The sequence below is a fragment of the Strongylocentrotus purpuratus genome, unplaced genomic scaffold (genome assembly GCF_000002235.5).
Source record: "Strongylocentrotus purpuratus isolate Spur 01 unplaced genomic scaffold, Spur_5.0 spur5_scaffold_20, whole genome shotgun sequence".
In the NCBI taxonomy this organism is placed as follows: domain Eukaryota; kingdom Metazoa; phylum Echinodermata; class Echinoidea; order Camarodonta; family Strongylocentrotidae; genus Strongylocentrotus; species Strongylocentrotus purpuratus.
The window spans coordinates 46,739,759-46,800,706 of record NW_022145606.1 but is presented as its reverse complement, the minus strand read 5'-3'; the positions used below and the strand labels follow the sequence as shown (position 1 = coordinate 46,800,706).

Here is a 60,948-nt window from a genome sequence, read left to right as displayed (position 1 = left end):
TGATGGTGGATACGTCATACGCGACACTCATAACAGAATTTCCTTGTACACAGAGCTTTGTGAAAAGCTTGATGTAACGTTTGAAACAAAGGATGTTACGAAAGGTGTATGTGGTGGTCTTACTGTAGGCAAGGATGGGCTAATCTTCATAGGTTACGATGAATGTACGAAAATACAGGTATTTAAGCTAGAAGGGGGGAAGGCAATTAGAGAGATAACGTGTAACGGATTTGTACCAAACGAGATGTTTGCGCTGACATCCAATCAAACGATTGTCGTTAGTACGAGTACATCTAATTTCCACTTTCCGTCTCAGGTAGAAGTGATCAACGATGTGTCTGGTGCTATCATTCATAGCATTCGCAAAGATGGTGATTACTCTTACCCTGTTGTGTGTCAGGATGATTCAGTTATCATTGCATGGGTTAAGCGTGATCGGCGTCTAGTGAGCATTGTTCAGTACACAAAAGAGCTCAAATACATCAAAAACATTATCACTAATTTTAAGATAACGAAATCGTATTACGGCTTTTTGCAAGCATTGAATACGGGAGAGATTGCTTTCTGCACTCGTGATATGTTATATATCTTCCATGAGACATCCTGTGCAGAATTGTGATTTAAATCGAATAGTCGGTCTAGACTCTGCTCTATTATAATGCTATCATTATGTTGACCAATTTTATTATGCCGTCTACTGTGGACTATGTAACGTTTAAGCTTATTTAGTATAAAGTTGTTGCGCTCATTATTGCAAATGGCGGTTATTTTATAGACAGATGAAGGTAGATAATCAAAATCAAAGACGAGGGGAGTAGGTAGCACACCTTCTAATCGACTGAAAGCATACATTGCAAATATAATACACAGCCAGCAGGGGCGTACGCAGGATTTTTCCAAGGGGGGGGGGGGGTTTAAATATTTTGCTCCCGAAAATTTGAAAATTGCGCCGGCCGAAAAGTCGCTCAGTGGGGGGGGGGGGGGGGGGGGGGGGGGGGGGGGGGGGGGGGGGGGGGGGGGGGGGGGGGGGGGGGGGGGGGGGGTAAGCGGACCCTTTTTTTTTTTTTTTTGAGGTCAAAAAAAATCGCAACGACTCAGCCAGCCGAAAAGTCGCTCAGTGGGGGGTGTAAGCGGACCCATTTTTTTTTTTTTTTGGTCTCGAAATTTCAAAATTTGACATTTTTTGTCGTTGGGGGGGGGGGAGGTAAGGTCACCTTATTTAGGTTAGCCGTCGGTATAATTTTATTTTTTATTTTTTTTTTTTTTTTTAATAATAAAAAAAAAAAAAAAAAAAAAGGGGGGGGGGGGGGGGGTTAGGTATTTTTTAGGGGGGTTTACATACATAAAAATACCAAAGGGGGGGGGGGGGGGGGGGGTTTGAACACCCCCAACCCCCCCCCCCCTGCGTACGCCCCTGACAGCCAGGCATATTCCTGCTATTACGGGGGATGCGCAGCTGCCTCCTTTAATGATATGTGTAATACTGGAAAGATTATCTGAGTGTTCATGGTAGCGGCAACGTATTGTTTTCAAAATATTACAATGTATCTGAAAACGTTTGTTTTCAAATATGCAAAGAGAATTATAGATATGCAATTTGTCCAAGGTCTTTTAATTATTTCTTTCTCGTCTCTCTTCTCGCCTCTTCTATCCGACATAATTTTTTTCTTCAACTGTACAGTGTATCTACCATCTATATGTACATGTACTAACATACAGTTGTATTTGTATTTCTTGGCATGCATAGCAGTGTTTCATATATGTAACAGTACTAAGCACAGGTGCAATAAAAATGATGTCTATTTAAAGCAATGTTTTCAATGAAATTGTATATGTATCATCTCCCACTGAACTGTTCCTCTCTTCCTCTCTCTCTCTCTCTCTCTCTCTCTCTTCCCCTTTCCCTTTCTCTCTTTCTCTCATTCGTTCTCTCTCTTGTCTCTCCTCTTTGCCATCCAGTATGATGTACGTTTAGTTTATGTCTGCTACCAAAAATAGACATTTGTATCTGAAATTCTTAACAATTGATGAATAATTGATTTTAGATCTTGGCTGTGACTTTTAAGTCATTTATTTAAGTTAGTATTGTCTGTTGGGAGTCAGGGGATGTACAAATAGTCAAATAATTCCCCTGGCTCACAACAGAGAGGGTAAATTATATTGCATTATTATGTTATCTATGTTATTTTGTAGTTTTTCGTCTATGATATGTTAATGTATTGTTAAATTTTATACAAATGTGAGCCATAAGACGATTTTTATACCTTCATTTTATTTGTGTATGATAATAAATTAATTCAATTCAATTCAATTATTTCATGTATTGGTTAAGATGGTATTTGTATTTCTTTGTTTGTTTTGTTCCAAGGATACATTTATTTTAGGACCTCATTTATTTGTATATACCCATAGTTGTTTACTGGATCTGTGCGTATAATATTTCTTACTTTTAAGGGGTTTTACGCTGTACAATCCCTAATTCCCGCAACTCTTTCTATCTATCTTTGCTTATTAAGAATTTATATTTCACTTATTCATTCGGCTAGGTGTATTACTATTTCCTTTGACTCAGTCCAAAGACTGATACTTTTAAGATTTACATATTTGCATTTTTCAAAATTATATTTAAAAAATCAAATACGTTCACAAAAATGGACAAGGAACAAAACAAAGATTAGAAATTAAAAAGAATTGTTTCACCTATGAACGCACCTCAAATCTATAATAAATTTAAACAAATATTTCCAATTATAAAGACAGAAAATGAGAAATTCAAAGGAACAAGCTGGGGAACTCGATAGAGTGAAGGAGAAAAAAAGATGAGGGATCTTTTGAGAAAAGGTAAAAGATTCAAGAGTGCAATTTTATTTGTTCTTGGTTTACATTCGAATCCTAATACACGCAGCTTAATGATTAGCTTTATTTTTATTGGGCATATATATTTTATATATTTATATCGTTACAAAAATATTTAGAAATGCCTGTACTATGTGCGTTGCAAGGTAAACAGAGTAAATATGACAGTGAAATAGATACCGATGATTTAGTTTGAAACTATAGATCATATTTTAGATCGTTACACTATACCGGTAGCAAGGAACCCCCGATGTATAAAGGGGAGGGGGGGGAAGAATGTTATGTTAGTCTATAGCCCAACGTTGTGAATTTAATGTTCTATTTTAATTTATTTTACTAATTTAAAGATTAATTATTTCATGTCATATTGATTTACTCTATGTACGCTTATATTGTTAGACTTGTAATGTTGGTGTATATAAATAAACAATTTCTGCTTTTATTTGTCGCATGCGCATAACATGTATGTACGAGATCCTTTAAAGTTTTTAAGAATTCCCAGTTATATTTTGAATTGGAAAGGAAATCAGTGTTTTATATACCTTAATTTATATATTTTTTTTTTTCTATCTAGGTATTCTAATATGCATTAAAGTTAAAATTCCCCTTCCTTACTAGGTCTATGATTCTTTCATTGTAGATTAATTAACCTACTTTATGCATAGAGACATCCCTGCATTATTGCGCTAAAAAAGCATAATTATTATTATGATGAAATTATGCCAGTTATCATGTTCCATACAAATTATGTTACATATTTCGTAATTATTTCAATAATGTTTTCTCAAAGATAATTGAAGGAATAAACTTGAAGTATGAATTTGATCACTGATATTTCCAGAAAAAAGTTCTTTGTTCACTGACATTTGTGTAAAGAAAAACAATCCCAAAGAAGTGAAAGACCGAGTCATCAAAAGTATTGATTTAAATAATACGTGCAGGAGGTATGTGAAAGCTTCTGGAGATGATATTCGTATAATTATGTCAGCGGTTAAAATGGTAGGCGTAAAGGTCAGCAATCAAGAAGAAATCGAAAAACCAGAAGACGACTTTTGCCATGATAATGATGTTCCATCGACATTAGTATGAGTAAAGACTTTCCGTACTACATCGAATGATGTCATACTGTCTTCAACATTCTTTGCATAAAACGACAGACTCGTTTTCGAGTTTTCATCAAAATCTGAGGGCCTTTAAGTTCAATTTGCTTGCTTTCTTCGTCGTCGACGAAGGAATATTAACTTTTCAAGCCAACATTTCACAGGGACTCGGTTATTTCCCCTTTACTAGTATATTTATCATGTTTAATAGTTTAATTGGAAGTTGAGTGTGATTTGAAGGCATCGTCCAAATTAAAAGTCATCCTTATCTGTCGCCCTCTTTGGCAATATGCCACGGACTTTGAATTGATTCAAGACTTTTCTCACCTACAAAGCTCTCTGAGCCATGCAGAACCTTGATGGTTGCATATGATAGGACGTACACAATAATAATACTATTATCTAGAAATAACGATGATGATCATCATGCATGATAAATATAATGACAATAATGATACTAATAACAATAATAATAATAATAGTAATAATGCTTTGATTAGTTATGACGATAATGCTGATGATAAGGATTATATTAACAATAATAATATTTTGAGTTGTGCCACAAGAGAGAAGAGACTCTCAAGTTTGGAGAAAAAAAAACCCAGAAATCAATGATTTTGTGTCCACGACAAACGGAAGAGTTTTTCATGAATACGTCACAATCCACTGACCAAATAGCCAACTTGAGATTCGAATAGTTTTAGTGATCTCATATGTCAAACATTAACAACTGTCAAACATTAGTCCGTTTTATTTCGAACTTTCACCAATCTGATTCTGACCTTATTATATATATACGAAGATTGGATTGCCCTTTGATGCCATGTTTCTAAGCGCATGGTACTGTATGGATCCTAACAAAGAGATACCAGAGACAGGAGAGATGAAGATGAAATGTAGAGAAAGAGGATCTTGATGCTCAGCACCATCTGTGTTAAGATGAAGAGAATTTTATCACCCGACATTTGACGATTCTACAAGTAACCTTGCTCTAAATTAAACACATTGTGTTATGGAACTGATGTTTCGTGTTTTTTTCTTCTTCTTAGTGTGTATCATGTAAACGACATGGGTTTTCTCATGGACCCTGGATTATTTAGGACAAAGAGAGAGAGAAAGAGAGAGAGAGAGAGAGAGAGAGAGAGAGAAAAAGGTGACTTTGCCTGTAAACCACAAAAACCTATTTACGATTCCTATTAGTCATACCATGCTGTACGGACTGGTACACTCTTTATATCATGTCACAGTATCGTAGGTGAATAATATATTGCATACGCCTGGGCTTCTAACAAGGGTAACAGAAGAAAGAAAAACACATTTGAAAGGAACACTCTGAAAGGAAACGTACCTCGATTGAAATCAGTTGTTATAATGCTCACGCTGGTAGGTTTTACACTAACAAATATTTTGTATCATCACTGATTGTTACCTGAGGAGCGTGGGTGCTTAGAAGCTCAAAAACATGTTTATCGAATAGACTCTTTAGAGTAAAATTACAATAAAAAACTATTTGAAGTCATGTCCAAATATGGGTAGTAATTCGTTCCGCTTTGAAACAAATTCCTAGCTAATATAATATACGAGAAAAACTCAAACAGACATATATCTGAGAAATTTAACACTATTTTGGCTTCTGTTTATGACACTTTACCCGATATTCAGGTCCACCATTCACCCTCATCCACACAATACAACTACCTCCCCCCCCCCCACTATGCGACACACGAGACACACACAGACGACACACACAAGCACCACCCGACCACAGCTCCACACATATACCACACACTGTTCCTAGCCTCCTCATAATACCCAAAATTGGAGCGACAGAATAATAGAAATAATCTATTAAAACAAATATTTAAAACGAGACTTCAATAAGCCAGTGTTAAAAGTTCATTAAAGATTCCACTTGTTCCCACTTCTGTAAATGTAAGGCTAATTTCCCTGCCCTCCCTGCAGTATTCTTTTCTTCTTCCCTAAATTCCAAAAGTCTTTTTTGTTGAAAATCACCCAGAGACAATATTACGGACTTTCCCCTGGATCTATATATACAATATTTCATTGCAAAAATAATTGTATTACATAACTTTATTCGTGGGAAATTACCAGACAACCCTAAGTGAATATCTGTCCAGTCGACAGACCCTAATTCCCTTAGCTCAAACTTAGCTATTACATTCTGACATAACCTTTGAACATGTACACGCTCCCAGAACAAGTGTAAATATGTTTCAATCTTTTGCTTACAAAATGAGCACAAGTTATCTTCAACAAAGTCGAATCTCAATAAGTGTTCTCTAATATATATTGCTCCATGAAGCAGTTTATATTGAATTTCTCTTAGTCTGTTAATAACAAGAGTAACTTTCCTAGGCCTACTAAATATTTCCTTATATACCTCATTTGAATAATCTGAAAATTCCCGTCCATCGTAAATCTTCAAAACAAATACATTTTTAACTTTTCTATAAAATATTCAGAAACCTTCCTCGAAAAGAACTCTCTGAGGAGCTTCACAGTACTGTTAAACTGCATTAAAATATCATACTCTGTTACATCCAATAAATACACTTTTTACTTTTTACATAAACACACCACATCAATACGTTCCCCTTCACCCGCACTCACAACTACCAGGGTTGGGAATAAAAATGACAAAGCTGAGACAAAGTAAGGCTAATCCTACATTGTTCTTCGATATATTTCTCTGCTTCATACGAATTTCATGAATGTTTTCTCAAAGGTTATGGGCCACTTATTGTTCAGATTAAGTTTCTTTTTTTTTAGTATAAATTTTCTTAGATTAACGTTTTAATAAATAAGCACATTATAAAACAAACTCGAGTGTTAAAAAACAAAACATAATCAAACAACGGCTAGAAATAAACCAAAGCCTGGCATTCTCTTACCCCACTCCCCTTATAACATGTTTCCATTTACAAAAGAAGATTTGGAATCGTCGAGATTTGTTAAAGTGTAGTTGATTTAAATAATTGAAAGGTGAGAAAAGTACTCAGATGCAATGACAGTTGATATATATTGAAGTCCCCCCCCCCCCCATCGTCATTTAAAATAAAAAAAAATTCTGTCTAGGAACAGACTAAGGTTTCCACTTGTTGAACAGAATGCCCAGGCCACCTTATCACGTGGTATTATTTCCGTCATATGCCTATTAGGACCGACTCACTGAGCTAGAGATATGTATTCTTTTGTTTGGTTGGTTAGCTGTAGTAATATGCATATCCACTGCTTTCGTTTAAGGATCCCATGATCCAACTGTCTTGCATCAGGGACCTGCTTATATTGTCACGTCACCAGACGGTGAAATACAGCCCCACGTACGCAGCTAATGTCTTTCATTTCATGTAGGTTATCTTTCACTTCATGAACATCTGATGGAACAAAGAACATTTGTGCAAAGGGAATCTGCATTAGATTGAATTCTAGAGCATTTTCTTCGACACACTGCATGTCTTGGCATCTGTCAAACCGGATTCATATTAAACCAAGAGACAAGCTCTCTTCTTATCTTGTGAAAGAGACGTTGTAAACGCCTTTATAACACGTTCTAGAATAGACCTATCATGTCACTTGTTACCAATTGGATTGGTTATATTTTTCTGAGTAGTGGACTCGACGCCTCATTCCACGATTCATTTCGCATTTAGCAGGATCTAGGCAAACAGTGAGTATAATATACAATTGTTGACTCGTTACATCTAAGTTTGTTGATCCAAGCGATAGCCACTTTACATGTATATGCGCATCGGAATAGAGTTACATACATTTCATGTAAAAATTGCAGAAACCATTAGCCTTAGTAAATATCGTAAACAATTAGATTAAATGCTATAAGTATTGCATTGTGAGTATGGTGAGAAGGTCGACTATACCCACGTTAATATGTTTTAAGTTTCGTAAGTCTATACTTGGCCAAGGATAAGGCTTTTTGGCTCTGGTAACGTATGCAACATCATTTTGTTCGACTCGGTTCCCCAAATACCGGGTAGGATAGGGGACTGTGCATGTAATGAACCTATATAAATAAAGGTCTTTCCATTGAAGTTTTTGTGTTGTTGTTGTTGATGATAATGGTGATTATTCGTGATCTCATGTCATTGGAGAACAATTAAACATTCGGGCAATGATCGGCAACTTGCCTAAACGTTTGAGCCCAATGTTCCATGATGGCGGATGATAGGCGTATACCCAGCTTCTGAAGGGAGAAGGATTCACGTCTGATGTTTATTTTGTAATGTAATGTTATATATGTGTACTAAAGTTCAAGTGAGGATCGGAATAGTTGTCACTGAATATTGACAATTTTCACATTACGTGATTATTGCATGGTGATCTTAGGTTAGTCACATGCAAAGTATCATAATATACATGATATATCGAGCATGTATTGTATTTGTCTCTTTTCCTCTCTTTTAGACCTCTATATATTGCTTTTAGTTTGTACAGTATCTGAAACAGAAATGTCTATTCTTCTGCAACGAACTATCATTGAAATAATTAATAATCTCTTACGTCTTAATTTCTTAGTCATAATTGACACTAGGCCTTAGTATACAACATGTTAAAGAGGACGAAAGTCTGAAATTCTTTGGCAGGTGCCCCTGTGCCCCCCCCCCCCCAACCCGGACCCGCCACTGTTGCAGTATGTTTATATTCGGAGTAGGATGTGATGAAGCCTTGTGGTATACTACAATACAAAAGAAAGCTTTAAAACGGCTTGTAAACTAAAAGTTAGAGCATTTTTGGTCCACGAATTGTATTTTTCCATTATACATTTCCAATACTTACAACATTGCTTGTCTAACTTATCGTGACCGACCTCAAATGGCTCAGATTACATTGCAATCAAACTTGAAATGTTTCGATTTAGATGCTTTCTTTTGTCTTTATGTTGTTTAATTAAAAATATGTGGTACATGTATTGATGACAATATATTTATTACATACCGGTATTTTGTTTAAAGAACTATCGCTTTTGTCACACAGCGAAAGCAATTTTTAACATGACTGACACATGTAACGCCTTCCAGGTTAAAACAAGTGAGAAGCTTTAACTACAAACACTGACATGTTTTCAATGAGTTTTTAACTTTTTACATTACAAATATCTGACTTTTTTAATTGTCTAATGTTCTTGATCCGTTACCATGACAAAGTTGGTAATGAGGAAGTTCTTAGACGAGCTGGAGTACAGACGAACACGATACGTGAGATGTTGATTAGGCATTTGAAGTTCATGGGTCACATTACACGTAAAGAAGGCCTAGATAATCTTGCTTTGACAAGGAAAATTGTGGGAAGGAGGAGTAGGGGAAGAAGGAGGATACTGTGGATGGACAGTCTGCAGAAATTGTTGGAAGAGAGAGAGAAGTGAAAGAACTGAGAGTGGTGCTAATAAAGAAGGCTAGGAACTGAGGGTTGTGGAACAGCAGAATCGCCAAAGTCAATCGATATGGCACTCAGAGAGAGAGAGAGAGAGAGAGAGGGCCATGGTAATTGCCCTAGTTGTCACACTCACCGCCAACTTTAGGGCAACAAGCACATTCTGATACTTACAGCTCCAAACAGAAATACTAAATTTGAGATTGTGTCTGAGGGGGTGGGGTCTTTTCAATTCTTGACCCCTTGACTAATATTAGTAATACATGTGATATATGCCTAAATATGGCCCATGTACAGTGTAGATTTACATGACTTGTACCCAGTGTTTTCCACTCAAAATCAATTCATTCGGGTTAGCATGAAATGACTTATCAAGCACAGTATCTGATCATTTCTTTTCTGTGTGTGGCATATCTTATGTTAAATGAAGAACAAGTGATTCAAAGGACAGCGTTATGGTGCTTTAAAAACTTAGAAATATGATTAGTTTGAATAACCCAATATTCTGAGTTAATCACACTTCTACTTTTCATTGCGGCATACACTCGTGTGTTATATCCAACTTTAAAATGTATATCAAACAGTTTTGTAACTTCAAACTCGTTATGAAAATAATATTAATTGAAAGGTCTGACATTTTTACCTGGCACCCTAATCTAATCCAATCTGATCCAGGTATTTATAAAGCGCCAATATCTAGTTTCCTAATCAGAGGCGCTGAAGAGACTGAAAAACTACCAAAAATGTCTGTTCATGATTCACCCAAATCTATTTGTAATACAAAAGCAATATCTAGTTATTTAACTAAAATGTGATGTTTTAAGACAAGCAAATTTTCTAGTTTTCTACATCAACATACCAAATACGTAACGTCACCGTCTAAAGTCTAAACAGTACAACATCGGCCCATACTTTAGGGTATAATATGTTACATAGCTTTAATGTCGTACCTATCTTATTAGAGAGAAATGTTTGTATCAAAACGGAACGCAGTAGTTCCTAAATTTGTATAAATAGTTTTCCATTGTAATTTTACTCGAAAGAATCTATTCTACAAACATGTTTTTGAGCTTCTAGGCACCCCACGCTCCACATGTTTAATACAATCAGTGATCATAACAATAATTCTTTAGTGTAATACCTACCAGCGTGAACATCATTACAAATGATTTCAATCAAGGTACGTTTCCTTTCAGAGTGTTCCTTTCAAATTTGTTTTTCATTATTTCTGTTACCCTGGTAAGAAGCCCAGGCGTATGCAATATATTATTCACCTACGATACTGTGACGTGATATAAAGAGTGTGCCAGTCCGCATATCATGGTATGACTAATGGGGATTGGACATAGAATTGTGTGGTTTTCAGACAAAGTCACAGTTTTCTTAATCTCTCTCTCTCTCTCTCTCTCTCTCTTTGTCTTAAATCATCCTTTAAAATATAATTCTTTTTCATCATGATAACATAATAATTCGATTCACTTTATACATGTACAATTCTCAAATTAATAGTTATAATATGAAGCAAACTATAACCCTTTCTCTTACTACCGAAGCCCAAACAAAACACCATCACATACAAAGGTCTTGCAAATGAACACACACACGCACCACAACAACGCGTTCCCATTTACCCACACTCACAACCAACATGGCTGGGGACAAAAATTACAAAGCTGAGACAAAGTAAGGCTAAAGGCCTACATTATGCATCGATATTTTTTTCTGCATCGTTCGAATTTCGTGAACGACGCTTTTCTCAAACATTGTAGGGCAATTATCGTTGAGTTTAAGTTCTTAATCTTTAAATAGTATACATTTCCTTAGATTTAGATATAATAAATTAAGCTATTATGTAAATACTAAACTCAAATATAAAATTTAAACATAATAAAATAGTGAGTAGAAATCCAGAGCCTGTTTTTATACTCTTACCCCCCCCCCCTCATCTAATGACATGTTTTGAATTGTCTAGATTCGCTATAGTACTCAGATGAATGGCAGTTGATATATATTGAAATTCTCTCCCCCTCCCCATCGTCATTTCAAACAATTTATTTCTGTCTAGGAACAGACTAAGTTCTCCACCTGTTGAGTGGAATGCCCAGGCCACGTTATCACGTGATATTATTTGCGTCATAATGCCCATCAGGACCAACTGAGCGATAGATATATATTCTTTTGTTTGGTGGGTTAGTTATGTGTATTTTCCACTGGTTTCTTTTTTGGATCACATGATCCAACTGACTGGCATTAGGTACCTGCTAAATTTTACGTTACGTGACGGTGACATGCAGACCCACGTACGCAGCTTATGTCTTTCATTGCCAGGTGAAAAGGTCAGAGGTAAAAATGACAGTGGTAAAAATGTCAGAGGTAAAATGTCAGAGGTAACAATGTCGGAGGTAAAAATGTCAGAGGTAATAATGTCGAGGGTATAAGTCATAGGTAAAAATGTCAGAGGAAAAAATGTCAGAGGTAAAAATGTCAGAGGTAAAAATATCAAAACTCTTTTTTAGTTGCCCCTCGATGAGTTGTATTTGTTGTGAGAGATCAAACTCTGAAATTGACAAATTTATGATCAACAAATAAGAAACATAGTTTTACTGTATACATTTATAGCATCATGAGACTGCTTGAATACATGAAAATATTGTTTGCAGGATATTTGATGCAGGATTTATAAAAGGTGCGCTGGCTCATCATGTAGAGCAGGTACATATTCGTACAAGTCTATACGTTTAACAAAATGCATCGTGAATTTGGAAAGAAAAAAAACAAGTTGAATATGAGGGTCGATTGAAACTATATTTCTCTCACGTCTCTTAATCACAAACATGATGTTATTATATAAAGTAACACTGCGTTATGTTAAACCCAACAAATACAATAATTTCTGCCTTTCGAAACGTACTGCATAAAAGTCGAAAGCACATTAAAAAAATACCTGGCTAGATATGTCTCAACGTTTACTACATGTGGGCCTACTATCTGACATTCCCACTCGATAAACAAAAATACTCATGCAACTGCATTGCTGAATAAAACACTACCATACGCCTCTTACTGAAAGCATATTAAAATGGTCGCCTTTAGAGCTACTTCGTAACGTAAGTGCTAAAGAAGAAGTAATTTCATTATGGTGTACCGGGTAGGCCCTATTAATCATGGAATGCATTATGTTTAACATTTTTCAGTGCAATGATAGCCAGCTAAGTATTTACAAAATATTTCACACTTTTGATTGAGTTGGCCAATTAATGCACATTTTTATTTATTTCTCAGGTCGTGTGCTTGAGTTGTCAATGATGGCTACTTCCTTGAAACAAGCTGTCCAAAACTTGCATAAGAACCTCGAGTGTCCTGTCTGCCTGAGCTTATTCAAGGAACCCAAGAACCTGACCTGCTCCCATACCTTCTGCAAGGGCTGTCTTGAGACTCTCCTAGAGTCTCGTGGAAAGCTGTTGTGTCCTACGTGCAGGGAGGAGACTTTGGTTCATGGTGGAGACGTGGGTAGACTGCCATCAAACATAACAGTCAGATCACTTGTTGAAGATGTGGAGACCCAGGGCCAGGTCTGTACCAACAGTAATCAAGAAAACGCATCATTGCAAAGAAAATGGAACAAATGTCGAAAACATCCGAACTACGATGAAGAATGTTTTTGTCTCAACTGTAACAAGTATGTCTGCAGCATGTGTGGTATATCAGATCATGTAAAGAATGCTCACACTATCCTGGAAGCAGGCGCCCATGAAACTGAGCAAAAGAAACAAGTCGATAAACTTGCATCTAAAGCAGATGCAAAGATACGCAACGTTGACAAGTATTTTACTTTCGTTGAAGACCAGCGTAAAAGGGTGCATAACATACAGGAACAACTCAATAATGAAATAGATGCGACTTTTGAGGAATTAGTTGAGAAATTGAAGAAAAGAAAGAGAGTGTTGAAAAGTGAAGTTGGGCACAAGCTAGGGAAACTTAAGACTTCATTGGAAGACGAAGAGAAGCCGATTCGTAAGCAGATAGACGAGATTAAGAAGGTTCTGGATTTGGTTAAGAATGGTCTTAATTTTCCTCTCCAGACAGAGGCACTGACCGCACATAAAGCGATGTGTCAACAGCTGAAAGAGCTTCTAAACCAGATTGGGCCAGATGAGGAGCTGCCAAGAAGAACTGCTGATGAAGGTGAAAGAATTGGTTTCAGGAGTCAGGGATCGGATGAACTTCAGTTGGGCCAGCTAACACATACCATGGAAGTCCCTGCACATACACAGTCCAAATGGGTTCTGCGCACGGAAGTTCCACTGCCTGCTGGAAAAACCATGAGCGGGATGGTAATATCACCAAACAATGAGATGGCTGTTGGATGTTACGATGGAGGAATATTCGTTTATTCTTCAGAGGGCATCATACAAGATACCGTTCTGAAATTTGTTAAAGTTACAGCCTTACACATTATGCCTGATGGTGGATATGTCATACGCGACACTAATAACAGAATTTCCTTGTACACAAAGCTTTGTGAAAAGCTTGATGTAAAGTTTGAGACAATGGGTGTTGCGAAAGGTACACGTGGCGGTCTCACTGTAGGCAAGGATGGGCTGATCTTCATAGGTTACAGTGAATGCCAGAAAATACAGGTATTTAAGCCAGAAGGGGGGAAGGCAATTAGAGAGATAACGTGTAAGGGATATGTACCATGTCAGATGTTTGCGATGACATCCAGTCAAGCGATTGTCGTTAAGAGTTGTTATACTACCAGCTTTCGGAATGAGGTACAAGTGATCGACGATGTGTCTGGTGCTATCATTCATGGCATCAGCACAGATGGTGAACCTCACCTTGCTGTGTTTCAGGATGATTCAGTTATCATTGCATGGGTTAAGCACGGCCAGAGTCTGCTGAGCATCGACCAGTACACAAAAGAGCTCAAATACATCAAAAACATTCTCACTGATTTCAAGATAACGGAATTATGTTTTAATAGCTGTTTGCAAGCATTCAAGACGGGGGAGATTACGTTATGCACTGGTATTAGTCTTTACCTCTTCCATGAGACATGGGAATAAATTACAATTTTGCAAATGAAACGTAGAGTTCAACAAACTTGTATTTTTTTCTCATAAATGTCCACAAACATTGTTGAAAACTGTTAATGAAGAGTTTCGAAAAGTAATGAAGTTGATTAATGCTAATAAGTTATCCTTGAATCTTCAGAAAACTAATCATATGCTGTTCAGTAATTCAGTTAATATTTTGCCAGGCGAAGTGGCATTCAATAATAACTCAATGGAGAGAGTAACTTCAACAAAATTTCTTGGAATATACATAGACGAGAAACTGAATTGGAAAACTCATGTGGACAAATTAAGTAAAGTGGTGTCAAAAAATACTGGTGTTATTTATAAGTTGAGATCATGTATACCTCAAGAGGTATTGTTCATTTTGTACTCTACTCTTATTTTATCCTATATTAATTATGGTATGTTGGCATGGGACAAATCCTCCAAAAATCAAATCCACAGGCTTTTTGTTGTGCAGAAGCGGGTGATTAGAATAATTTGTAAAGCGAATTATCGTGCACATACAAATCTACTTTATTATGAAAACAGTATTCTAAAACTAGAAGATCTCTATTCAATGCAACTTGGAATGCTCATGTTTAGCATTCACTCTGGAGACCTCCCTCCTGCCCTTGCTCAAATCTTTAGAAGAAATAACCAAATTCACACCTATAATACTAGACAGGCTTCTGCTCTCCATTTACCGTATGCAAGGACAACCTTCACTTTGAATACACTAATGTCCACTGGCCCCAGGTTCTGGAATTCACTTGATACTACCATAACAAATGCTTCAAGTATCTCAGTTTTTAAACGTAGACTTAAGTCATATTTTCTACACAAGTATGTCGATGACACATACATGTGTTATCAAGCTTTATTGTTTGTGTACTGTAGCATATTTAACTCTACTCTTGATCTTTTTTTCGTTAATTCTTGACTTTGACATATAACCCCCGTTACATACTGCATATACCATATATTCCTACTTGACCTCTGCACTCAGAGAGCAATAACTCATTGATGTCTCGACTTGGTGTCAGCTTGGGTTTGTCCATAATATTAGATCGCCCACCAATGGGTGGGATGGTTTTTTGCACATAATTTATGATACATATTTTCACACACACGGTGAGCCTGTTAGCTCACCCGGTGTGATGGGGATGTGTGCATCTTCGGGTATACTTGTTGAAGCCATCCATGCTGTGGTCGATGCATCGTTGGGTAGTTGTTCTCTGAGAGTATTTTGTAAATAGTTTATATATTCCATATTTGTTGTTGTATTCATGAATAAGTTATCTTTGTCACATCATATGAGGGGGCCTTAACTTTAAATATGTTGAGAACAATAATTTGCTGACGTTGCCACTACCATGAACACTTAGAGAATCTTTTCAGTATTACAAATAGCATTGGAAGGAGGCAGCTGCTCAAAGATCATCCCCCGTAATAGCGGGAATGCATGACTGTGTATTATATTTGCAATGTATGCTTTCAGTCGATTAGAAGGTGTGCTTCCGGCCTTCCCCCTTCCCTCGTCTTTGCTTTTGATTATCTACCTACACCTACATCTGTCTATCACATGAACGCCATTTGCAATAATGAACGCAACGCCTTCATACTTCATAAACGCAAACGTTACATAGTCTACTGCCGACGGCATAATGAAATCAGATTATGAGAGCATTATAATAGAGCGGAGTCTAGACCGACTATTTGATTTAAATCACATTTCGGCACAGGCTTGGAAGACAGGAGCACTGAAAGGACTGCATCCGGGAGTTTTGAAGTTCCGACATTCGATGAAACATCGTCTTATAATTATTCGGTCAAAGAGGTGCCCCACATATCCTAATTATTGGGCAGCGAGGAACGTACCCAAATATCCTCCTATTCAGACAACGAGGTGCCTAAATATATATTTGTATCTGGTGTATGTTGGTGGCTATTTTGAGGTGTGGCCGTGTGACAGTGCATTGAGATCAGGCAAGCGTGCATTTATTTAATTTGGCCGAATAACAATCTAAAATGGTTGGGTTTTGTAAGTTTGTTAAACTCCACGTCTCATCTGCAAACCTAAAATTTACTCCCATGTCTCATAGAAGATGTAAAGCCTATCAATAAATCATGACTGCACGCAGCGGGTGCTAGGGTACGTCGACGCCCCTACACAAACCAAAAAACAAAGAAAATGCAATCAATTTTCAATAATTCATTGCATTTTGCCCCGACCCCCGGCATAAAAATTGTTTCTATGTGGGCATGCCTTGAACCATAATGCGTGGCGATACAGAGGATTTTTTTCCTGTTGGGGACTGGGGGAAAATGCAATGAATTATTGAAAATTTAGTGCATTTTCTTTTTTTTTTCTTTTTTTGTGGGGGCGTCGACGTACCCTAGCGCCCGCTGCGTACAGTCATGATTTATTGGCTAAGCAATGGCCTCGTTACTGTGAGCCCCCAGGATCAAAACCGTGTCGATGTGCTATATTAGTGCCCTTTTTAGAGGCATTAATCCCCATTACTGTCAGTTATGACTTAAGGACGTAGGTCCCCTAGTTGATTAGCATAGTAGCACACACATGCTTTAGCAGTCACGCAAAACAAACACTCCCCAATTGTCATTCAATAAAATCTGAGAATGTATACTATTATCTAGATCTATTAGGAATAAATCATTGTCAAAATCATTCAATAAATTGGGGTAAAAATAATTATTCCACCATCATGACCAACAGTGTACAAATAAATGATATCCTATATCATAAGTGTCCTTGGAACAAAAAACAAACAAGAAACAAAAATTGAATTATATGCCTTCACCATGATAATCTATAAAAGAATTACTTAAAGAGAAGGGTGAGTTCTGGGAAGAGGTGAAAAATATTTTGTGAGCGTTATCATTCTTATTATGCAAGTGTGGACGAACATCAGATAGCACATGTTCCCTGAAAAGCATGGCTCTTCAAATGCCTTCATATTCTAAATATGCCATGTAGCATCGTAAAACTCCGGGGTAGGATACAGTGTTTGTAACTTTACCAAGACAATCGCATGACCAGAACTCAACTTCATCTTTAAACAAATTTTTGTCAAATTGCATATCTATAATATCTTGTATACTTTAAAAAAAAGTTTTCGGATACTTTGTAATAAGTTGAGAACAATAAATTGCTTACGTTGCCACTACTATGAACACTTAGAGAATCTTTTCAGTATTACAAATAACATTGGAAGGAGGCGCTGCTCACCCCCCCCCCCCCATTAGAATGGGAATGCATGGCTGTGTATTATATTTACAATGTATGCTTTCAGTCGATTAGAAGGTGTGCTACCTCCTACCCTCGTCTTTGATTTTGATTATCTACCTATATCTGTCTATAAAATAACCGCCATTTGCAATAATGAGCGCAACGCCTTGATACTTCATAAGCGTAAACGTTACATAGTCTACTATCGTCATTGAAATCGGTCAGCATTATAATAGAGCGGAGTCTATACCGACCATTTGATATAAATTACATTTCGGCATAGGCTTGCAAGGCAGGGGCACTGAAAGGACTGCATCCGGGAGTTTTAAACTTCCGACATTCGATGAACAGGTTCCCCATATATCCAATCGTTGGGCAACGAGGTACCCAAATATCCTCCTATTCAGACATGCAACGAGGTGCCTGCATACATATTTTTATCTGGTGTATGTTGGTGACGATCATGAGCTGTGACAACGGAGACCAGGCAAGTGTAGATGATATTTATATGGTGCATTTATTCCACTTAACCGAATAACAATCTAAAGTTGTTTGTGTTTTGTAAATTTTTTGAACTCCACGTTTCATCTGCAGAACTGAAATTTACTCCCATGTCTCATGGAAGATGTAAAGCCTATCACCTGCGCAGAAAGCAATCTCTCCCGTCTTGAATGCTTGCAAAAAGCCACAATATGATTTCGATATCTTGAAATCAGTGAGAATGTTTTGTATGTATTTGAGCTCCTTTGTGTACTGGTCGATGCTCATCAGACCCTGATCGTGCTTCACCCATGCAATGATAACTGAATCATCCTGACACACAGCAGGGTAAGGGATGTAACTATCTTTGCTGATGCTATGAATGACAGCACCAGACACATCGTTGATTACGTGTACCCGGGACGGATAGTTGAACATAGATGGACTCATATTAACGACAATCTCTTGACTGGATGTCATCGCAAACATCTGGCATGGTCCAAATAAGCTACACGTTATCTCTCGTATTGCCTTCCCCCCTTCTGGCTTAAATACTTGTATTTTCTGGCATTCCCTGTCACCTATGAAGATCAGCCCATCATTGCCTACAGTGAGACCACCATAGTAGCCTTTCACAGCACCCAATGTCTCAAACGTGACATCAAGCATTTCACAAAGTTCTGTGTACAAGGAAATTCTGTTATAAGCGTCGCGTATGACGAATCCACCAACAGGCATGAAGTGTAAAGCTCTTACTTTAACATATTTCAGAACGGTATCTTGTATAATGCCCTCGGGAGAATATACGACTATTCCTCCCTCGTCACTACCAACAGCCATCTCATTGTCTGGTGATATTGCCATCCCGCTCATTTTTTTTCCAGCAGGCATTGGAGCTTCCGTGCGCAGAACCTATTTAGACTTCTTATTTGTTAGTTGACCCAACCGGAGTCCAACCAAACCGTGACTCCTGAAGCCAATTCTTTCACCTTCCTCAGCAGTTCTTCTGGGCAGCTCCTCATCTGGCCCAACCTGGTTTAGGAGCTCTTCCAGCTGTTGACACATCGCTTTATGTGAGGTCAGAGCCTCTTTCTGGAGAGGAAAATTAAGACCATTCTTAACCAAGTCCCTAACCATTTTAATTTGGTCTGTCTGCTTACGAACCGACTTCTCCACGTATCCCAATGAAGTCTTAAGTTTCCCTAGCTTGTGCCCAACTTCATGTTTCAATACCGTCTTTCTTTCCTTCAATTTCTCAACTGATTCCTCAAAAGACGCATCTATTTCATCATTGAGCCGTTCCTGTACGTTATGCACCCTTTTACGCTGGTCTTCAACGAAAGTATAATGCTTTTCAACGTTGCGTATCTTTGCATCGGCTTTAGATGCAAGTTTCTCGACGTGATTCTTTTGCTCCGTTTCATGTTCGCCTGCTTCCAGGATAGTGTGAGCATTATTTGCATGCTCTAATAAGCCACACTTGCAGCAGACATACGTGTTACAGTTGAGACAAAAGCATTCTTCATCGTAGTAAGGATGTTTTCGACATTTGTTCCATTTTATTTGCAACGATGCGTTTTCTTGATTACTGTTGGTACAGACCTGGCCCTGGGTCTCCACATCTTCAACAAGTGATCTGACTGTTATGTTTGAATGCAGTCTACTCAAGTCTCCACCAGGAACCGAAGTCTCCTCCCTGCACGTAGGACACAACAGCTTTCGATGAGACTCCAGGAGCTTCTCAAGACAACCCTTGCAGAAGGTATGGGAGCAGGTCAGGATCTTGGGTTCCTTGAATAAGCTCAGGCAGACAGGACACTCGAGGTTTTTATGCAAGTTATGGACAGCCTGTTTTAAGGAAGTAGCCATCATTGACAACTCAAGCACATGACCTGAGAAAGAAAACAAATCGGTGAATTAATTGGCCAACTAAATCAAAAGTGTGAAATATTTTGTAAATACTTAGCTGGCTATTACTGCACTGAAAAATGTTAAACATAATGTGTTCCATGATTAATAGGGCCTACCTGGTACAGTATTATTATGAATTTACTTTACGCTTCTTCTTTAGGGTTCTAGGACAATTACCCCTTGGGCAATCACCCCCCCCCCTTGAAAATTACCCCCGGAAAACTACCCCAAGGACAATTACCCCCCGGGAAATAACCCCCGGACAATTACCCCCCATGGACAACTACCCCTCGAGGACATTTACCCCCGGAGAATTACCCTTAAAAATCGTGATTACTCGTTGTTAGATCGATACAAGTCGTACACAAGTCATCGCAACTCATACTGAGCTCGCGTGACTCGTAATGCGCTCAGTGAAACTCGATAATGCGTCGTGAAATCATTCATGCAAATACCATACGAATTAGTAAATTTCAAGCGAGTTTACGCGAGTTTACGCGAGTTCGAGCTCGCGCCAGCTCGCCACAACTCGAGGCTCTTATTCGGCTGAATGGGAGCCCTGCTTTAGTAGCGAAAAAAAATCGCCGGCCGACCCACATTATACATCTCACCAAGTTCAAACTTTTGCATTGATATACATTTGTTGTAGTACACGAGGATCGACCAAGAATACCGACACAGCTGCCCCGACACAGCAACACATCTAGGCCTAAAATAAAAACTTGTTGTATTGCCCTTTGGGTGCCAAACATGGGTCGGTCGGTGGAAAAAGTTTGGTTTTTGTTAACCTTTTTTTTTCTCGCCCTCTTTGGGACGATATTTTCAGATTTGAATGTTTGTTTTTCTTTTCCCACCTTCTTTTAGCTGATATTTCTCAGTTTTTAATGCTTTAATATTTTGTGCTTCAGCGTCATCATTCCATTGATACCTTTTTCACCTCTTAATTATCCATGGTTTGCACGAGTGAGGATTGTGAAATAATTTGATTTCATGCATTTATATCCCATTTAAACAAACAAAATACATATATTTGTAGTCATTAATTTAAAAAAAAATCTAAAAAACAGTTTTTAAAAAAAGTAAACAAATAAAATGCAGACCGTAGATTTTTTAGATTTTGTGGTCGGTCGCAAAGGGCAATACAACAAGTTTCTATTTTAGGCCCTATGTGTATCTTTCTTGCTTCCTAGACGAGACGACTCCACCAAACGACCCCTCTCTCTCTTACTCCCACCCTCCTCTCTCATGCTCTTATACCCCCCCCCCCCTTCTCTCTCCTCTCTTTCACCCCCCATGTCCTACTTAATGTCTCACTTTTTACTCCAAATTTCCGTCTAATGACGCTTGTAGTAAAATATACTACAGCAGGCTGGGTTGGAAGATTTTACTGTGCGTTTTGTACACACTACCACGCAATGAAGGATGAGGTCAATATATTTACTGTACGTCATTCGCTACTTTCCGAGTATTTGGCTGTAATCGGTTTTTCCTTGGTCGGATTGGCCTTTTAATCATTTTCATCTCAATACAGAAAACAGATTATTTGTACATATACATACCTTCGTCTAGGTAACATACAGCCTTGCATTCATCTGTTGGCTTAACGTCCTATGAAATAATCCAAATTTGATTCTTGTCCCGTGACTAACAGGGCAAGTGATTTGTTCGTACTCCTTGTCGTAAGATAATATCGGAAAATAACAGAACGTTTTAGATAGTGCGTGACGGCCTACGTGCATGACGTGTCTGGGTACGATAATAAACACCAAAGGGGGTGTCAGTGCCACTATTTACATATTTAATTTCATGACCCTTGCCCAACCAATCAACGTACGATGCAGTTGTTTGCAAAGTAGGGCCAAAGTTTCGTTTTTATGATTAAATATTGATATTGACAACGGCACATGATATATTTTATATCTTGATGGTGTTAGCGTTGTATTGACGATAACATGTCTCCATTATAAAGCGGAAGAAAGATCACGTAAAGCAGCAGACGACGTTTATTTTTTGGAATGCGTTATTGACCTATTCCAATCATTAAGCTTATAAAGGCAAACTTAGCCCACACGCGAGCAATGATGTCGTAAAATTCCATAGCTAGTAGGATAATGCTATGGTCAAATTATCCAAAAGTAGCTTGCTCGGCGGCCGAGCGGCGGGTTTTTAACCAATTTTGCCCGGCCACCGAGCGGGGACCGCCCAGGCACCGCTCGTTTTTTAGGCATCGCTCGGTCGCTGCTGAAGTTTTGGTGCGGAGTTAAAATTCGGGCAGCGCCTGCCTACTTTCACTCGCCGCCCAGACCACACTCGGTGACCGGGCGGTCGCCGCCCGGGCGCTGACCAAATCGAGCGTTCAACGTTGAGCGATTAAGGTCAAAAATCGAAGCCGCTAGGTCAAAGGCTGTCGAACAGTCATCGCCTGGTCGCCGCCCGGTCGACGCTGGGAGATCAGTCGGTCACTGGGCGGCAAGTCCAAAATCGGTCGGCAGCCTTTGACCTAGCGGCTTCGATATTTGACCTAAATCGCTCGGCGGCGAACGCTCGGTTAGTTCGATGGCCAAGCGGCGAACGGCCGAGCACTGAGCGTATTTTGGAGCCCCGCCGATCACTTGCAATATCTTTAAAATCAGCCAGCGGCCGATGGGAGACTGCTTGAGAATCGGTGGGTCACCGGTCGGTCACTGCCGGGACACCTCGCGGAAAAGCTCCACGATTTCGCCCAGTTTTGACCTAGAATCGACCGGCGACCGACGGGTAATCGACAGGGGACCGCCCAGGCATCACTGGGGCTCTACAGCCTGCTCGACTTCTCCAAACATCGCTGGGCGATGCCTAAATTCCGACGGCGACCGAGCAGGCTACTAATCGGTCGGTCGCCGCTCTGATGTGTGACCATAGCTTTATAAATTGCTTGTGACAAGCTTGTGCCGCAACTTTCTCTATCCTACTAGGTATGTAAAAATCGAGCAAGTGCCATCATTATTTTAGGTATACAAACAACGAGTCCTTAAATATACTATGACTGTCCCTTTCGCAGCCAACATCGAATTTTGTAGAACTTTGCAGGAATTGTAAATATGTCATATATGTCTGTGAAATGTAAATATTAGCAGTGTCCTAGTATTCAAATTATGCAAGGAAACCCGTTTACCTTCTAGATTTCACTATCATAAACTATTGGGTGGCGACTACCTTCTTTTTTTATTTGGTAATAACATACATGAAATGAGCTGTAAAGGGTACATGAGCATTTGTCTACATCAATGGGTGCGTTTAAGCTCAATTTTGAAGGCAGAATGAGCGATTTGAAACGCTCATCGTAATCGCAGTTTCACGGTGTACTGTTTATGCTCACTTCTCTGGCTCCTCCGGGCATGATTCTGGCTCAGAGCCAGAATCATGCCTCGAGGAGCCAGAGAAGTGCAGTGCAGAGTCTGCAGTAGAGGTCCGTGTGATGACCCCATTTAAGCGCGTTTACAAATGTGTGTGCGTTTATGCTTCCCCAGAATCGCTGATTTTGCAGAATCGCCGATCGTAAACGCACCTTTTTGTGAGTTTACGATCGGCGATTACGATCGCCGTTTTTCGGTGATTCTACAAAAATGAGAAAGGACGCAACCGTGTTTTGAATTAAACGCATAACAGATGCCTCATTCTGGCCAGAAAAAGTTGAGCATAAACGTACCCAATGACCCACTTTTGTAATGGCCAAAAGTAAACTGATTGAATCTTTGCGCAGCATAAAACGTACGACCGTTCGTTACAATGGTCTCAAAATAAGACTATTACTTACTGGCTCTAAAGCTCTAATGTCGATTCGACAACTGATATTTGATATTTTCCCACTTAAACTCATTTTCAAGCCCCCCCCCCTTTTTTTTAGGGAAGTTCTAAATTAGTATTATCTTTCAAATGCCATTGAAATTTAACCTTTTCATTTTTTTTCATTTTTGGGCTGCAAATGAGACATAGTACCTTTTATACATGCATAACAACAACAGAGCAAAATGAATTTAAGTAAAATCGGATAACTAATAGGGAAGTTATGAATTTTTGAAAAAGTGTGAAAAACTATGGAACAAGTATATACCAATGTCTAAAATTTGAGATTTCTCTTTGAGATTTCCCTGTGTAGGCGCTAATTCACACTCATACACAGTGTGAAACACATTGTGAAAACGTAGCTCACACTGTGAACACAGTGTGAACACACAGTTCACACTGTGAACGGAGTGTTTTCACAGTGTGGACACTGTCACAATGTGGTAAACCACACAGTATTCGCATTGTGAAATTCGATTTCACAGTGTGAATGTACCCGATCAAAGTGTGAAAATGATTTCACAGTGTGACCAAACTGTGAACAATATTTCACACTATGATAAATAGATTTTCACAGTGTGAATACCTTACGACATACATTTCACAGTGTGAACAGTAAATTTCACAGTGTGGCCACTCTGTAAACAATACTTCACATTGTGAAAAATAGAATTCAGACCGCCCTTTGGAAAATATTTCACAGTGTGAAAAGTAAAATTCACAGTGTGGCCGCCCTGTACAAATTTCACAGTATGGCCACTCTAGCTGTGACAAATATTTCACAGTGTGAGCGGTATCATTCATAATGTGGCCGCTCTTTGAAAAATATTTCACAATGTGAAACAGTAGATTTACATAGTGTGGTCAGTGTTATAAATACAGTACACATAATGAATTCCTCATTCACATTGTGAATCCTGATCATTAACAGTTTTGTTTTGCACACATAAAGATGGAAAAACCATGCAACATTATTATACTGCGCTAGCAACTCTAGCATTTGTTTTAATTGAAGGACTTTTCCTGTTTTAATTGACGTACCCGTACACGAGCTCTCAAGCATCGGCTATAAAGCTCCCTGCTTGAGCCCCGCTGCTGCCCGTCTGCTGGGCAGAGGGTACGCAGGGTATAGCTACCGATCATATCATTTTCAGCGCGCGAAGCGCTACAAGTTCCAAGGGGTACGACCCCTATACGGGCGGATAACATGCCTAGCGCGCATTATGCTATATGAGTACCCGGTATAGGGCCCATGGGGTCCTGATATATGTGGTACCCCGGGGTCTAGTTGAGTTTACGAGCTACGTACACCTTGTACACTGGAAATGCAATCACCGAGGGATTCCCCGGCATTGTTTAGACCCCGGATTTATTTAGAGATGGGAGAGATTTAGGCATTTACAATGTAGGCTCGAGTATTTAGGAGCAAATCCAAAAATCCCGGAGAAAAGAGGGAAAAGGAATAAATGAAAAATGGGACCCATGTCTAAGGATCTTTCCTGAAAAAAACACCCTTCCGAACGGTATATCCCCGTATACCCAATATACGTGAGAACCCCCACCCACCCCCCCCCCCCGGATTTTAGGCTATGGACTAGACCCTATATCACAAAACTTTGCCGAGAACAGTGCATATATTTCCAATTTGTTTGCATATCTGAACCAAATCAACCCTAGATTCTAAAAAGAATGATCCCATATTCCGAGTCATGTAAAAATTCAGGTAAGAAACCAATTTTGCTACAATTTATTTCATGTTTTCTGTCGGCAAAAAATAGTCGGACGAAAATGCAGAAAAATAAGATATAGGCCTAGATCACTAGAAATGACATTATGTTTGATTGTGAACTGTGTCGTACTACAACTTTCACACTGGATCTGCGTAGGGTTGCGAAGTGTGGCATACCGAGTATGTCAAATTTAGGATGCGTATGTTTGATTATTTTATTTAAATCTGTAAACATGCTTTTCTTTTCAGTAATACTTGACATTTCTTTTCTGTTCCACAGTTCCATAAATGAGGTTCGGACATACTTGACCCAAGTGCAGCTTGGAATGCTGGAGCTACACAAGCAATCCTGGTCATGTGCTGTTCTTGTACTCATGGGTATGCTCTTTACCTAAGAGGAGATGGCAGACAGCATAGTTTCATTTATATTAAAGGAGGAGTATAAGGGAAGCAGTTGCTTGACCAAGACAAGGTGGATGCCATAAATGGTTAGGCATTTTACTATAAAATATACTGGCAGTGCCCCTTGGCTAATAGTACTAACAATGCTAATAAGAAATCGCTTTTGATTAGAAAAAGCATAACAAATTGCTGAATGTATGTCGTTTTTAAAGTTTTCTTTTTAAATTCAGTTGATTTCAGACTTTGACTAATTATATGTAGACCAAAATATGAACCTATAACCTTTAATCTAGTATCTAAGGAAAAATTTATTCATATTCGAGGCTATACAGCATGTTTATTTGCAAATTTATGAACCTATACTTTTACTCAAGCATATCTTTAACAACTGTTTACAATGTACGTTAGTTTACGTGGCATCTTGTTAACAAAAAAGCGAATAATTTGTAATGTCTGGGAGGGCAAAATGTCATTTTAGAAAACATTTACTTTAGGATATTTCTTTTCAGGTAATGTAGATTAGATATGCAGATGTTTACATATTGTGTATTCATCACCTATCATTGTTAATGATTACAAGTTCATGCTAGCAGTTGAATTATAAGTTGTAACATTTCTCTCATTTATTTTTATTTTTGTCTTCATGATAGAATATGCTATGGGAAGATTGCTAGGAGTGACCTCCGCAGAAATAAGAGGAAGATGGGCCAAAAACTGAAGGACAGCAGGGTAGCACGCAGTAGAAAGCCTGTCAGATGGTCATACGGCATCCAAGGGCAACTTCTTGAGACTGGAAACTGCTAAATATCTTGGTGTTCACCTCAAGAGCAACCTGAATTGGACAGATCACATAAAGACAACAACAAATAAAGCCAGCTCTGTCGGTGCATTTTTGCAGTGGAACATTAGGCCTTGCCCAAGAGAGATGAAAGCATTGTGCTTCTTGGCTCTTGTTCGCCCAATCCTGGAGTATGCGTGCACAGTGTGGGATCCTCACACCCAGGACAACATACACAGGCTGGAAATGGTAAAGCTCCGCAACGCCCAGTTTATCACTGGAGATTACCATCATACCAGCAGCATCGCACCAATGTTGCAACATCTCAAATGGCCATCTCTCCGAGAACGCAGGGCATGGTTTAAGATGGTAATGGTGTACGGGACTGTCATCCTGCACTCAGAGTTTCTCAAAATCTACCTTTTATCGGTGTTAACATTCAACCATTGTCATACCCAGCAATTCCAAATACAATTTACAAGGACTCCCTGATTTCATCATGCTTCGGAACTTGCTACCTGCTGGATTTGTCAACTGTACCTTCGCTAAAGCTTTTTAAGCAAGAGGTACAAAATGTCCATCTCCGTTAAAAGGGGAAGAAGATTTTGTATCTGCACATAGAAAAGTTTAAAATTTGCACCCTTTTATTCGCGACACCAGACCTGACGTACGTGATACACTATACGGTGGACTGAAGTGATATCTCAAGATCTTGGGGATGATATTTCGGGCTTTAACAAATTGCACGATAGTGGAGGTACTATTTTTGACTACACAGTCGGAAGTTCCATCTAGTTATAATATCCTAACATTAGTATAGTATCGCTAGAACAAAACAAAAAATCATAAGTTACTTATGTAGTTTAGGAAGTTAATAGGAAGTACATATATTTATGTATGCCATTCTGCTTTTTTCTGTCCCACCAATATATAGAGTGTATAGTTATTTATTTGTAAAAAAATTAGCAAAAGCTATTTTTTCAAATTTTCAGGTATTTATTAGTATTAGTTGTAGAGATTTATGTAGCCATACAAGTAAAACGTGTCTGCCTACATTAGATATGTTTCAACTTTTTTCAAGATGTATTGACAGAGATATTTTGAAACTTGTTATCATCTTAATAGGTTTATGAAGAACCTGTATGTGCCAAAGATTTTCTGATACATTGCAATTGCCAAAGTTACATATCATGTGTGGATATTTTATACTTGGAAAATGTGACTAGCCATAAAATGTATGTTCATAAATGTAATATACCTACATAAATGTTTAAGAGATATTGCCAGAGACGCTCCAAAACTATTGTTTTACTGCTGTAACATGCTAATGTGCTTTTATTATGTTTTACGAGTGTCTTTACACCTTTAAAATACATTTTCAGGGAAATATTGATGATAAGTGCTATGTTTTTGCCGTCACTGTAATTTATGCCTCAATGTTATACAGTGGAACCTCTAAAACGTGTACCTAATACGGCAAGTTTTTTTCTTCACAATTCCATGTTTTTCTGTAATTCATTGTTTTACACCCTAGTACAATGAGATATCTGATATAAAGAGGTCAATTCAGTGGACACTAATGTGCTTATTATAATGAGATTTCAGTTTAGATACCAAGTTCTGTTTTCAGAAGTATCTGTACTATCAAATGTAAACTGTTTGGATTCATTTGTCTTTGTTTTCATTCTGGTTCATTATGTTGGCATTCACAGAGTAAGATTTTGTTATCTGTAAGTATAGTATTACTGCAATCTTTGTATACTTAAAAGGATGTATGTTCATAAGCCCTTTTAGCGAAAATAAATATAAGCTTTTGAAATACATTTTAAGTTACCTCATAAAGGCTCTAACATGTATATGTTTAGATTACTGTATTAGTTTCAGATATTTCGGGGATATATTTCTATTAAAGTTGAGTTTATAAGTGAGACATTGATTATAAACCTTTTCTCCTTCGTATTTATACGTACTAAGCTCTACACGACTACATTTTCATAATTTGAAATATTTCACATAGAATTCAAAAACTAAACTTGTATCACAATGTGGTGGGCGTTTCACAGTGTGATAATCTCATACAATATGATGTGTCACAATGTGAAAATGTCCCAAATTAACATTGACGGCGTTTCACAGTGTGTTTGGTGTTTCACAGTGTGGTGGGCATTTTACCGTGTGAGTGTTCTCAATGTTAAATTTGGGCGTTTCAACATTGTGAATAACGATAGATTCACAGTGTGATCACATTGTGAATTTCACAGTGTGAATCACACTGTAAATCATAGTGTGCTCCACAATGTTAAATTGGGGCGTTTTTACATTGTGAATAACGATAGATTCACAGTGTGCTCCACAATGAAAAATTGGGGCGTTTTCACATTGTGAATAACGATAGATTCACATTGTGCTCCACACTGTACTCCAATTTAACATTGTGGAGCACAGTGTGAAAACGCATCAATTTAACATTGTGGAGCACAGTGCGAAACGCCCCAATTTAATAATGTGGAGCACATTGTAAAAAACGGCCCAATTTAACATTGTGGAGCACAGTGTGAAAATGCCCCAATTTAACATTGTGGAGCACAGTGTGAAACGCCCCAATTTAACATTGTGGAGCACAGTGTGAAAACGGCTTAATTTAACATTGTGGAGCACAGTGTGAAAACGCCCCAATTCAACATTGTGGAGCACAGTGTGAAAACGGCCCAATTTAACATTGTGGAGCACAGTGTGAAAACGGCCCAATTTAACATTGTGGAGCACACTGTGATTCACAGTGTGATTCACACTGTGAATGAGTGTGAATGAGTGTGTTCTTTCCACCAGGGCTCTTTTCCAGAAAGTACCAATTTTTGGTCGGATTAGCCTTTTAATCATTTTCATCTCATTACAGAAAACAGATTATTTGTGCATATACATACCTTCGTCTAGGTAACCTACAGCCTTGCATTCACCTGTTCGCTTAATTTTCTATGAAATAATCCACAATTGATTCTTGTCCCGTGACTAACAGGGCAGGTGACTTGTCCGTACTCCTTGTCTTAATATAATTTCGGAAAATAACAAAACGTTTCAGATATTGCATGACGGCCTACGTGCATGACGTATCTGGGTACGCTAACATCGAAGGGGTGTCAGTGCCACTATTTGCATATTTCAAATCATGACCCGCGCACAAACAATCAACGTACGGTGCAGTTGTTTGCAAAGTAAACTAATTACTACCGGTTATCACCTAACGATCTATTTGGCCAAAGTTCGGTTTTTATTGTTAAATATTGATATTGACAACGTCACATGATAGATTGTATATCATGTCGGTGTAAGCGTTGTGCTGACTTGACGATAACATGTCTCCATCATAAAGCGGAAGAAAGACCACGTACTGCAACAGATGAGTTTTTATTGACCTATTCCAATCATTTAGTTTATAAAGGCAAACTTAGCCCACACGCGAGCAAAGATGTCGTCGAATTCCAGTAATTTAAGAATTTACTTGTGACAAGCGCGTGCCACAACTTTCTCTCTTCTACTAGCTTGACGACAACCAAGATAGTGACATCACTATTTTAAGTAGTCAAACAAGTATTTCGAGTCCTTAAAGATACTATGTCCATTTTGCAGCCAACATCAAATTCTGTAGAACTTTGCAGGAATTATGAAAAAGTCATGTATGTCCTATCTGTGAAATATAAACATTATTAGTGTCCTAGTATTCAAATCATGCAAGGAAGCCCGTCTACCTTCTAAAATTCACTGTCAGACACTATTGAGTGACTGACTACCTTCTTTTTTTCTTTGGTAACAGCATACATAAAATGAGCTGTAACAGGTTCATGAGCATTTGTCTACATCAATAACCTACTACTTGTAATGGCCAAAATTAAATTGATTTAATCTTTGTGTACCACAAAAGGTACGACCATTTGGTAAAAGCGTCTGAAAATTAGACTATTACTTAGGTGATTGCTATCACTTAAAGTCGAATCGACAAATAATGATCGTTAATCTCCAAATAAAAGCCATTTTCAAGCCGTTTCGTTTTGAGGAAAGTTCTAAATTAGTATTGTCTTTGAAATGCCGTTGGAATTTAACCTTTTCATTTTTTGGCCCTGCAAATGGGACAAAGGACCTTTAAAGGCTAAGTCCAATTCAAAAATAATTTGATTTTAATACATGCGGGAAACAAGAGATACAGAGCAAAATAAATTTTAGTAAAATCGGATAACTAATAAGGAAGTTATGAATGTTTAAAAGTTTATACCAATGTCTATTAAAGTTTGTATATTATTCTATTTGAGATTTCCCTTTGTCTCTTTTCCAGAAAGTACCCACTTTGAACGATGCTCTGCCGCCCCTGCACCACTGTAGACAGTTGGCCTTTCTAGACAGGGTTTACAATAAAAATTTATTTCTCGAGGGAGACAAAATGCATGGTCATTGTAGAGAGGTGGCCACTATTAAAGTCTAAGACAGGATTGACATGTATTATGTTGGTCCAACAGTACGATCACATGAAAATAAATTTAATCCGGAAAAATAATAATCACAGTTTTAAAAGAGATCACCATTACTGGCCTACATTACAAAACTTGTTTTTAAATTGAAGGTGAATAAAGATATTTCTCGAAGAAATATCCGATAGTAGACTCCAAGAAAGAACCTGTGCAAATCAAACGCGTTGACCAAATCAGAGGGCGCTGTGTACTTATTGGTCACGACATGGATTAAGGTAACCGTTGCTCCTAAAGAGAGTCCAAAGATCACTCTCATTTCAGTAAAAGCTCTCCCCCCTGGATAAGAGTGATGAGCAGTGGCGTTATTATGGGGGAAAGGGGGGCAAGGAGGAAGGAAAGGCGCTTCACACAAAAAGGTGAGACCGAGGGGGGGGGGGGGGGGGGGGGGGGTTAAGGGCAAGGAAGGGGAACGCGTGATGATATAAGGAGATACTATTCTCGAGAATGACCTTTACATATTATATGTATGTGAATACATCTCTAACACAGATTATTTTAAAGCAAAGTCATGATTTGATTTAATGTTGAGTATTACACCTCTAAACAGAAAATGACTCTCAATGTTTATTGTTTGTAAATATCATCCCTGTAACAGTGGCTTAATAATCTTGTTATCTTTATCATATTTATAAAGCAAGGTAAAACATAAAACAATGCGTTATTATTTTGTATCTAAGTAATTAATGTTAAATAGGATCAGTATAATAAGCATAAAGATCAAAAGAGTATCTCAATCATTATATGGTACTGTGATATTTAATTTAAGAAATATATAAATGTGCCAAAACTGTTTACTAGCGTATCGATTTCCTTGATTCTCTATTTATAATCTTATTGATTATTGTTTGATAGAAATGATTATTCTCACTTACGAGACCACTCCATGACAAATTTGGGGTCCTGGGTTGAGCGAATTTTATTTTGTTTAACAAACAGAGTTGGGAATTGATGGTAGTTTCAAGCTCTTTGCTTATTCGCTCTCAGCAAAGTTTAAGCAACAATGATTGTGGTGATGATAATCGTAATAGTGATATACATAGTGAAAGTAATATAACTTGTGGATTGATGAAGAAACAGCTCTAAAACAGTGTCAATTTTTAATATTCAAAAAATTTTATAGTCAGGTTTAGGGCTTGCAATTACTAGAGGCCTGTGTGGATATTTAATAAGCAATTTTTCCGATATTGCATTTTTTTGGTTTGCCTGGGAAAATAGCGCGTTTGGTATGGTGTTGATTGCAAACGTTTTAAGGTTTTAATCACAGACACAGAGAAGGAAAAGAAATGCAAATCAAGTTGTTCCCACTCTAACAGGTCAATGAAACCGAGAGAGTAAGTAATTTAAGAGTCTTCTTTCTCCCTCGCAACATTTAGAAATTAGATAATTTCAGGCAGCCAAGTGCCTGAATACCTCCATTTGTGGGCAAAGAGGTGCCCGAATATTATTCTAATTGACAGCAAGGTATCCAAATATATTTCAAATCTTTTCTATCAAAATTACATTTGGGCAATGAGATGGCCGAATATCCTTATATTCGTGTATCGAAGTGATTGAATAATTATATGAATTGTTGTATTTAGTACTTCTTGGTGAGGTGCCCGCATACATTATTGTTTGTATTATCAAGTGTGTTCATTATAATTTTGTTTAACCCTATTAAAATGTTGTTTTTTTAAATCAAATGTGCCCGTACGTGTATACATAGCAAATGCTGAGTGCCTGAGTGATGGAGAGTCAACCTTCTATGATGATTTTGAAAATGAGGTGACGCGATTTGTTTTTATTTTTTTTATTATTATTTTTTTATTTTTTATAAAGGGGTGAAGTAACACAAATAAACACAGATTGAAAAAAAAAACTATTTAAATTCATCTTCCGATTTCTGGTAAATCTTCATTAGATCTATACATGACTATTATGCGATTACAAACATTGAATTAAAGAGCACTCCAATCTTTTTGTAATAAGTTCAGAATCAGATAGGCGAAATTTGAAATAAAACGGACCAATAATGAGACAGTTGTGAATGTTAGACAAATGAAATAATTAAAGCTTTGCAAATCTCAAATTGGTTATTTGGTCAGTGGATTGTGACGTATTCATGGCTTTTCTTCAAACCTGAAAGTCCCTTCTCCCTTGGGGCACTCCTCAAAATATATTATGGATAGCTTAATACCGCATGTTCTCTAGAAAGAAAAGGCCCTCTCGAGTCATACTCTTTGAAGAAGAAAAAAAAATAGATAGTTTTTTGTTGTTGGAACAAATGGAAAGTCATTAGATTGAAAATACCGATTTAGCCAGTCTAAAGTTTCCTTACTATACAACTTTCAAAAATTCATAAATCATTTGTCGGATTTCGTTCAAAGTTTCACCGGTGTGCCTCTTTGAATTTTCTGGTTTCTATGAGATAACTTTGCTATTAGAATAAGCGACTGTCTGGAAAATTTTGGCCAGAGTATAGGAAACGTTAATATTCTTTTGCCAACGGCGAAGAAAAAGCAAGCAGATTGATTTCATAAAAGGCCCTCGGTATTTCATGAAAACTCTAAAACGATCGTTTGATGCAAGGAATGCTGACGTCATTCGCTGGAGTAAGGATAGTCTTTACTCACACTAATATTGATGGAACATCTTTATTATGGCAAAAGTTGTCTTCTTGTTTCTTCTTGATTGCTGACCTTTACGCCTGCCATTATAACCGTTGACATATTATACGAATATCATCTCCAGAAGCTTTCACGTACCTCCTGCATGTATTCTCTAAAATCAATACTTTTGATGACTCGGCCTTTCACTTCTTTGGAATTACATTTTCACACCACTGACACTGGACAAAGAACTATTTTCTGTAAATTTATATTTCAAGTTTATTCCTTCCATTTCATTTAAAAGATATAATTGAATTGAACATGAAATAAATATGTAACTTATTTGAATGGAACATGATAACTGATATAATTTCAACATAATAATATTATTCGTTTAAAGCGCGATAATGCATGGATGTCTCTTTGTTCTTATAAAGATAATATACAAAGTTTATTAATCTTCGATGAAAGAATCATAAACATAGTGAGGAAAGGGGAAAATTAACTTTAATGCATATCAGAATAACAAGATCAACTACATGTAGAAAAAAAATAAGGTATATAACACACTAATTCCTTTCCAATTTGAAATATAATTAGGAAATCTTACAAACTTCAATGGATCTCGTGCATACATTTTATGCATATTCGACAAATAATAGCTTTCATGGTTTATTTATATATGCATACACTACAAGTATAAGGCTAACGGCATAAGTACATAGAGGAAATAAATGTAAAAAGTAAATAATTAATCCTTATTAAATAACTATATAAATTTAATTTAAATTGAACATACAATTTACAACATAGGTGTGTTCTTTTCACATCGTTGGGCTATATACTAATTTATCAGCCCCCCCCCCATCCCCCTTTATACAACATTCGCTATCGGTATAGTTTAACCCTAATAAGGCCAGGGGCCATTATGCCCCCCCCCCCCCAAGATTTGTTCTGCTTGCTCCGGAACGCATATGGATGGCGCCCCGCCGCTCGCTGACTTTTTTCTTTTGAGTCTTGCGCATCTTTTAATTATTTTCTTTTGAAAATCGGACCTACAGTTACAAGGTCACATGACCTTTTGTCTTTTTATGTCAGCCCGAAAATCACTCATTTTCGTGATTTGTGTACAACACGTATGGAAATGTCATTTTTCCTCAAACTAGATCAAACATTGGTTATTGGGTCTTGTTTAAAGCTTAAGTGGTTGTTTTGAGAGTCAAAATAGTTGAATTATAGTTAGAAATGAAATAAAAGAACAAAAACAATAAAATACATCAGTTAAAAAACAATGAAATATATAAGAAATTATCAAAACAAGAGATAACATAAGGAATAAGCTGGCTCTCCCAAAAAATGTTGTCGTATTATTATTCCGAATTATCTAATGAATATATGTAGTGAAAAAGAATGCTTACATATGAATAATATATGATTTATGGGTAAAAATGTGATAGTTATGACCTTATTTGCATAAATTACGTGCAAATTTTCGCGGAGATCGGCCGTAGGGGCCAAAATGCCCCCCCCCCCCCCCCGGCCGTACTAAGCCTTCAAATAGCCCATCCTTTTTAGGGTTAACAATTTAAAACATGATAGTTCCATACTAAATCTTCAGTATCTATTAGACTGTCTCATTTACTCTGTTTACCTTGCATTGGACATAGTATACATATTTATAACTGTTTTTGTAACGAATTAAATATATATATATATATATATACGCGATAATTAAAAGCTAATCATTAATCAGCTTGTATTAGGATTAGAATGGAAACCATAAACCATGAATAAATGAAATGGCACTCTTAAATCTTGTACATTTTCTTAACACATCCCTTATCTCTCATCTTTCTCTTTCTCTTTCTCTTCCCTCTGTCGTGTTCCAAAGCTCGTTCCTTTTCATTTCTCATTTTTGATAATTGGAAATATTTGTTGAAGTTTATTATTAATTCGAGGTACAATTATGTTCGACAATTCTTCTTCATTTCTAATCTTAATTGTTGTTCCTACGGGAATTCGGGATGGTACAGAGTAATGTTTTTAAGAAAGTTTTTACGCACAGATCCAGTAAACAACTATGGATAATTATACAAATAAAAATTATCAATTATCAAAATGGAATAATGCCTTCACTATAATAACCGATATATGAATTAAGACAACAGACTTGGACAAATTGCATTTCAATAATACCTTGCATATTAAAAAAAAACAATACAAACAAAACATAATAAAATCGATCAACATAATGAGAGCATTATCATAGAGCAGTCTAGACCGACTATTTGACTTAAATCACATTTCGGCACAGGCTTGCAAGCAAGGCAGGGGCACTGAAAGGACTGCATTCGATGAACCATCATCTCATATTATTCGGGCAAACAGGTTCCCCATATACCCTCATTTTTGAGCAGCAAGGTACCGAAATATTCTCCTATTAAAGATACTATTTCCCTTTTGCAGCCAACATCAAATTCTGTAGAACTGTGCAGGAAATATGAATATGACATGTATGTCCTATCTGTAAAACTTAAACATTAGCAGTGTCCTAGTATTCAAATTATGCAAGGAAACTCGTTTACCTTTTAGACTTCACTGTCAGACACTATTGAATGACTGACATCTTCTTTTATTTGGTAATAACATACATAAAATGAGCTGTAACACGTACATGAACACTTGTCTACATCAATAACCCACTACTTGTGATGGCCAAAATTAAACTGATTGAATCTTTGTGCAGCAAAACGTCCGATCATTCGGTAAACGGGTCTGAAAATTAGACTATTACTTAGGTGATTGCAATCACTTACGTCGATTCGACAACTAATGGTCGTTATTTTCCTACTAAAAGCCAGTTTCAAGCCCTTTCGTGTTTTAAGTATTGTCCTTCAAATGTTGTTGGAATTTAACCTTCTCATTTTTGGTCTGGAAATGGGACATAAGACAACATGGTGTTGAATACATTTTTTTAATTGTTAGTGTGTTTATGACTATCATAAGACCAGGCAAGAGTATATAATATTTATATAGTGCATTTGTTCCATTTGACCGAATAACAGTCCAAAATGGTTTGGTTTTGCAAGTTATCAAGTATCAAGTATCAAGTATCAAGTTTATTTGTCTTCCAGAAAACACATGTGACAAAATATAATAGAGTATAATCATAACAGTACAATGTAGAATAAAGGAAGACGAGGAGACCTTGGTTGAAGCACAGCTTGTTATACATGTAACTATTCGTAATGTGTTATTCTATATTGTGATTTCATATTATTATATTCAAATTTGAAACTTGATATTTCTATTGAAACAGCCAGAGAAGTATTCTATGCCAATTGTGCTTTTATATTGTGCACCGGAACAAAAAATCAAACTAAAATTATAAGTGATTGTCGTTTTCTCTGTGTGTACTCAAAAGTCTGGAGATTGTCGGTGGTACCTCCTCCCCCTCCCCCACAACAAAAAATAGGTCAGGAAAGTTATTTTGATACACCCTCCCCATGTCCAGTTGGACAACAGGAAATTTCTCTGAAAAACATGATTTACTCAAATTAATTTCGCCGGGTCGTCGTCGAACAAGTGTATATCCGAGTTTCGATTGCGTATACGTGCGCTAAATTAACGAAGATTGATGTTGTTCTTTCTTAATATTGTATTGCGCCCTCTTTCATTTGAAACTTATAGATGATGATAAATCTTGCCATAATATGGGGCCTGTCACCACGAAATGAGTCCAGTGTCGCAAAAATTTTATTCCTGTTTTTAAGTATTATATGAATCTACATTAAGTAAGCTTTAAATTAAGGGGTCACACATTAAAATTGATAAATTATATCCAGAAATTTGAACAAAAACCTAATTGGACTTTATAACAATGGGATTACCCAGTTTTGAGATAATTAGGTGTAAAGTTAATGATGCGTAACATATTATAGTCTGGTCAACAACAACATAGCAACAACACACTTCCCATCATTCGATTTCAATGAAACTTTCAACAAACAAAGAAATAATAAGTAGATTTTTGGAAAAATCTTAAATGTGGTAGGTGGGTCAAATTTCAGTACATACACACTATACATCGCTATTACTACGATTGAGCTAATGCGACACTGGACTCATTTCGTGGTGACTGGCCCCATATATAGTAATAACACTCCTGGAAAACAATTTTGTTCATCGTTATTTTTTCTCTCATTCTCCGTCAAGAGTATTTGAGGCAGGGGCTAGGAGGCTGCAGCCCCTTGATACTTTTGAAAGGAAAATCATATGAACGTCATGTCATCAGCAAGGCGCTATGTCAGTAGATTCCCATTTTTTATAATCTAATCTACGTACCGGTATTTTTTGTGTGAAGGCACTTTTGCTGGTGGTATATTGCGTATAAGTGCTCTTGAATATAAAAACACTCAATTGTATATTGAGACAAGAGATACCCCCCCCCCTCACCCCCTCACCCTGTATGTCACTTATCTCATTTGTTCTCGATTTTTTTTTGAATACTTTTCTTCAGTTTCATTTTCTTGAACTTGATGACTTCGGTAATTCGAAAATAAGGTATTTTCGGTTGAACAATGATTATTTAAATGTTGTCTATTTCTTTATAGTCTGTGGTAAATGCTCAATGCATATAGTAAACTCTTTTGTTTAAAATTGAATACTTTTATTCCATCGATGCTTTTGGCAACTCCATGCATGCCGATTCCCTTGTGTATGAGCCTTGTAAAGTGAATGAGGCAGCTATCCCACGGTAGTCGTGGGGCGTGGGGTGGGGTAGTTATCCCAGAAATGTAGAATGTTTGAAATCATTTTTAGTCACTACGCAGGCCCGTAAATAAGGGGGGGGGGCAATCAGGGGCGCCGCTAGACCTTTTTTCAGTGGGGGTGTGTAGAAAATTGGTTGGATAGTGATTCTTAACAATTTTAATATACTTGGATGCCCATGTGGCTGTATCATAAACACTAGAAAATTTAGCCCCTAAAACACTTCTGCCAGTTTCGAGAAAATTTGAATATAAAATTTTACCGGTGCTCCCGGTAAATTTTGATGAATTTCAAATAGCGCCTACGGCCGTAAAATGGAAGCTGCGACCAGGAAATCTCAGAATATGTAGTTGTGATATATAATTTTCAAACGGGAATAGCTAATCCGTCGATTTTTGTCAAGAAAGATTGTTTTATAGCTCAATTAACATCTTTACCTTGAGAGAGAGCTATACAACAAAGAGTTTGTTATTTACAATTTCATAACTTTAGACTCGATTCAACCGCGACAACGATCACTGAATATTGTAGGATCGCATATGCTTCCAATATGTTCATTTGAACCAAATTCATAACCCCATACCAAAACTTTGTATTACCTTAAAGAGGGCGATAGCGAGCAAGCGAATCACTTTAAAAAAAACGCGAAGCGTACCCTATTGGAAGGTGGGTGAAGGGAGGGGGAGTTTAACTCCCGCGTAAAGTGCGGAAGCTTTGACGTTTCCTTAAATCATTAGAGAAAGAGGACGATTCGTTATAACGTTCCCGACTCCTAATTCTTGTCTGAATTTAGTTCCCCCCCCCCCGCTCCCGCGCGATAGCTTAGACTTTCATTAAATCATAATAACAAGAAGACGATCCGTTGTACCGTTCTCGACTCTTAATCCTTGTCTGAACTCAGTTTCCCCCCTCCCGCGAAGCGCGAAAGCTTTGACTTTTCATTGAATTATTATAGAAATAAGACGATTTGTTGTACCGTTCTCGACTCTTAACGTTAATCCTTGTTTGAATTCAGTTTTTCCCTTCCGGAATACCGACACAGCTGACCTTACACAGCAACATATCTATGCATCTCTTGATTGCCCCCTCGACGAGACGACTCCACCCAACAACCCCTCTCTCTCTATTTTACTTCCACCCCTCCTCTCTCAGGCTCTTTCCCACCTCTCTCCTCTCTTTCATCCCCCGTTTCTTCTGTATATTTTTACTCTTTTTTTTCCCTTCCTTTTCTCCTTTTCTTTTTTTTTCTTTCTTTTCGTTTCTTAGTTTCCTCTCCTTCCTCTTTCATTTGTTCTCTTTCTTAATTCATTCTTCTCTTCTCTTTCCTTTCTTTTCCTTTTTCCTTTCTTTTTTCTCTTTTTCCCCCTTCTCTCGTTTTTTTCCCTCTCCCTTTTCTCATTTTTCCCGACGGCAGTGTAATTTTACCGACAATATCCTGACAGGTGGGGGTGAAGCCCCTGGGACCAACCCCCCCCCCCCCCCTTGCTAGCGACAAGAGGTCCGCTTAAAAAAAAAAACACTGATTGAAACCGTTTTGGTGTTCAAAACTTAAAGGCCCGCAGTATTTGATTAAAAACTCGGAAACGAGTCTGAAGCAAAGAATGCTGAAGACAGTTTGACGTCGTTCGCTGGAGTAAGTTAGGTCTGCACTCATACTAATATTGATGGAACATCTTTATCATGGCAAAAGTCGTCTTCTGGTTTTTCGATTTATTCTTGATTGCTAGCCTTTACGCTTGCCGTTATAACCACCAAAATTATTATACGAATATCATGTACAGAAGCTTTTACATACCTCCTTCATTTATTATCTAAAATCAATACTTTTGATGACTCGGTCTTTCACTTCATTTGGAATTACTTTACCACACACCAATAACTCTTAACAGAAAAACTGTTTTATAGAAATGTCAGTGACCAAATTCAAAGTTCAGGTTTATTCCTTTTATTCCCCTTTAGAAAAAACACAATTGAATTAAACATAAAAACTGTATTGAATGGAATATGATAACTGACATAATTTCATCATAATAAGAATTATACTTACATTTATAGCGCAATATCTAATTCAGATATGCTACCGGTAAATAGTGTTACCTTGCTGCGGACAGAGTACATTTTTTTTAATCCGTTTTGGTAACTTTTTACATATAAACATATATATATACCCAATAATTCAAAGTTAATCTTTTAGTTGATTGTATTAGGATTCAAATGTAAACCATGAACAAATGGAATCATAAAAATAAATACGCTTATATGGCGCTTAAGATGCAGGGATGTATATTACTCTTAGACTAACAAAGATAATACAAAAAGTCAATTAATCTACTATACAAGAATCATGGACCTAGTGAGGAAAGGAAAATTAAATTGAATGCATATCAGAATAACAAGATAAACTACATGTATTTCTACACTATTTTCTTTTCCAATTCAAAATATAACAAGGAATTCTTAAATTAGGCCTATATACATGTAATGCATATGCGACAAATAAAGCTTAAATTGTTTATTTGTATACACCAAATTTATAAGTCTAACAGCATAAAAGTACATAGATCAATTCAATATGACATACAATAATTAATATATCAATGAGTTAATTTAATTTAAATTGCACATTAAATTCACAACGTTTGGCTATAGACTAACATAATTCTTCTCCCCTCCCCTCTGTACATCGGTGGTTTCTTGCTACCGGTATAGTGTAACGATCTAAAATATGATCTATAGTTTCAAACTAAATCATCTGTATCTATTTCACTGTGATATGTACTCTGTTTACCTTGCAACGGACATAATACATGTATTAATATCTGTCTTTGTTACCATATACATAATATCCAATAATTAAAGCAAATCAATTTTTAGTCGCTTGTATTAGGTTTCAAATTGTAAACCATGAACAAATAAAATGACACTCTTAAATATTGTACCTTTTCTTAACAGATCTCTCTCTCTCTCTCTCTCTTTATTCTGTAGTGTTCCAAAGTTCTCTTTTCATTTCTAATCTTAATTGTTGTTCCTTGTCAATTTCCTGAATGTATTGTATTCTTTTCTATAATTTTGAACAATACAAATATGTACATTTTGAATGTATCAGTCTTTGGACTGATTTACGGTGATTTTTTTCTTCAATAAACCTAGCCGAATAAATGACTGAATGAATAAATAAATTATAAATGTATGATAAGCAAAGAGAGATAAAAGGAAGTTACGGAAAATACGGATTGTACAGAGTAAGGCCCTTAAAAAAAATTAACGCACGGATCCAGTTTATAACGACTATGGATAATAATAGAAAAATTAATTATTTCTAAGTTATGAAAATGTCCTTGGAACAAAAAAGCAAACAAAGAAACAAAACCAGAATTATTACTTAACCCGATAACCATTACGTGAAATAAGTATAGAAATGTTGACAATCAATAAATCTATAATTATACCTTGCCTATTTTAAAGCAAACGTTTTCAGATACATTGTATTAAAGATATACATATATAAATGATTTTAGATAATAATACATGTTTACGACAAAGCAAACAGGAAATTGAAAACACACCGCAGTTAGATCGAGACAACAAAGCCCAGTAGAATACATTACACGGACAGGTAAACCAGAAAACATATAGCAGATAGTTAGAAATAGAGAGAAACAAAAGTAATAGGAGCGGAGATAAAAGAAAACAGAACAAAGTAAAGTGTAATAAGAATGGGAGGAATTAAGTCAAAGGGAGCAAGAACTGAACAGATTTGAGGAAAGGGTTAAAATATGATGGAGGGAGAGGTTGTAGAGAGAGGAGAAACATGAATATTGTACGAGAGAAAGACTAGGATGTGAGAGATCAGCAGATTTGAAGAAAAAGAGATGGAGGAAAGGAAAAGAGAGGTGAGATGAGAAAATATGCGTAATACAGCATTATGATGTTCCTAAGAATATACTTAGATGTAATTATCACCAAGTTGAGTTTCTATGTGCAAATCACATCCCACAATGAATAACAGATATAAGGTTAGTCCACAGTCTGGACTGTTTCCGTCTCGCTCGCCCAATCAGCTGAGAAAATAACACACCCTCAACGCTATACCGGTGACAGTAGTACTTGCCTCTCATTCTGTTCTTGTTGACGGTTGTTTTGAGTGTAGAAGCTGTGACTGTGTGGGATGCATGTGATTGAACAATAAATAAACACACACAGGTATATAAAAACGGACAGATTCTGGACTAATATTAGGTACGCATATGGCATAAGTGAATTATACTAATACATATGACCGTAACTAAACAGATAGTATCAGTCAGTAGCGTACGCAGAATTTTTTCAAGGGGGGGGGGGGGGGAGGGGTTTAAAATTATTAAATCGGGCCGAAAATTTCGCAACGACTCAGCCAGCCACTGAATAAGCGGGGGTAGGGGGGTAAGAGGACACTTTTTTTTTGGTCAGTCATTTTTATTTATTAAAAAAAAGGGGGGGGGGGGGGAGGGTTGCTACAAAATACGCACATAACAATAACTGAAGGGGGGGGGGTGTTAACCCCCTACCCCCTTCCTTTGGTCTCGAAATTTGATAATTTGACATTTTGTTCCGTTGACGGGGGGGGGGGTAAGGTCACCATTTTTTAGGTCAGTCATTTTTATTTATTAAAAAAAAAAGGGGGGGGTTGTAACAAAATACGCACATACAAATAACTGAAGGGGGGTTAACCCCCTCCCCCCCCCCCCCACATAACCCCTGCGTACACGCCTGGTATCAGTGTTATGTTATATCCAAGAAATATTTATGAGTTGGAATTCCGACACCTCAGGAAAAACTGTCATACTCATTTAACTTGATGAAACGAGAAGGACTGCTGAGATGTGCGTGGGTAAACGGTTCGGTTAAGCGGAAGGATCACATTAGCAAAGACATGAGTCAGTGCAAATTCCCACTCGATAAAAAAAACACATACTCATACAACTGCATTACTGAATGAAACATTATCATACGCCTCTTACTGAGAGCATAGTCGCAGTTAAAGCTACTTCGTAACGTAAGTGCTAAAGAAGAAGCGTAAAATATATAATACACAATATGTTGTACCGCGTAGGCCCATAGAATGCATTATGTTTAACATTTTCAGTGCAATAAAAGCCAGCTAAGTCTAAACATTATATTTCTCACTTGTTATTTAGTTGGGCAATTAATTCACCGATATTTTCTTCTTCCTCATGTCGTGTGCTTGAGTTGCCAATGATGGCTACTTCATTGAAGCATGAGGCTTTCTATAAGAACCTCGAGTGTCCTGTCTGCCTGAGCTTCTTCAAGGAACCCAAGAACCTGACCTGCTCCCATACCTTCTGCAAGGGTTGTCTTGAGACTCTCCTGGAGTCTCGTGGAAAGCTGTTGTGTCCAACGTGCAGGGAGGAGACTTCGGTTCCTGGTGGAGACGTGGGTAGACTGCAATCAAACATAACAGTCAGATCACTTGTTGAAGATGTGGTGACCCAGGGCCAGGTCTGTACCAACTATAATCACGAAAACAAATCATTGCAAAGAAAATGGAACAAATGTGGAAAACATCCGAACTACAATGAAGATTTTTTTTGTCTCAACTGTAAAAAGTATGTCTGCAGCATGTGTGGCATGTTAGAGCATGCAAAGGATGCTCATACTATCATCGAAGCAGGTGAACATGAAACTGAGCAAAAGAATCGCATCGAGAAACTTGCATCTAAAGCAGATGCAAAGATACGCAACGTTTACAAGTATTTTACTTTCGTTGAAGACCAGCGTAAAAGAGTGGATAACATACAGGAACGAATCAATGGTGAAATAGATGCGAGTTTTGAGGAATCAGTTGAGAAATTGAAGGAAAGAAAGACGGTGTTAAAAAAAGAAGTTGGGCACAAGCTAGAAAAACTTAAGACTTCATTGGTAGACGTTGACAAGTCGATTCGTAAGCAGATGGACGAGATTAAGAAGGTTTTAGACTTGGTTAAGGATGGTCTTAATTTTCCTCTCCAGACAGAGGCTCTGACCGCACATAAAGCGATGTGTCAACAGCTCGAAGAGCTTCTGAACCAGATTAGGCCAGATGAAGAGCTGCCCAGAAGAACAGGAGGCCCCTTCCACAAATCCCCCAAAATGAAGAAAATGCAATAAATTGTCAAAAATTAATTGCATTTTCCCCCGGCCCCCAACAGGAAAAATTCCTCTGTGTGGCCATGCCTTGAACCATAATGCATGGCCCTACAGAGAAGTTTTTCCTGTTGGGGGCCGGGGGAAAATGCATTGAATTGAATTTTTGACAATTTATTGCATTTTCTTCGTTTTGGGGGATTTGTGGAAGGGGCCGCGTACCCTAGCAAACACTGCGTACAGTCATGATTCAGGGGCTAAGCAATGGCCTCGTTACTGTGAGGCCCCGGGATAAAAATCGAGTCGATCAGCTATATATAAGTGCCCTTTTGTGAGGCATTAATCCTCATTACTGTCAATTATGACTTAAGGACGTAGGTCCCTTAGCTGATTAGCATAGTAGCACAATTATGATTAAGCAGTCACGCAAAACAAACACTCTCAAATTAATATTCAATAAAATCTGAGAATGTATGCCATTATCTAGATCTATTAGAAATAAATATTTTTTTTAAATCCTTCCCTAAACTGGGGTAAAAATAAATATTCCACCATTATGACCAACAGTGTATATAGGCGTAATTTAAAAATTCTTTGTTATATTTTGATTTGGAAAATAAATCAGTGTAGAAATACATGTAGTTTATCTTGTTATTCTGATATGCATTAAAGTTAATTTCCCCCTTCCATACTAGGTTTATGATTCTATCATAGTAGATTAATTGACTTTCTGTATTATCTTTGTAAGAGCATATCGACATCCCTGCATCTTATGCGCCATATAAGCGCATTTATTGTTATGATTTCATTTGTTCATGATTTACATTTGAATCCTAATACAATCAACTAAAAGATTACCTTTGATACCATGTTTCTAACCGCGTGGTACTGTATGGATCCTAACAAAGAGATACTGGAGAGAGAGGAGAGATGAAGATGATATGTAGAGAAAGAGAATTTTGATGCTCATCACCATCTGTGTTAAGATGAAGAGAATATCATCACCCGACATTTGACGATTTTACAAGTAACGTTGCCTTTAGATTAAACACATTGTGTTATGGAACTGATGTCAAGTGTTTTTCTTCTTCTTCTTAGTATCATGTAAACGACATGGATTTTCTCATGGACTCTGGATTATTTAAGAAAAGAGAGAGAGAGAGAGAGAGAGAGAAAGAGAGAGAGCGAGAAAGAGAGAGAGAGAGAGAGAGCGAGAGAGAGAGAGAGAGAGAGATAGACAAAAGAATGACTTTGCGTGGAAACCTCAAAAACCTATTTACGATTCATAATAGTCATACCATGCTGTACGGACTGGCACACTCTTTATATCATGTCACAGTATCGTTGGTGAATAAGATAATCATACGTCTGGTCTTCTAACAAGGGTACCAGAAGAAAGAAAACACATTTGAAAGGAGCACTCTGACGGGAAACGTACCTTGATTGAATCATTTGTTATAATGTTCACGCTGGTAGGTTTTTACATTAAAACAAAATCGTGATGACTGATTGTAACCTGACGAGCGTGGGTGCTTAGAAGCTCAAAAACATGTTTGTCGAATAGATTCTTTCGACTAAAATTACAATAGAAAACTATTTGAAGTGTAAGCATGTCCAAATTTGGGTACTAATTCGTTCCTCTTTGATACAAACATTTCTCGTTAATATAAAATACGAGAAAAACTCAAACAGACATACATCTGAAGTGAGAAATTGAAACTTTGGACATTGATATTGTGGATGAAACATAAATCGCAATAATAAAGTAAACTGTTTAGAAAACATTTTCATATATATGATCAAGAATATTAAAGTAAACTTGAGAAAATTTGTTTGTCTATTCCCCCATTTCCTCCTCCGTTAGACATACTCTCAACACCCCTATCCACACACTACTACCCCTTCCCCCTCCTCACCATGCGACACACGACACATATAGACGACACATACACACCACCCAACCCCACTTCCACTGTTCCTAGCCTCCCCAGATGTTATGAATATTTTCTCAAACATTATGGGGCAATTATCATTCAGTTTAAGATCTTATGTTAGCATAAATTTCCTTAGATTTAGATTTTAATACATAAGCACATGTTTAACAATTATAATAAAACGAAACTCGAATGTAAAAGTCCAAAGCATAATGAAATAACGGCTGGGAATCAACCAAATCCTAGCATTTTCTTACCCCCCCCCCCCATAATAACATGTTTACATTTACGAAAGAAGATTTTGAATTGTCTAGATTCGCTAAAGTGTAGTAAGTAAAATGTACTCAGATGCAATGACAGTTGATATATATTGAAGTCCCCCCCCCCACTATCGTCATTTACACTAATTTCTCTCTGTCTAGGAACAGACTAAGGTCTCCACTTGTTGAGTCGAATGCCCAGGCCACCTTATCAAGTGATACTATTTACGTCATAATGCCTATCAGGACCGACTCACTGAGCGAGAGATATTTATTCTTTTGTTTGGTTGTTAGCTCTAGCTAAATGTATTTCCACTGGTTTCGTTTTTGGATCCCATGATCCAAATGACTTGCATCAGGGACCTGCTTATAAGTCACGTCACCAGACGGTGAAATACATCCCTACGTACACAGCTAATGTATTTCATTTCATGCGGGTTATCCGTCACTACATGAATATCTGATGGAACAAAGTACATTTGTGCAAAGGGAATCTGCATTAGATTGAATTCTAGAGCATTTTCTTCGACACACTGCATGTTTTGGCATCTGTCAAACCGGATTCATAACCAAGAGACAAGCTCTCTTCTTATCACGCGAAAGAGACATTGTAAACGCCTTTATAACACGTTCTAGAATAGACCCCTCGTGTCAATTGTTTTCAATTTGATTGGTGACATTCTTCTGAGTAGTGGACTTGGCTCCTAATTCCACGACTCCTTTCGCATTTAGCAGGATCTACGCAAACAGTGAGTATAATATATAATTGTTGACTCGTTACCTCTAAATTTTGTTGATCCAATCAATAGCCACTATATAAGCTTATTGGAAAAGAGTTACATACAATCCATGTACTATATTGCAGAAACCCTAATCCTTAGTAAATATCATAAACAATTTGACTAAATGTGATTAGAATTGTGAGTAGGATGAGAAGGTGGACTATACCCACTTGAGCATGTCTTAAGTTTCTTAAGTCCATACCAGGGCAAGAATAAGGCCCCGGATAAGGCATTTTAGCTCTGGTAAAGCCCCATCGCACCAAACTAGTTTGACTACGTTCTCGAAAATATTGCCAAACGAGTTAAAACTGTGTGCGAACGGTTTTGAACGTAATAGCAACTGTTTGCAATCTGTTTAAGGACTTCATGGACGGGCTCAGTTTTGAACTAATGTCTATAATACGATCCTAGTTCGTTCATTAACAGTTCCTAATACGTCCAGCTTGTCTGTTCTCTTCCACAGTCAGTTCATATTTAATTCAGATCGGGTACATTTGACATTTCCAAGCAGTCCAAACCTTTCTTACTAGTTCGCAACTTGTTCTAACTAGTTTATAACTTAACCGAACCGTTCAGAGACAGTTCAACTCGTCCACATCTCGTTCTTAGTGCGTGTGCAATCCCGTCCTGATGTGATGGGGGCTTCACTTGAATGTCTTGATCTGCCGGGCTTAAAGGGGAAGTCCACCCTGAAATTAAGTTAGTTTTAATAGGAGTAGAAAAATGAGAGAAACAAGTCAGTGAAAGTTTGAGCAAATTCCGATTAAAAATAAGGAAGTTAGGATTTTTGAAGTTGTGATCAATCAAACACAAATTGGCAACTCTATGACGTATCATGCGAGCTCAACTTCCATTTGCTCAGTATTAAAAAAATCTAAAATTTTCATTTTCCCTCAAGAAAAATTTCAACCATACATGCACCCTAAATATAATAATTGCAAATATGTTTCTATACTCCCCCTGCAAGGAACAAATATATATTCCGTCATCAATAACGAAGAAAACATGATTTTATGGAATATTATGCACAAAGCAAATGAAGGAGAGCTAGTATAATAAGTCACAGAGTTGCCAATTTGTATTTGATTGATCACAACTTCAATAATTCATAACTTTCTTATTTTCATTCAGAATTTGCTCAAACTTTCACTCACCTGATTTTCTTATTATTCTGCCTCTATCGAAACAAACTTATTTTGGGGTGGACTTTCCCTTTAAAGCGTTGAGGTTGAACGGGAATGAGGAATGGCGAGCGCGCTGGGTTTGTATAGTTTCCGAGCTAGGACGGGATTGCACACGCTCTAGGAGCGCGTTCGAACGCATTAAGAACGAGATCAAGACGAGTTGAACTGTCTCTAAACCGGGTGGTCGGGTTAAAAACTAGTGGTGAACTAGTTAGAATGGGTTTGGACGTTTTGAGAACGAGGTGGAACTAGTTAATAATGGAAGAGATGGACGTATTGAGGACTGTTTATGAACAAACTAGGATCGCATTATAGACATTATTTACACAATTTGCCCAGTCTACAACCCGTCTTACTATTTTCTAGAACGGTTCCAGAACGTAGTGAGAACTAGCTTGGTGTGATGGTGGCTTAACGTATGGAACATCATCTTGTTCGAAGCGGTTCCCTAAAATCCCCAGTAGGATGGTGAGCTTTGCATTCAATGAACCTAAAAACGTCTTTCTGTTGAAGATTTGTTGTTGCTGTTCTTGATGATCATGGTGATTATTCGTGATCCCATGTCGTTAGAGAATAAATTCAACATTCTGGCAATGATCAGCAGTTTGAATAAACGTTTGAGCCCAATGTTCCATGATGATGCATGATAGGCGTTTTGCCAGCTTTTAAAGGGAAAAGGATCGATTCACTTCTGATGTTTATTTTATTTTGTAATGTAATGTTATATATTTGTATTAAAGGTCAAAGGTCAAGTAAAGATCGGAATAGTTGTCACTGAATATTGACACATTTCACATTACGTGATTATTGCATGGTAATCTCAGGTTAGTCACCTGCAAAGTATCATAATATACATGATATAACGAGCATGTATTGTATTTATCTCCTTGCCTCTTTTTCGACCTCTATACATTAATTTTAGTTTTGACAGTATCTGCAACGAATTTATCATTGAAATAATTAATAATCTCTTACGTATTTTCTTAATTTCTTAGTCATATATACCTCATTATATACGGTGTAGGACATTTCTTGACATTTTTATCTCTGACATTTTTACCTCTGACATTATCAGCTATGACATCTCTACCTGGCATCCCAAGCCAATCCAATACAATCCAGATATTTATAAAGCGCCAATATCTAGTTGCCTAATCAAAGGCGCTGATGAGACTGAGAAACTACCAAAAATGTCTGTCCATGGTTCACATAAATCTATTTGTAATGTAAAGCAAGTTCTAGTTATTCTATTATAAGTTGATGTTTTAAGACAAACACATTTTATTGTTTTCTACACAAACATACCAAATTCGAAATATCATCGTCTAAGCTGTAAAAAATCGGCCCATATTTTAGAGTATAAATAATTATGTTACATATCTACAGGGGCAGCGATTTCTTTTCATGACCAGGGGGGGGGGGGACGAAATGCGAGGGCGGGGGGGGGGGGGGGCAGTGGCATATATTGAACAAAAACGTTTTTTGGGGGGAGAAAAAATCCGCATCCCCACTCTAACATTGTACATGCAGGCCTCGCGGAACGTTTTGCATAGAGGGGGGGGGGGGGGGGCTAAAGTATTTTATTAGGTAGAGCAAAGCGAGCATAGCAAGTGGAGCGTAAATTGGCGTGTGGTCCAGGGGCGTAGGCCCATGAAACTCGAGAGGGGTAGAGGTTACGGAAGTGACTATCCCCTAACAGGTTTTGGAAGTTTTGTTGTATTAACAAATTACATACTTTAATTAGCAAAGGAATAGTATAAAAACAAGCAATATACCTTTTTCACACTTCACTTTTCTAGAATATTTACTGTACACTTCGAAGAATATTATGCGAGGGAGCGTAGCTCCGGAGCAAGAAGATTTTTGCATTTTTATTTGTCTAAACGCTGCACTCTAGGGCCCTCCAGAGTCTAAAAGTTTGTTGCAGTCTTTAGTCAGTATTTGCTATACACTTTTTTTCTATTTTTCAGGGGGGGGGGGGACGATCCTCCTCTTAACAAATTAAGGGGGACCCCCCCCCCCCCGGGGATCGCCGCCCCTGCATATCTAACATGTCGTACTTCTCTTATTTTAGAGTATGCCAGAGCCAAAATAAATTTCATAAGTAAACATATCTGTAATATTTTTTACCGGGGACGGAGGAATATAATGTGATCATTTAAAATGCAACAAGTAAAGTAAAATGGTCTATCTTCGAGTTAGTAGTATGGCATTAGTGTTTATGGTCTTTCTAGAAGATAGACCATTTTACCATATTATGATGTGTAGTGGGAGTGTATGCATGTGCTGTGGTTAAACAGTCTATCTGCACAAAAATCTCATTTATTTTATAATTAAAACCCCAAATAAGCACAAAATTCTTCAATTATCAGTGTTTAATATGCTTCTTCTTGTCCCTTTGCTAAAAATGGATTATACCCATCTCCTAAAAAAGCTGAAACTTCTAAAGTTCAAAGTCATTTTTCTCAGAACAGCGATTTTCGAGTTAGACCGTTTTACCATCTATTTTTTTAACCATGTTTGTATCAAAGCGGAACGAAGTAGTACCCAAATTTGGACAAATAGTTTTTTATTGTAATTTTACTCTTAAGAATGTATCCCACAAACATGTTTTGAGCTTCTAAGCACCCACGCTCCCCAGGTAACAATCAGTGTTCATAACAATCCTTTTTTTTCACTGTAAAACGTACCAGCGTTAAAGGGATAGTTTAGTTCTGTTTTCGAACCGCAAATGCCTTCAAAGTGCATGTTTATTGCTCTTAATCTTATTTATGAGATTTCTCGTGCCCTTTTAGGAACTACAATTGTTATGAAGGTTATGTTATGAAGTTTTAGACCCCAACATGTGTGAAATTTAGCCAATACGATCATATCAATTCAGCTCCACTTTCAAACAAATACGGTGACCGTTAAGTAATTATTTATTTAAAAAGTAACAATACATAGGCCGGCTGGTTGTGCGTAATATAATCAACACGCAAATGCCAACAAAAAATCCAACATCGGCATTGCCTGAAATACGACGTAAAAGGCGCTATTTCGTTTTGTCAACGTTTTTTTTAAAAAATTATCTCATATTTGTTGTGTTACACAAGTATTAGTAATCGTTATATTTATGAATATTTCAGCCGCCTCTGAACCGATTTTGATCAAACAAAGGTGATTTTGTCATTTAACTTGTACGTTCTTTCAAATTTAACACTCAGTTTGTTCATTATCTCATACAAAATTATTTTGTGTAGCACCCTCTGCAACAGAACTCAACTATCCCTTTAAGATCATTACAAATGATTTCAATCAAGGTACGTTCCTTTCAGGGTGCTCCTTTCAAATGTGTTTTTTCTTTCTTCTGTTACCCTTGTTAGAAGCCCAGGTGTATGCAATATCTTATTCACCAACGATACTGTGACATGATATAAAGAGTGTGTCAGTCCGTATCATGGTAATAGTAATGGGGATCGGACAAAGATTTGTGTGATTTCCAGAAAAAGTCACCCTTTTGTCTCTCTCTCTCTCTCTTTGTTCTTCAAAACATAATTCTTTTTCATTATGATAACATTTTAATTCGATTCACTTTATACATGTACAATATTCAAATTATGATATCATTTTTTGCTGAATGACATCAGTTATAATGTGGAGCAAATTATAACCCTTTCTGTTAGTACCCAACCTCAAACATAACACCGCCCCATACAAAAGTCTTGCAAAAGAACAAATACACGCACCACAACAATGCCATCCCATTTACCCACCACACTCACAACCGACATGGCTGGGGACAAAAATGACAAAGCTAAGACAAAGTAAGGCTAAAGGCCTACATTATGCTTCGATACTATTTTCTACATCGTTCAAATTTCATGAACGTTTTTTTTAAGCATTGTAGATCAATTATCGTTCAGTTTAAGTTCTTAATCTTTAAATAGTATACATTTCCTTAGATTTAGATAATAATAAATAGGCATATGTAGTACAATTATACTAAAACGAAACTCAAATGTAAAAAATCAAAACATAATAAAATAGTGAGTAGAAATCCAGAGCCTGTTTGATACTATTAACCCCACCCCCATCTAATATCATGTTTACATTTGTAACGGAAGATTTGGAATTGTCGAGATTTGATAATGTGTAGTAGATTTAAATGATTGAAAGGTTGGACAAAGTACTCAGATGCAATGGCATTTGATATGTATTGAAATCTCCCTCCCCCATCGTCATTTAAAATAATTTCTTTTCTGTATATGAACAGACTAAGGTCTCCACTTGTTGAGTCGAATGCCCAGGCCACCTTATCACTTGATATTGTTTGCGTCATAATACCCATCAGGTCCGACTCACTGAGCGAGAGATATGTATTCTTTTGTTTGGTTTGTTAGCTGTAGTTATAGTATTTCCACTGGTTTCGTTTTAGGACCCCATGATTCAAATGACTTGCATCAGGCTACGACTTCTAGTGTCACGTCACCAGACGGTGAAATACAGACCCACGTACGCAGCTAATGCCTTTCATTGCCAGGTAAAAAAAGTCAGAGGTAAAAATGTCAGAGTTAATGTCAGAGGTAAAAATGTCAGAAGTAAAAATGTCAGAGGTAAAAATGTCAGAAGTAAAAATGTCAGAAGTAAAAATGTCAGAGGTAAACATGTGAGAGGTATAAATATAAAAACTCTTTTTTAGTTGCCCCTCGATATGCTTTATTTGTTGTGAGAGATCAAACTTTGAAATTGACAAATGTATGATCAACATATCAGAGGCAATGTTTTACTGTATAAATTTATAGCATCATATGACTGCTTGAATACATGATAATATTTATTGCAAGATATTTGGTACAGGATTTATTAAAAGGTGTGCTGGTATATCATGTATACAGTTTTCAGCAGGTATATATTCGTACAAGTGTACACGTTAAACAAAATGCATCGTGAATTTGGAAAGAAAAAAACCAAGTTGAATTTGAGGGTCGACTGAAACTATATTTCTCTCACGTTTCTTAATCACAAACATGATGTTATCATATAAAGTAACACTGCATTATGTTAAACCCAACAAATACAATAATTTCTGCCTTTCGAAACGTACTGCATATACAAAGTCGAAAGCACATGACAAAATACATAGCTAGATATGTATCAACGTTTACTACATGTAGGCCTACTATCTGACATTCCCACTCGATAAACATAAACACTCATGCAACTGCATTGCTGATTGAAACATTACCATACGCCTCTTCAATACTGAAAGCATATTAATATAGTCGCCGTTAGATCGCTACTTCGTAACGTAGGTGCTAAAGAAGAAGCGTAAAGTAATTTCATAATGTTGTACCGGGTAGGCCCTATTAATCATGGAATGCATTATGTTTAACATTTATTAGTGCAATAATAGCCAGCTAAGTATTGACAACATATTTCACACTTTTCATTGATTTGGGCAATTAATTCACAATTTAGTTTTTTCTTCCTCAGGTCGTGTGCTTGAGTTGTCAATAATGGCTACTTCCTTAAAACATGAGGCTTTCCATAAGAACCTCGAGTGTCCTATCTGCCTGAGCTTCTTCAAGGAACCCAAGATCCTGACCTGCTCCCATACCTTCTGCAAGGGTTGTCTTGAGACTCTCCTGGGGTCTCGTGGAAAGCTGTTGTGTCCTACGTGCAGGGAGGAGACTTCGGTTCCTGGTGGAGTCGTGGGTAGACTGCAATCAAATATAACAGTCAGATCACTTGTTGACGATGTGGTGACCCAGGGCCAGGTCGGTTCGAACAGTAATCAAGAAAACAAATCATTGCAAAGAAAATGGAACAAATGTCGAAAACATCCGAACTACGATGAAGAATGTTATTGCCACAACTGTAAGAAGTTCGTCTGCTGCAAGTGTGCCATATCCGAGCATGTAAAGAATGCTCACACTATCCTGGAAGCAGGCGAACATGAAACTGAGCAAAAGAATCACGTCGAGAAACTTGCATCTAAAGCAGATGCAAAGATACGCAACGTTGGCAAGTATTTTACTTTCGTTGAAGACCAGCGTAAAAGAGTGCATTACATACAGGAACGACTCAATGGTGAAATAGATGCGAGTTTTGAGGAATCAGTTGAGAAATTGAAGGAAAGAAAGACGGTGTTGAAAAAAGAAGTTGGGCACACGCTAGAAAAACTTAAGACTTCATTGGTAGACGTTGAAAAGTCGATTCGTAAGCAGATGGACGAGATTAAGAAGGTTTTAGACTTGGTTAAGGATGGTCTTAATTTTCCTCTCCAGACAGAGGCTCTGACCGCACATAAAGCGATGTGTCAACGGCTCGAAGAGCTTCTGAACCGGATTGAACCAGATGAGGAGCTGCCCAGAAGAACTGCTGAGGAAGGTGAAAGAATTGGCTTCAGGAGTCAGGGATCGGATGAACTCCGGTTGGGCCAGCTAACACATACCAGGGAGGTCCCTGCGCATACGAAGTCTAAATGGGTTCTGCGCACGGAAGCTCCACTGCCTGCTGGTAAAAGAATGAGCGGGATGGTAATATCACCAAACAATGAGATGGCTGTTGGATGTGATGAGGGAGGAATATTCATATATTCTTCTGAGGGCATCATACAAAAAACCGTTCTGAAATCTGTTAACGTTAGTGCCTTACACGTCATGCCTGATGGTGGATACGTCATAAGCGACACTAATAACAGAATTTCCTTGTACACAGAGCTTTGTGAAAAGCTTGATGTAAAGTTTAAGACAAAGGATGTTTCGAAAGGTCCATGTGGTGGTCTTACTGTAGGCAAGGATGGGCTGATCTTCGTATGTTACGGTTTAGGCCAGAAAATACAGGTATTCAAGCCAGAAGGGGGGAAGGCAATTAGAGAGATAACGTGTAACGGTTATGACCCATGGCAGATGATTGCGATGACATCCAACCAAGCGATTGTCGTTAAGAGTATATGTACTACCAGCCATCAGTATCAAGTACAAGTAATCAACGATGTGTCTGGTGCTGTCATTTATAGCATCAGCAAAGATGGTAGTATCCCTTATCCTGCTGTGTGTCAGGATGATTCAGTTTGCATTGCATGGGTTAAGTTCGATCAGGATCTGCTGAGCATCGTTCAGTACACAAAGGAGCTCAAATACATCAAAAACATTCTTACTGATTTCAAGATAGCCGTATCACTTGACGACTTTTTGCAGGCTTTCAAGACGGGAGAGATTGCTTTCTGCACTAATGTTAGGCTTTACATCTTCCATGAGAAATGGGAGTAAATTTCAGTTTTGCAGATGAAACGTGGAGTTGATCAAACTTACAAAACCCAACCATTTTAGATTGTTATTCGGTCCAGTCGAATGAATGCACCATATAAATATTATCTAAATCACATACTCGGTCTAGACTCCGTTCTATTATTATGCTCTCATAATGTTGACCGATTTCATTATGCCGTCGACAGTAGACTATGTAACGTTAACGCTTACGAAGTATCAAGGCGTTGCGCTCATTATTGCAAATGGCGGTTATTTCATAGACAGATGTAGGTAGATAATCAAAATCAAAGACGGGGGAGGGGGTACCACATTTTCTAATCGACTGAAAGCATACATTGCAGATACAATACACATCCAGGCATATCCCTGCTATTATGGGGATGAGCAGTTGCTTCCTTCCAATGCTACGTGTGATACTGAAAAGATTCTCTAAGTGTTTATGGTTTATTGGCAACGTAAGCAAATTATTGTTCTCAACATATTACAATGTATCCAAAAATTGTTGTTTTAAAATATGCAAGGTATTTTATGCAGTTTGTCGTAGTTTTTTTTATTTAATACACGTATTGGTAGTATTTGTTTTCATAATTTAGGACATTATCTATTTTTACGTAATTATCCATAATTGTTTAAAGGTAATACAAGTTTTGGGAAATTTTGTAAAATGGGTGGATAGTGATTCTTTACAATTTTGTATATATTTGGATGCCACAAGAAAATTTAGCTCCTAAAACACTTCTGTTTTCGAGAAAAATTGAATATAAAGATTATCCGGCCCCCCGCCCCCCCCCCCTTGGATCCGCCATTGTTATAAATATCTTGAACTTGAGAGGGAGCTATACAACATAAAGTCTTTATTATCTACAATTTCATAACTTTAGGCTCGATTTCGACCGCGACAACGATCACTGAATAATGTAGCATCGTGTATGCTTCCAATATGTTCATTTAAACCAAATTCATGACCCCATACCAAAACTTGTATTACCTTTAAAGGTACTATGTCCCATTTGCAGGCACAAAAAATGAAAAGGTTAAATTCCAACGGCATTTGAAAGATAATACTAATTTAGAACTTCCCTAAAAAAAAGGGGGGGGGGAGGGGCTTGAAAATGTCTTTAAGTGGGGAAATAACGACTATTAGTTGTCGAATTGACTTTGGAGCTATAGAGCTAATAAGTAATAGTCTAATTTTTAGACCACTGTACCGAATGGTCGTACGTTTTATGCTGCGCAAAGATTCAATCAGTTTAATTTTGGCCAATACAAGAAGTGAGTTATTGATGTAGACAAATGCCCATGTACCCTTTACAGCCCATTTTATTTATGTTATTACCAAAGAAGTAAGACAAAAAAGCCAGTCAGTCACTCAATAGTGTATGACAGTGAAGTCTAGCAAGTAAACAGGTTTCCTCTCATAATTTGAATATTAGGACACTGATAACGTATAAATTTCACAGAAAGGACATACATGACATATTCCTAAATCCTGCAAAGTTCTACAGAATTTGATGTTGGCTGCAAATGGGACATAGTATCTTTAAATGCCTTACTCTGTACATTCCCTGATCCCGTACCTTCCTCTATCTCTATTTGCTTATAATGTAGTTATATAATTCATCTATTCATTCATTCGGCTAGGTTTATTGAAAGAAAATTCCCTGTAAATAAGTCCGGAGATTGATAAATTCATAATGCACATATTTGCATTGTTCAAAATTATATAAACGAATGCAATACATTCACAAAATTTGGCATGGAACAAAAATTTAAATTAGAAACGAAGAAGAATTATTAAACATACTGCACCTCAAATTTATAATAAATTAAAAAAAATATTTCCAATTATAAAGACAGAAAGCGAGAAATGAAAAGGGGGAAGTTGGGGAATACGACAGACAGAAGAGAGAGAGAGAGAGAGAGAGAGATAAGGGATCTGTTTAGAAAAGGTAAAAGATTTAAAAGTGTAATTTCATTTGTTCATGGTTTACATTTGAATCATAATACAAACGACAAAGTTACTAGCTTTTGATAATTGGGAATATATATACGGCAGTTACAAACACAGATATAGTATGTCCGTTGCAAGGTAAACAGAGTAAATATGACAGTGAAATAGATACCGATGATTTAGTTTGGAACTATAGATCATGTTTTACATCATTAAACTATACCGGTTGTATTTAAAGGAACCCCCGCTGTGTAAAAAAAAAAGGGGGGGGGCAGAAGAATGTTATTTTAGTCTATAGCCCAACGATGTGAAGAGAACACACCTATGTTGGGAATTTCATGTTCAAACTATGAATTGACTCATTTAAGGATTAATTATGTAATGTGATATTGATTAGCTATATGCCGTTAAACTTAAAATTTTGATGTATATAAATAAACTATTTCAGTTATTATTTGTCGCATATGCATTAAATGTGCGTACGAGATCCATATAAGTTATTAAGAATTCTTAGTTATATTTTTAATTGAAAAGGAAATCAGTGTATTACATACCTTAATTTCTACTACATGTAGTTTATCTTGTAATTCTGATATGCATTCAAGTTAATTTCTCCCTTCCTCACTAGGCTTATGATTCCTTCATAGAAGATTAATTAACTCTCTTTGTTTAATCTTTGTAAGAGCATAGAGACATCTCTGCATTATTGCGCATGATTATTATTATGATGAAATTATGTCAGTTATCATGTTCTTTTCAAATTATGTTGTATATTTCATGTTCAATTTAATTATATTTTCTTAAATAAAACAGAAGGAATAAACTTGGAGTATGAATTTGTCACTGATATTTCCAGAAAATAGTCCTTTGTCCAGTGGCATTGGTGTGAAAATGTAATTCCAGAAGAAGTGAAAGACCGAGTCATCAAAAGTATTGATATTAGAGAATACATGCAGGAGGTATGTGAAAGCTTCTGTAGATGATATTCGTATGATATGTCAGCGGTTATAACGGCAAGCGTAAAGGTCAGCAATCAAGAAGAAATCGCAAAACCAGAAGACGAATTTTGCCAGGATAAAGATGTTTCATCGACTTTACTATAAGTAAAGACAATACTTACTCCAACGAGTGACGTTAAACTGTCTTCAGCAGTCTTAGCATCAGACTCGTTTTCGAGTTTTCATCAAATACTGAGGGCCCTTTAAGTTTTGAACACCAAAACGGTTTCAATCAGTGTTTTTATTTAAAGTGGACATCTTGTCACTAGCGGGCGAGGGGTGCCCCCGCATCCCACATACCGCCCCCTCCCCCTATAGTTACGGGCCTGCATAGTGACTAAAACAGAAGTCAATCCTTCAACAACAAAAAAGGAATAACTACCCCTCCCCTCCACCCAGGCGCGCCAGAAGCAGTTTGAGATTTTTTTTTAATTTTTTTTTTATTTTTTTTAATTTTTTTTTTTTTGGGGGGGGGGGGGGCAAACTTTCCAGGGGCTCACCTTCCAGGGACAGTGACGTAATGAGAAAAAACGTTCGGAAGGCGGGGGGGGGGGCGGCAAACGAAAAATCTGCATCACCACCAGTCTTACACGTTACATACAGGTCCCGCGGAACGTTTTTCAAAGTGGATTATTACCGATCAGGTAGAGCGTAAATTGGCAGAGGATCAAGGGGCCGACCCCCCGGAAGCTTTTTAGGTATTTAATTACGGTTAGATGAGCATCCAGGGGCCCTCTTTAAGGCCATTGACGTGTTCCAGGGGGGGGGGGGAGGGGAGCCCCCAGAAGCTCAGATGTTTGAATATTTAACTACGGTCAGATGAGCATCCAGGGGCCGTCTTAGGGCCCTTGGTGGGGTCCAGGGGGCAGAGCCCCCGGAAGCTCAATGGTATTAGGTATTTAATTACGGTTATATGAGCATCCAGGGGCCCTCTTTAAGGCCATTGACGTGTTCCAGGGGGGGGGGGAGCCCCCAGAAGCTCAGATGTTTGAATATTTAACTACGGTCAGATGAGCATCCAGGGGCCGTCTTAGGGCCCTTGGTGGGGTCCAGGAGGCAGAGCCCCCGGAAGCTCAGGGGTATTAGGTATTTAATTACGGTCAGATGAGCATCCAGGGGCCCGCCTTAGAGCCCTTGGTGGGGTCCGTGGGCAGAGGACCACTTTGCATATCATGACATATAGGCTTCTAAATAAGCGTATTTTTCGCCTAATTTGGGAATTTCTTATTTTCCAACAAACGCATACAAAGGTATGACTTACTAAAAAATGGAGACAAAATACCGGAAAATCATGTCATAACAGCAACATTTGTAAATTACTGGTATCGAATAAGAAATACACCCCCCCCCCCTTCATCAGTACGCCAGCATTCAGGGGCTCATGTCTTCTTACCTATATAACAAAAAACAGCCACGCTTTCCCATTCTCGCACAATATGTCCACGATATGCGCGTATCGCTGTTATAAAGACCTTCATTGATAAATACCGTACAGCTGCCATGCGCAATGTTTATGAAATTTAATTCCTGAGAACTTTCCTTTTCTTTGAATAGAATTGTATATGTGATTTAATTCAGGATTTTATTAGGGGGCAACTTCATCCTCCCCCCCCCCCACTCCCGGCGCCTATGCCTCCACGCCCCACCACCCAGAAGGCTAGCTGCTTCATTCAGCTATGGGTTGAATCGCTTGAATTCACTAAACTATATCGACTCTCATGATCATAACAACATTTATAAGGCTCATACACAAGGGAATCGGCATGCATGGAGGTGTCCAAA

The 60,948-nt window shown here is 37.5% G+C and overlaps 2 protein-coding genes across 2 annotated transcripts; one reads left to right on the top strand and one right to left on the bottom strand.

The window, feature by feature from the left end:
• The first annotated feature begins 12,667 nt into the window (after positions 1–12,667).
• On the top strand, positions 12,668–14,431 carry LOC115927754 (tripartite motif-containing protein 2-like). The gene is made up of 2 exons (XM_030994004.1): positions 12,668–13,696; positions 14,138–14,431. Exons 1-2 carry the CDS (start codon positions 12,668–12,670, stop codon positions 14,429–14,431), a joined length of 1,323 nt encoding a protein of 440 aa, XP_030849864.1.
• A 4,636-nt stretch (positions 14,432–19,067) lies between these two features.
• LOC115927753 (tripartite motif-containing protein 2-like) lies at positions 19,068–20,024 on the bottom strand. Its single transcript, XM_030994003.1, has one exon. It carries the CDS (start codon positions 20,022–20,024, stop codon positions 19,068–19,070), a length of 957 nt encoding a protein of 318 aa, XP_030849863.1.
• Between the last annotated feature and the right edge of the window lie 40,924 nt (positions 20,025–60,948).

Coding starts and splice junctions, on each gene's coding strand:
- LOC115927753 (XM_030994003.1), bottom strand. CDS start 20,024: ATGGCTACTTCCTTAAAACAGGCTGTCCATAACTTGCATAAAAACCTC.
- LOC115927754 (XM_030994004.1), top strand. CDS start 12,668: ATGGCTACTTCCTTGAAACAAGCTGTCCAAAACTTGCATAAGAACCTC. Junction 13,697..14,137: donor GAAAAACCATGAGCGGGATG/GTAATATCACCA, acceptor TTTCGGAATGAG/GTACAAGTGATCGACGATGT.